Source organism: Schistocerca americana, chromosome 8 (genome assembly GCF_021461395.2).
Source record: "Schistocerca americana isolate TAMUIC-IGC-003095 chromosome 8, iqSchAmer2.1, whole genome shotgun sequence".
Lineage (NCBI taxonomy): Eukaryota > Metazoa > Arthropoda > Insecta > Orthoptera > Acrididae > Schistocerca > Schistocerca americana.
Genome location: NC_060126.1, coordinates 183,750,170 through 183,822,258, shown reverse-complemented (window position 1 = coordinate 183,822,258; position 72,089 = coordinate 183,750,170). Strand labels below are relative to the sequence as shown.

At 42.5% G+C, this 72,089-nt stretch overlaps 1 non-coding gene across 1 annotated transcript; it reads right to left on the bottom strand.

The window, feature by feature from the left end:
- Positions 1–53,447: 53,447 nt before the first annotated feature.
- Trnaa-cgc lies at positions 53,448–53,520 on the bottom strand. Its single transcript has one exon. It is a non-coding gene; the product is annotated as a tRNA-Ala (tRNA).
- Positions 53,521–72,089: the final 18,569 nt, after the last annotated feature.

The window sequence follows — 72,089 nt, the reverse complement described above, 5'->3', positions numbered from 1 at the left end:
ACATTTTCATGCCGCGAAAAAATAGGTTGAAAATGCTCACACATTTGAGTTTTTACGTCATTACAGACTTTTTGACATTTCGATTCGATGATATGTAACTCAGTCGTTAAATCTTCACGTGTTTCTTCAAGCTTGGTGTCCAACTTTTGAAGATTTTGTTCCATTGTGTTTAACTTTTCTAGATTTTGTTCCATTGTGTCTAACTTTTGAAGATTTTGTTCCATTGTGTCTAACTGTTGCTGTGTTTGTCTCTGATTTTGTTTCATTTGTTGCATTAATTGCAATAATAATGTGTTTGTGTCTGGAATCTGTTGCTCTATGCTTTTCGGCAGTGCATTTGCACCGCCAACATTCACATTTTGACAAGCAGAAAATATGTCTTGACTTCTCTGAGAAAACGGTGAGGATCCAGAATCTGAATCTACCGTATTTGCGAGATTGTGTCCTGTCATTTCGGATTCCTGAGGCGAGCTGTTGCCGACAGATCGATCGACAATGCTTCCCTGTTCACTAATTGTTTCACCGTCTACGCCATTATTTGCCGCCCGCTCCATTTCCATATGCACAATTGCCAAATTACTGCTTTGAATGTCTGTTAATTCATTACACAGTGGTGCTCATAAGCTACGGACGTCGTCACTATTCTTTCTCAGTTTACTTTGGAGCCTAGTGTTATGTTTTTCACACGCCATTATTGTCACAATATTACACACGATAACACAAAAAGCACAATTTGAAGAGCAAAAGAAGAAAACACATTAACATAGCACTGAAAATAATATCTAGTTAACTGCAAGCGCAGCTGCGAAATACTTGGTGCAAATCTACATGCATGCCACAACTGTTTTACTGTACAACAATGAAAAAATACAACTACAAAGGAAATTCTCTCTATAATTACGCGCTAGCAATAAACAAGAGCTACACTAATTACAGAAACTACAAGAAAAAAAATCAGAAGATTCCAGTGAGGTATCCTCGGCTAAGGGTCGACATGTGAAACGTCCCCTTAGAAAACTTAATGAATTACTGTGCTGCTAAACCCCTTACGTTATTTGATTTTCAAACAGCTGAGCAGAACTGAACGTACTCAGACATTTCTCTCTTTACTTATTCTGATCAACACTAAACTGACACACAATATTTTTGGCGCAACGCAATCTGACTTTCAAACATTCCTACACTGGCCCTGACTAACATTAATCTATAAGTTTCACAAATCACTTACCTCACAAAAATCTTCGTTACTCGAACTACTGCAATACAGCGAGCGCCAATACTGCTAGCTAAATAAGAGATTCTAACTACTGAAGGCACTAACTACTGATAGGCATAGCTAGGAAATGAAAGATTTTGATAGAGAACAAGCAATGTGTTTACCTTACAGTATTCAAAAGTCACAATATATATGTATAATATACAACATTACAAATTTACTCTTTCTGACGGACACACGTTCAGATCGGCCGCTCTCAAAATTCCGCCATTTCACTCCCCACATCCACCACTGCTGGCGGCTCACCTCCAACTGCGCAACGCTACTCGCTGTTTACAGCCAACTGCCCAACACTACAATGGCGAATATTACTCCAACAATGCAAACCAACCACAGCCTTCACACAGCAAGGTCAGTGATTTTCATATAGAGCGCTACATGGCGTTACCAGTACAAAAACCTTAACAGCCTACTTACACAATGAATTAAGAATGTTTCACGGCTGAAGGCCTTAAACGCCAAGAATGGCAATTATTAAAATAAGTTAACAAACACACATAAAATACAGACATAGTAAATAATTTTTTGAAAACATGCCAATGTGGTCGCAATTACAATTTTTTGGCAAGTAACCACTGTGATGGCTGAAGGCCTTTAACGCCAAGAATGCCAATTATTAAAAAAAATTAACAACATACAATAAAACAGCAAATATAGTAACAAAGGTTAATTCGAAAGAACGAGCAACTGATCTCCAAACAGGTGAGACAAATGATGGTAACTTGGTAATACAATATTGAAATAATAACACAATAAAAAAACACAATGGCCTGTCACAGTAGGTGTTCCAGGGATAAGCGTCTGAGTAGGTCAGTCGAAAAACACTTTCACAAGCGATGAGAAAGGCAGCCACTACAAGATAGTCACTCAGACTAGTGGTAGCCTGATGAGTGAGTAATGATAATCTTGGTGACGTCTAATAAACCAAATGCAAAGATGCAAAAATACGCCAAAGGCGTAACTGGCGGTCTGGACTCTGCCTGCAGAATACAGTGCTTGAAGCGACAAGAACAAGGAAGGAATCACTACCACCAAGGTAGAAGAATCGCCAACCAACCTACCATCAAGTAAGCTGTCAAACTTACATGCCTCACTAGACAGCGGCGGCAAGGCGAGGAAACGTACACTGTCGTTACATACACTAACCCCCAGGGCAAAGCGTTAGCGGCCACCAGGCAGTAAAATACCTCTCGTTGAACTTAACAATTGTAACAAGCTGAAGGTAGTAAATAGTAACTAGAAGCCCAGGAGAGCTAACCAGATTCGGCTTCCCTAAGCACTCCACTCGTTGCTCTTCGCCTCGGCGACACTACGAGCAGCAACATGAACCCAAGTCACTGGAGAATCGCGAGATTTCACAATGGTAGAGCTTTGACTACTCGAATTTAAATTCACTCAAAACTTTCAGGATCCGGTTTCGCCGAGGTCGTGCACCCACGTGACCACAGCCATTCGATCCTGCAGTCCATGCACGGCACCATTGGTCCTGGCGTGGTCTCACTATGGGCGGACCTGGCTCCTCCTGCGTCCCCAGCCGAACTCCTCACTCACATGACACGGAAGAAGAACGTCACCTCAAAGATAGGGCCACAGGTACTACATACCGTTAACGCCGCTGCTGCCACTAGCAGACAGGCAACGCTTGCAAAACCAAGTGGCACCAGTCAACACAAGAAGAAGACAAACAACCGCAACCACGCCAACTAAACGAGACAGTCTGGCCTCCAACGGAGGACGGAAACATACAACAGCAGCAACGCGAGCGGGAGCACTGCTCAGAAGCATTGGACAATATTTCAGACAAGTACGCTAGCTAATAGAAGCTTGTGAAATGTGGGTGGTGTTATTCCAGAATGCTGAAGATTAGATGTGCATGTCGGATAATTAGGGAAGGTGTACGGGAGATGGGGACACATTTACACGGATTGCTTCTCGGGTTTTTCTTGTAATTTTTTGGTTATATTTGCCGTGTTTAAAATTCCTTTGGAAGATCTGCTGTGTGAGAGGTGATTGAGATGAAGCATGTAGTACAAGATGATAGACGACATAAAGGGAAGTGGAAATCACAAATACCTGAAGAGAATGGAGGGCCAACGGCCTCGCCACAGTGGTCACACTAGTTCCCGTCATATCACCCAAGTTAAGGGCTTCCGGGCTTGGTTAGCGCTTGGATGGGTGACCGTACGGGTATGCCGAGCGCTGTTGGAAAGCCGGATGCTCTCAGCTCTATTGAAGACAACTGGGGATCAACTTGAATGAGAAGTAGCGGCTCCTGTCTCGTAAACTGACGAAGGCCTGGAGGGCGGTAGACTGACCACGTGCCCCTCCATATCCGCATACAGTGAAGCCGGTACCGTTAGGCCTTCCCAAGCCTGTTCCATCGGACGAGGCGGAAGAGAAAGGCAGCAGACAGGAGAACATGGGGAGTTATCATGTGAAAACCTTATTTTTGGCAGAACACTAATGCGACATCAGAAGTAGAGTAACCATTGGTTTCCTTGTTCTTCCTTTTAGCAATTTCTTGTTCTTATAAGTCCTTCCTCTCATAGAATTCTTTCTGTTTGATATTCATTAGGTTCAGGTAGCTTTATTTTAGCAAGTTCTACCTTTTATTCCCTTGTGCCTTTATTATTTTTTAATTGCGTTTCCAACTGCTGTTGTCTTAAAGTTTCCTTGACTGGGATATCAGAATGGCAATGCAAAAAGTGCGTAAACGTGTTCCAACAGAAATGGATAAACATGCCCCATTGTTACGTTTGAATTAGTTCCGAAACTACAGGGGTAACATTCAGGTGTTCGGATTATGCTGCTGTACCTTGGAAAGTAAGATATTTTCCCGCAAACAATCAAAAAATAAGTAAATAAATAAATAAATAAATTCGTACTCTAAATTCTAAACTGTTTGCTCCTTTGGAACTTCGATGCCTGAGTGACAAAGTGTACTCACAAAAATAAAAAACCGTAAAGATGTTACTCGCGCTAAGATGTTCACTCAACTACTGCTGCGAAGTTTGTGGGAGGACTCAGTAGACGGTAATTCCAGTCTTCCTTTGTAGGTAGCGCTCAAGCAACAATAGTTCCTGGACAACGTTACCAGATCTTCCAATTAATCAGAATATCTTATTGTTCGTATTCGGTCGGAAATACGGATTTTCTTCCGAAATCTACTGATGTTTAATTTTAATACTTCTTCATAGATCAGTTTTGAAAAAGAAGGGAACTAAGAATGATTGTTTCCAGAATTATCTAAATTTATGATGTCACTCTTGTGACTGCCTTATTCATAGGCTTGCGTTGAAAGAGTGTTTTCTACAGTGAATAGAATGAAAACGAAGACAAGGAATCTATTGACCAGTGGAACAATTTCAGGGCTCCTGCCTTCCAAGAGGTTAACAAAAACTGATGCTTGTTTCGAAAATGTACGTCCCGAATTTATCAGATAATTAACAATGAAATTTACAAAATCGTACAAGAAGAGGAAGATAAATAATTTCAACACTGTGCAGAAAAAGTGTGACGAAGCTATATTTTCAAAATGTTTTAGTTATGAAATATAGACAAAATAGCTGTGTAACAGCGTGGAATAGTCGCAAACAGTAAGGTGTTTAGTACTGGTTATCTACTGGCTCCCGAGGAACGGGCGCTTCAGATATACTGGCTAAGATTAGTACAGTAATTTGACAAATACTATTTTTGTCCCTTTAATACATTCTACGCTGCAATATTTTGACATTTTCTTATCGAAATTTTTTTTTCTTGCATCTGGAAACACTGCTCCCGGGAAAAGTGCTATGCGTAAAAGTACTCCACGCGCATAGGTTCTGCAGTATATTCAGCTTAATTGAATTCGGGAGAAAATAAGTTAATGACTATGGTGGGACACAATAGCTTAATTGTAGTAAGCAGACTGAAAGATAAAGAATCTTGAAAGATAAGGAATCTTGTGCACAATAGAGATTAACCTCGAAACCTACGTGGAACTAGATCACAGCAATACCCTTACCTGGTGTGGGCCACTGCAGACAGAGTCATAGGTGTTATCAAGGCTTCTGGGACCTTTGCAGGATGCTAGGAGCGACTGCATTTTTCGCGCGAGGATTCTGTTCGACAAACTCAGATTCAGATTTTTAATGATAAAGATTTAGAAGTACATAGACTGTTAAAAATGTATTCCATATTTAGAGAGGTGGCAGTATGGATCAAAACAAGACATAAATGTGGGTTAAGGTTGGCTCTAAAATGCATAGCTTAAGAGGTATAATCACTTGTTCATCTTCACTGTTGTCAAACATATCTTTCCTACTCCAAGCTCTCTGCTACTACGAACGACGTACATTACGTAGTACACGAATGACGGACAGTTCTCTGTGAATTGGCGAAACCAGCGAAAGTGAAATAAAAGATTTGGTAACAAAATGATTTCTGGCATAGTCTTGACGTTTACAGTCGCATCATATTTAACACATTCTGGTGCATAAGAAGCTCTGGTGTTTCACAGTAGCAGAATAACGTATTCTCATTTGCTTACTCGGTTGTTTACCTCATTTAAATTAAATTAATTTCAAATCCACCTTCATTAACAGTATTCCACTATCAAATCTGTTATAAACAAAAATGTATTGTAAACATTCTATAGGTCTTTCATGATTACAAAGAGACAGCAGTAAGAGAAATGTGCTTTGCAGCAGTGAAGATGAACGAGTGCTCATAGCTATAAGGTATACATTTTAGATGCCATATTCATTAAAAAAATTCTTTTTGTTGTGGTCGGTACGACAACCTCTTCAAATATGAAATACTTTGTGTTAACAACACATATATCTCTTTTTCTTTACTCTTAAGTTTTGTAGATTTCATTGCTTCAGCCACACCGTTCGCTGCGGATTCAAAGCTAAAGTTGAAAATGTAGGTAAATTGTGAGAAAAGGAATGAATTTAAATTTCACCTGATCTCAGAGTTTATATTCGGGATCAGCATCAAGATATTTACAATTCCGTCTGACTGTGACGCTCCCCTCAAGTCGGTATATTTTGTCGAAAGCGAATGTAAAAGCAACAATATTAAATATTTTCATTAGATGAAGACCAACAGCTGTCAGGTACTTTAGAAAACGCATTCTAGCCATCAGCAGTTTCATTTAAACTATATATTACCCATTTGTTTCGATCTAAGACCATCACCACTGGATGTCGGTCAACACTGATGTGAGAACATTTGGAAAAATGCAACGTACCCGAAACTGACATAGCTCATCAAAAATATGGGAACAAAATTGCTTCTGTATACTTACAAGGTGAAACATATCAATTAGAAACATGTCTTATTTTCCTTTAAATTTGATTCGACGTCAAGGTTTTCACAATGAAACCGCCCAAACAACTATAGTAACTCGTTCTTGAAATACTAACGAACACATTTCGCAGTGTTTCTAGACGATGTACCATAGAAGAACGGAACGAATATAACTCAGGTAAAGTTCGACGTTTACAGAGTAACATCAAAGACAGTACATATCTAATACATAAGCAAATACCTAGGAGCTTTTACGTCATTAAAAAAGCAGAGAACGGAATATCTTTACCAACTGTCTTTGATAGACGGGGAACATAGATAACTATGACAGTGAGAGTTACAGCCGTGGTGTGTCACCCGATGTCTAGGTGGCGTCTAACAGTGTAGTTTCACCACGTCAAGCAACAGGTTTCTTCGATTTACTGGCTTGTGTTAATAGGGCAACTTCTTCTTCTATATACTTTACTACCTCCCAAGAACCTATTGTTCTTAACTGTTCACATACTTCCACGTCGTATTCTGTATTTTACTGCCAGATGGTACAATTTGAGTTATAGGTGATTTTTATACCCTCATTAAAAATTACATTTTGAAAATTATTTGTAATTACAGTACCTTGGAACTGTACAGTTTGTTCATTTGATCACAATTATTTAGAAATGCTGGTTCTAATATTTTTAGATACTTCAATTTTTTTAAATGACATTTTGTTATTTAAAATTTACGTGTGATTACATGACGTTGATAGCTATCTCAGCATATAAACACGGTTTTTCTTCTTATTGTAGAAGTTTATTCGCCCAGATCGCATAAAATTCACAACGATTACTAGTTTCAGTGAAATTAAATCGCAATCTTCATCTTTTTCATATAGAAACAATTTTTGCAAGCAAATCCGTTTCGTCGACTGTTCCCACTAATTGGACACAATTTACAGAGACGACATTCCGTAGAACGATAGGACGAGAGACGGTACTCTAGAATGTTGTCTCTATAAGCTGTGTCCAGTTAAAGTGAACAGTCAAGGAAATCGACTGGCGCTGTAATTTTTTTCTATATGAATCATGAGAAGATGCTGACTTAATTTCACTGAAACTAGTAATCATTCTTCATTTTTTGCCGTCTGGGCGAATAAACTTCTGTAATAAGAAGAAAAACTGTGTTTAAAAAAAGCCTACCTACTCTTTATATATACCCTTTCCAACCCGCTTATGTATCGTTGCATAATGGTTGCTGTCGTACGTTGAGTACTCTTGATATACGATGTTTTACTTTAACTACAGAACTACTGTTTTTATTACTTAAGTATCCTTAAGCGATGAATATGGTTGACGTATTTGTTATTTTTAAAGTATCTGGTCTCGCTGTCATGTGGAATTAGCTTTTATTTTGTTGCTGTGTACAATGTAAATTTCACTGTCGCTGGTATCCATGTTTTCCTTCTATCAAAATGGTCAGTAAAGATATTTCGTCCTTTCTTGGTTAAAAATGTAAAAGTTCTTTGTTATGTTGGCTATGTTTTTCAAATGTAGAATTTTTAATGTTGTTTTGCAAACGTGGAACTTTGCCGTTGTTAAGTTCGTTTCGTTCTTCTAGCGTATAATGTCTTGAAGCATTGTGAGAGGTATTAGTTATTATTTCAGGGACGGTTTACGATAGCTATTTTTGTGGTGTGTCTGTGACAATCTTTATGTTGTATCTGTATTATTTTGTAAGTGCATATAATTTCCAACTACATTTTTGGCGTGTTACGCCATTTTTGCGTACATTGCATTTTTCAAAATTTTCTAGGTTCAATGTTGACAGACATCCAGTGACGATGACCTGTGATCGGAAATTATAGATGATATATAGGTTGAATAAAACAGCTGACAGTTAAAATGCATTTACTAAAAGACGATATTAAATATTATAGTAATATTTAGAATGCTGTAAAACCATGTTGATACGCTTATTTATTTTCGCTGAAATGTTTACTGATGAGCACAGTGCTGCTCCTCATGAAGGAATGAAATTGAAGTAGAGAAACTGAAGCGGAAAGCGCAATGAAGTACGTATGTCGAAAATTCGTTGAAGAAGGAGAACAGCTCAGCGCACTATAGAAAAATATTTTCGTTCATTACGTCGAAGGGAAAAAGGACAGGAGGTAGAGAAAAAGGGAAGGTGTTGTAGGGGACTGTTGGGAAGTAATTGAAAGATTGATGAGTTTCTAATTTAGTTCTTGCAACATGCTTTCATGATATTTTCTAGAGAAACAGCCGCATTTAACACATGCTGAATCTAATTATATTCATACTTATCATTCTCACGGTCGTGAAAATCAAATAATACTCTTTGTTACCAAATACTCTGACGTTTGGTCAAAATGGAATCTTACACTCCTTGTGAATACCTAAGCAACAGCGAGAGATATGACTTTTTTTTTTTTTTTTTTTTTAAATCTTCAGGCATCTTCATTATTCTTGACTTGATATGGTCATCAAAAGGATATATCTCAACAAATATCTTCATTTATATGTTTTAAGAGTAGCCTAAATTTTCTGGATTTATTTATCGTACTATTCTTGCTACTAATACAACGAGATGCAAACTGCAGTTGTTTCTAATATTGAACAAATTTACGCCGTACATCGAGAGAAACGCAAAGAGCTGCTCTTAAGCGGCAGGGGTGGTTGCCTTATGAACAACAAGGAAAAAAGTAGAAAATTAGGGGACTAATATGTTAGTTATTCAAACAATTTGAAATAGCAGTAACTTCAAAAAAAGTGGGCCTCAAAAGTAGAAGTTCAGCTTTCCGAAAGAAAAAGAAACGACAATGAAATCGACGTGTTTCTGTTGGGCAGAACTATGATCTCCATGATCTCCTACCGTCTGGCTTCTACTGAATATGTAGGGTTCGCACTCAAGATCTTGCGTCATTTACACCAGTGGTATCCTGTAACTTGTTAAAAGCAGTGCATAATCTGCTGGAGGCACCAACGAGAAACTGACATCAACAGCCTGTAACGCAATATATTTTTAGTGAAAAAGCCAAAGGCTGCTGCAGATTAGTCAATCATGAAATTCCTCGCTAGTTAATTGGATATTTCCCTATATCGAGGACGTCGGCAAGTTTTTAATTTGCGCTTAATAACGCCACGTGATGTCGCCGTGGACGGACCACAGGCGGGTCGATTGGCCCAGAGCTGGGCTGGCCCCCAGACACCGGCCACGCTCACAAGGAACTCCCGCGCCGCAAGGGAATCCTGCGCTGCCGTCTTGATCAGTTCTCGTGATCCAGGTTCTTCGGAAAGTGATTAGTGCCGTTCTAAAAAAAAATGAAATTAATTAGCACGTAATTGTGTTGCTGTAACGTAGGATGTTCTTAAGCCTTCCGTACTACGAACTCATCTTCTCATGCTTCAAGTTATTGGCTTGCATTCAGCTGCAGCAGTTTATTCCAAGGAAGTGATACTGAAATTAAAGGCATCAACTCTGTAGCCTTTCCGGATGATATGGACATACTAGACGGGAACTGGGAAGGAGTCTGAGAACGGGCACACGAACGCTAGAAGCAACCAGAAAAAATAGCTCAAAAAATCTCCTTCGAAAATACCAAGGCAATGACGTACATAAAAACTCATTAAAACATTAAATTAAAAAGAGTTACCAAAGACGAGAAAGACAGCCTTAAAGTCAACAAGAAAATCAAACTAGAGAAAGAAATCTCTAAAATCGAAAGTAAAGCAAGATCAGAAAGAATGAAACAATAGAAAGGCACAGATGATTAAGAATTCATAGATTTAACGTACACCAAAGTTGGGTGAAGGGAATGAAGGAGAAATTACTTTCGTCCAGGAGTTTACAAAGTTATGTGTGGAGATTGCTGTTAACAACACACTGATGGGTCAAAACATTATGACTGTGACAGGACATGCCAACCACGTAACTAATGAATCCGGTTTGTAGGCACGGAGCCAGCATCTGACAGCAAACCAGAGTGTTTCATTGGGTTCAGACCAGGCATATTTGGTGGCCAAGGCATCAACATGAGTTCACTAACACGTTTCTGTACATCTACATCTACATTTACATGACAGTTCTGTGTTTCACAGTTAAGCGCCTGACAGACGGTTCATTGTGCCGACTATTTTTATGCCGTTGCATTCCAGAAGAGTGAGTGGGAAAAATGAGCACTGAAAATCTCTTTGTGCTAGCTCTGATTTCTCTTACTTTATTATGATCAATATTTTCCTTTCTGTAGATTGGTACAAACCAAAGATATTCGCGTTCACAGCACAAAGCTGGTGTTAGAAATTTCGTAAATAAATCCCTCCTCAACGATATACATATTTGCCTTTACGACCGACACCCCATGACACATGTCACAAGTAGAGCGGCTAAGAAAGAGCTAGCACAGTTTACATTCTTGCCAAATTTATTCAATATGGCGGAAGTAGGTGTGGCAATGTCGCTTCATGATGTCACCTGATGACAACATTGGATGACGTCTAACCCCCAGGAAAAACCCCTCCCTTCATGCTCTGCACCTCCACTACTTACCACTTTACTCCCCTCCACTGCCTCATCCAGAAAAATGGCGGAAAACGCTTAGTCTCTCGTGAGCTGTCGCTATGGAAGAATATAGGATCGTTTCGGTCTTTGTTTCACATTTTTGGGGTGCCATCATGTTGGAGAATCATCCCTAGAATTTTTCCTTCGGATGTGTGTTCACTATACTACAGCCAGTGGTGGGAAACGCGATCTGGCAACAGCACATCCAGTCATATTACTGTAATGCCATAGGTGAAAAATTGGCAAGAGTCTCTGTGTGTTCACATTGATGTGTGGGGGCTGACTGATCTAGTTCACAATTCTGCCTCAAGAGGGTGCTCGGAATTGTGGGTTTTTCCCTCCCCTGGAATCTGGTAGGAACTAATGACAGCACCATGAAAGGATGAGTGTTAATAGGGCACCAGACTATTACTGAAGTAGCCTACTGCTGATCTACAGGTGAACAGCTGCTGGGAGAGACATAAAGATAGCTAGTAATATTGTAACAGTGATTCCCTGTCCCAGAGCTGCTATAAATTCCTGACTCCTGAACCCTCATATACAGGAGTCATGTAGCAACAGCATTTGGAAGTGAAGGACACTTATACATATTTACAAGTCACAAGTCAGATCCTAGCTGACAGAAATGTGAGAAATACATACTACAATACGATTCATGAAAGTAGTGGATGGTATCCATCCAAAAGTCGGTCATCACGTAAATTACTGTATCACAATAGTGTAGCATGCAGGCATAAACGTGTGCGTTCTAGTGATGACTGGCGGAACTGTTGACAGTAGTGTGTCTCTTGATTGTATGGCTTCACCAGGGAGATCCTGCGCTCATGGGACATGTCACAGGCACTGTGTTAACCATTTGTTGCCTGACGGTACTTAAAAGTACCAGTAAGTTTTGACTCTCATTATTTTCTCGTGGTGCAGTTTCGTGATCTGAGAGCCTGTTGGTACGTAACAGTAACTCTGCTCTACTGTTTCATAGATGTTATTGTGCAATACATAGACCTCTCTGGCGGTCCGAGCTAGAAATTGTTTTTCGCGCGCTACTGTGAAAACAGAAGATTGTATGTGCTTGTTTTCATGCTGTTGCCTGAATTTGTGCGCAATTTATTGAAACTTCCGTTGAGTTTTCCATTGTACGCACTTAGCTTCTTTGTTTTTTTATAATAGTTCGAAGCATTACGCTACAAGTGAATGAGATAAAGTGGAAAATATAAGGAGGACTTATTAGTACCGTCAGGTTGTGCAGACACTGGACTCGTATTCGGGAGGACGACGGTTCAATCCCGCGTCCGGCCGTCCTGATTTAGGTTTTCCGTGATTTCCCTAAATCACTCCAGTCAAATGCCGGGATGGTTCCTCTGAAAGGGCACGGCCGACTTCCTTCCCCATCCTTCGCTAATCCGATGAGACCGATGACCACGCTGTCTGGTCTGCTTCCCCAAACCAACCAACCCACCATCAGGTTGTGCGAACACTTTATTGTAGCAACAATGCGTTACCTCTCACTAGTTGTTCTGCCCACTTTTTCTCACACAGAAATCGGTAAATACATTTTCCTGTGGAACAATTAGAACAAACAGGAAAGGTTTGTCAGGGAATTTACCTAAAGAAAAATGTCTAAAGCAAATCACAGAGAGTCATCTTTAGACCTAACAGTATTTCAATGGAAGGAAAATAAAGTAGTGTATTTTGCGTCAAACTTCCATGGCACTGGACAGAGCGTAGTGACAAGAAAACAGAAAGATGGAACTAGTATGACTATACCATGTCCAGTTATTGTATGTGATTACAATAAAAACATGGGTGGTGTGGATCATGCTGACAGATTACGTTCAACTTGTGGTCTTGACAGGCGATCAAAGAAATGGTGGCACCGTCTCTTCTGGGGAGCAATACAAATTGCTTTTGTCAATGCTTACGTCATTTTCAGTGATCTACATGGGGCACTGCCACTGCTGGAATTCAGGCGTACTGTGGCACTAGGGCTAATGAATGAATATGAAGTGCCAAATCTCAGAAAGAGAAACTCTGGTAAAGATGAAATAACTCTCCCAAAGAGAAGGAAGGATAACTTTTCTGTTCCGAAGGATGTACGTATTGGAAACCGAGGAAACCATTTTGTAGTGTTCCTTTGTAAAAGAGGACGATGCGAAATGTGTACGAAACATAAAATTCAGCCGAGACCACATTCACAATGTAGTACATGTAAAGTGTATTTGTGCTGCAATGAGAAAAAGAACTGTTTCATACAATTTCATGAGGTATCACTAAATATGTGATATGTATATACTGTCAAAAATGTATAGCTAAGTTTCTATGTATTGTGAAGTTGCTCTAGAATAAAATTATGCGAAATTAAAAAAAAAAATTCAGAAATATCATATTTCTGTTAACTAATTTTCTAATGCAAAATATTTAATATTTATGTGGAATAAAGTACAAGTTACAAAAATTGGAGCATTTTTCTGCGCATGTTGTGATTCTGTCCGTGGAGTCTGACGGTACTTCTGAGTACCAGGTGAGAAAAGGGTTGTGAAAAATAAAATAAAATTTTACAAAAATCCTACCGTCATTTAAGGCCACAATAGTACAAATTCTGCAAAGAAAATGTTAAAAAGTAAATTTTTTCTTATGTCAGGAAACAAAGGGTTAAACCACATACTGTTCAGACATCCCCACAGGATCAAACGCAAGTTGAATTCATCGAAAACAGTTCCAAGTCACAGACAACATTTCTGAGGTCATCGGTCAGTCAGTTGAGGGATTTTGTACCATTTCTTATGACTCCACGCTAGCACTGAATTTTAACCGACTACCCACATAGGATCCTATGTCCACAACAGACAAGCTCTGAGAACTGTGGCTAATGCAAAAAGCTTTCTCTGCAATCGTCACCTGCAACAGGGAGAGAGGCACTACCTGCCCCTGCTTGTAAAAACTGGACAGTTCATCTGTCCTGAAAGTTACTTTCGTTCTTAAGCGAAATTCCTGCCTAGAATATCTCGCAAACACCTGCAATCCATTAACTATTTCAGGCTTGTAGCATGGCTTCAAAGACATTTCTGGAACACATGGGTGCTGAGTGGAATGCTTTCTGAAAACTGAAACATTCCAGGAATTCTGACCTTGTGTACCACCCAATTACAAACGTATTTGTGCTTCTAGACCTGGATTTTCTCTCTGTAGAAGCGTTCATATTGGTTCCTACCAAACTTGTCACTGACTTCCACAACTGGGAAGCCCCCGACCTTCTGCAACGCTCTGCCTCCCACTCCCATCACCAGCACCCCTCCATCCTCCCTCCTCTCCTCTCCCCATCTGGAAAGCGGTGGGAAAAGCCATTTTTTGTTGAGCGTTTGGTGTGGAAGCAGTTGTGTGAGTGTGTGTGTGCGTGTGTGTGTGTGTGTGTGTGTGTGTGGGTGGGTGGGTGGGTGGGTGTGTGTGTGTGTGGGTGTGTGTGCAATGTGTTCAACTGATGAGATGCTGATGTCACACAGAGATGCAGTGGGATGGCTTGAAGATACTTTGCACAGCTGATACAGACAATACCTGGTGCTTATACTGCTGACCTTGTTTGAAACGGCTAGTCAGTCTGCCTCTTCCACAGTGTAAGAGGCGATTACCACCAATACAGTAGGTAAGTGATACTATTCATAGAACCCTCAATGTATGTGGGGAGGGATCACATTAATGAGAGAAGTAATAACGGTTCTCCCCACAGTCAGACAGGGTTGCAGTGAGCCATTCTCTTCCACATTCCTAGACCAACCGAGGCCTGTGCAAGACCCCACCGTGCAATCTGGCAACACTGGAGGTATAAGGCGAACACAGTAGCTCACTGGTCCCAGCCACAGTCATTGTAAGGACCACTTCACATCAGCAGCAGCAGCTGAGATCGTCCAGCAGCTCCCAAATGAATAGGAAGAAGCAGAGGATCCCCCTGCTTAATAATATTGGTTGCTTTACTACCATCGCACTGTTCGTTGTTCAACAGCACAGTCAAGATCCACAGTAGCAGTACATCCCAGCATGTCAAGACCTGCAGCAGCACAATATCCCTGATCGTCAGGACAGGCAGCAGTGTCAATGACCTCCAACATATGGGATCCTCTAGTGAAACTGATGAGCTAATTGGAGTGGGCGAAGTATTTGCTATTTTCTGTGCCACTTGTTGATGAAGACACTCAACAACAGAACATAGATATCCATGTCGACGACTTGCAGAGGTGCGATAGAGACTTCCAGTTTCCTCAACCACAACTTGCTGAGCAGCATCAGCAGTGCACCAGGAGTCTCAAATAGCATGGTGCAGGTCAGTATTGGACTTGGCATATGCACCCTCCAGGCGTAGAAGCAGCAGACAGTGACTGGAATGCGGTGATTGTGAAAGTGATAACAGCAACTATTACAGGAGATATTGCATGGTTTCGATGCTGTATCAGAGACGACATTCAGTGAAAGTGGTGATAGCCCTCCACCAGAAAAGTAAGGCTGAGCATTGTGTTCATATTCGACATTATAGAAAACCGGGACCAAATGTGATTCCTTTTCTGGTTGCAATATTGGTGTTGGCGTATTTTATTTGGATCAGACATGCTCCAGCCTCCTAAAATAGTTGGTTAGAGATAACGCAGATCTTATTATAGCCTTCAAATAAGACAGTCTGAGGTTAGAGCACGTTTACCGAGCACATGCCGGAATTGATATGTTGCTTAATGAATTCCTATGGATATCTGAAGATTGCTACAGTCACACCCAATACGGGTTTCTTGTTATTCTTAAAACGAGAAGACTGAGTGGTGGTAGATACAGACCAAACTTCTAAGAGTTTCTATGGATATAGCCATGAAAAGAAATGAGTATGTCAGTGAACACCACACCACAGACGAACCTTCAGGTACGTTGAGCACTTCAGATGGACACAAGAAAAGAAATGGACCGCCAAATCCCGAAGCAACACGAAATACAAATTCATTACAAAGCCAACATGAGAGTCAGAACGTCACATTAGTGATGGTATTCACGTCCAACATAAAAGAGTGAACAATCGATTCCTGTATTATATATATTTTGACAATCCCAGTGAGCTAATAAATCAGCAGCAACTGCTCATGGCATCAACTGCCACTGGTAATACAGCTCATTCGAATGAGATTGTTTCAGTTCAGCTTATAGAGAGGTAACATGAAATAAGTATGGAGACAGTAGTTCGAGAACTACACAAGCCAGCACACGAAACGTATCCTAGTACACAAGTTATAATTGAAGGTGTGAATGACCTATGGCAGGTTGATCTTATGGATGTGACAGAATATTCACATGTCAATAATGGTTTCAAATGTATTTTAATGGTTTTAGATACATATTCTCAATTCGCTTGGGCATTACGAATTTAAACAAAAATGGGGAGAGATGTCACAGAGTTGCTTGAGCGTTTTCTGCAGGCAGAGACGAATCAACGTCCAGATAACCTCCAAACTGATCGCTGTCGAGAGTTTTACGATGAGTATTTCCAGACAGTGATGCCCAGTATTGAATACATCACTGCTCAACATTCACCCACCTGAAGAAAAGTATGTGGAATGTCAGAACAGAACAGTGGAAGCTTAATCTTCATGGCTCATAAAAATGGATAGATGGCCTCCCAAAATTAATTACACAGTATAATGAAATAAAACATCGCCCAATAAGAGAAAGATTAGTCAATGTTCATGATAATGAACTCCTAGATACAGTATACAATCGTATTAAAATGGTGAATTCAAATAAACAGAAATTCAATGTATGTGATTTAGTACATATTTAAAAACACAAGACAACATTGGAGGACTCATACCTAGCAAATAGATCGAGTCAGATATTTACAGTTTCCAAAGCACAGGGAATAATCCCAGAACCCACATCTTAAACGATAGCATTCGTACCGAAATTGCAGGATCTTTCACTCAGAGAAAATGCGGAAGAGCTCAGGACCGTACGTATTTCTCACAGAGAGGGTCATAAGATGTTGAGGGAATTAAGCACTATTTAAATGGCTTGTTTTCCCTGCAATACAAAACAGCAGGATTGAGACCAACGACTTGCTACATAAGGGAATGCACAGACCAAAACCTCCACAGTAGTACAACATGCACAATAGGAGGCGCATTAGATTAGGTGATTGAATTCTCAACAGAATACCTGTAGAATTAAACATTTCAGGATTTAACTACTCCAGACCAAGAAGAAAGTTTCAAAATTGATTGGCACATAGTGATAAGGAGATTAGTCTGCTTTGTAACACAACATTGCATACACAGAAAATAAGATCCTCACTGGATGTCATGCCGCAGATCGAATTTTAACTAATAATTTAAGGTAAAACATGGAGGATCGATACTGGCACAGGACACCGCATCGCAGAGTTTGTAGTTGATAAAACCATGCATGGTAAAATTAACTTGTTTTAAGAGTGTTATGAATGCAGAATGTCATGCAATAAAGAAGAAGAAGAAGAAGAAGAAGACTATGACTAAGAAGGATTTGGAGCAAGGGTGTTTAAAAACTGTTTCCTGGCAGCTATGTATGCAGCTAAAACCGCTGTGAAGCAGAAAGGAGTGAGAAGACTCATTAAAGCACCCACTTTTCAGCCAATATCCAATATGTCAGGTGAAACTATTCTCTTCCTCATCCCAGCCCTTGAACGTCTCTCCATAGTGGGTTCACTGGCTTGTGGTGCTTTGGTTATTGCCAGGACAGTCAAGAGTGCGCAGTACTCCAAGGAGCCACTAGAGGAAGCAAGAAAACATAACCACGTGATGGAACCAATAGCCATGAGGCAAGGACTATACTTGAAGCCATACAAGAATTTACTAGGTCCCTTCATAAATAAAAGAAAAATCTCTTAGCCATACTACCAGATAGAGCGCTCAGCAACACAGGTTTGTTTACGTTTCTTAGACGTCAATTTAACGTTGCAAGATTCCGCCGTGTGTTTGTATGGGATACATCACCGTAGACTATGTGGAAATCCTGATAACGTGGGATTGTGAACTGAGGTGTTGCTGGGGGACCTGGGACCCACTGGGTAGCGTATGTTAAAAAAAAAGTACAAATAACTACTGTTTCGACTCTTTTGGTGACTTGCAACTTCCGGAAGCATTAAAGCGATACTTTAGCACCAGACGACATGTGTTCTACTATTTTCAACGCTATCAGTAAATTAATAATTACCTGTGTAGTCATTTATGCATCATGTTCCTTCGATTTTTACGGAGAAGGATATACAAGGAGGTGCATTAAGCATCCATTCACCATGTGAGTTTCAAATGGGATGTCTTATTCTCTGACTTTTTAAGAACGATCGGTAAATGGTTCAAGTGGCTCTAAACACTATGGGGCTTAACATCTGAGGTCATCAGTCCCCTAGACTTAGAACTGCTTAAACCTAACTAACCTAAGGACATCACACACATCCATGTTCGAGGCAGGATTCGAACCTGCGACCGTAGCAGCAGGGCGGTTCCGGGCTGAAGCGCCTAGAACCGCTAGTCTACAGAGGCCGCAACGATAGTCAGTCTGACGTGTGAATTCAATAGATTTAAGGGTTGTAGATTGGAGAATTGCGCTGAGTGGACTGGACATATATGACAGCATTCCAAATGTTACAGAGCCTAACAACAAACTACCAATGAAACTACCAATGTAAAGAAAAGAAGTTGTGGAAATAGAACCGAATGCGTACGAGATTGATGATTTAAACTGAGTTTAAAACTGTCTGGAAAACAGACTGAGCTTTGTGCAGATATCAATACACCTAAATCACTGATTTTAACCAGAAAGGTTGTGTAGGTCTACTAACAGGTTCACAAAACGACAGGTTTTGTAGAACTCTCCTATTAATTTTACAGGTGTGAACAGACTGTGGGCATACTCCCCGCCAGTACAATGCATGTCGAGTGTAACATTGCAACAAATCCTTGATTCATACTATTAATTGACTCTTCTCCACAGTTGGGCAGGTATATATAGCATCAACGCTATATACCTTCCAGTGATAGTTCAGATATTGAATAGTTGGAGCTGTGTTTTGCACCAGACTAATTAATTTGTTGACTTTCATGGTGAGGAAGTCATAGTGTGACAACAAGATGGACGTAAGGTGTGAAACCAGCGCACACATTCCACAGCACAGCACTTCAAAGCATAACCGCAAGGTGACAACATTTGCAAACTACAATTTTTTTAATTAATAGAGCAAAAACACATCAACGACAAATAACAATTCTGATAAAATATGATGAGCAAATTATACGACATGAATAATTACCATCAAAACATTATACTCCAATCACATTTAACAAGAACGATGAAGTCAGGACTGCCGTCCAGCACCAAGATGCTCTAACCATTCCATCCAAGAGTCACATAAATTTGGATCGAGCATTTAGGAAAAAGCATGGTTATGTAACAATGGGATTGAAGCTTACACATAATGCTTTAACATAATTGTTTCATGAGATATGACATTAATGAGGTTTAGATTGACAGTACACGTAAGGTAGGCATAGCCTCATCCCTTAAAACATACTTTTCTGAATTGGGCTTGCATTTGAAAGGTTTAGAAAATGTAGGATGCTTCATAGACAAGCAAGTGGGTGGATCAGCCAAAAAGTACAAGAGATTTTCTGTATGCACTAAAAATACATATGGGGGTACATTGAGGAAATTTGGCCAATTATTGTGAATGCCAAACAGGAACTTATTATCATGTGCACTGCATATGTATAACAATTCATGCATTCATGGAACCCAAGAGGAGAACGAGATCACTATCAATAAAATAATTCGGAAAGTTTCCCTCATCACTGCAACAAACAAGAAGTGTTTGAATCTCTTAGATATTATAATGCTGGTGTATATCTGCCATTAACTTTCCATCCATGGGAGATTCGGAAGAGTGGGAAGGAATCGCTTATGGATTTCACAAAGCTCAGTCTTACGTCTACTACAGTTTTCATTATGTAAATGACCTTCTGTCTAATAGAGAACAAACAGAATTAGTTCTTTTAGTGAATGAAATTTGTATTGTAAATAACTGAAAAAATATATAACAAATTGAGTTCTGCACATCTAGAGGTATTATAGCAAGAGTCTATATCTAAGGTGGAAAATTCAAAAATTTTAGGTGCTGATATTAATGAGAACTTAAACCGGAAGAAACACGTTTCGGAGCTACTAATACACGTTTTCCCTTCCAACTGTTGCACATCTTAGGAAGGAACAAATCCATAAACTGACGTATTTTGGATGTTTTCTTTCAGTAGCACCATAAGGAATAATGCTCTGTAGTAACTCATTATTAAGAAAGAAAGTCTTCACTACGAATAAGCGTGCTGTAACAAAATTATGTGGTGATTACCCACGAACACATTGTACACAGCTATTTAAGCAGTTCGGAATTTTGAATACTGCTTCAAGGTATATGTATTTTCTCTTGAAGTTTGTTGTAAATTATTCACGGCAGTTCAAAAGGACAATGATGGGCATAATGAGAACACCAGAAGAAAAACTGACGTTTATTACTCCAGAAAAAAAGGGATACACCGTGCGACCACATAGGTTTTTAATCACATTTCCTATGGTAAAAAAAATCTAACAGAAAGTAAAGTTCAATGTGAAAAAAACTGAAAACATCTTTCTCTGACAACCTCTCTCATTCCACAGAAGAATTATACTCGTATAATGTGTAAGAGGTGGTGGGTAGGAAGTATTAATTGACGTCTACACTTAAAAAAAATAGCTTTTAAATCGTCATAATGTAGCCATATTTCCCATTTACATGTAGTGTGAAAGTAAAATGACTCTTTCTACTTCATTACAATTTATCATACGAATCATCCATGGAACTTGATGCTAACTAGCTAACACTCTGACCGTGTTAGCAGACATGCGTCTCAGACGATGCGACAGTCGAGCAGCAAGACGCCTGTATAGAGTAAAAGTCCAGGGAGAAGGTCAATAAACCATGTCACATTTAAATGACATGATAGCCGCCTTGGTGAAACAGGGTCCTTTAGATCAGACTTATGGGAAACTGGTCGACCTCACAGGGCGGTAACTGTTCAGTTCTTGGATGTGTGTTACGGGTAATACAGGTTACCCCCATCACCACCAAACGCTCTATAGCCAAGGAACTAAATAACTCCAATGCCAACGTCTGCAACATTTTACTCGAGACGGCATGTACCCATTTAAGTCAGCTTGTGACTCACACCAACGTGTGCAATTCTACGTGCATTATACACACCAAGTTGTAAATATCTTCCAAATGTCTGCATTGTTCACTGATACGGCTGCATTCAGAATGGAAGGAATAATTAACAGCCATAATTACCATGTCTGAAGGATGCGATATCCTAGGGTTACTCGTGTGTTCCACTATCAACAGAGATTTACCGTAAATGTGTGGGTCGGTATCGTTCGTCACCGTCTGATTGGGCCATATCTTGTGCTTACCATACTGGGTGAAGTACAACCGGGTATGTTGGACAATGTCCCGCTAGCAGTGAATGGTTCAAATGGCTCTGAGCACTATGGGATTTAACATCTGAGGTCATCAGTCCCCTAGACATAGAATTACTTAAACCTAACTAACCTAAGGACACCACACACATCCATGCCCGAGGCAGGATTCGAACCTGCGACCGTAGCAGCAGCGCGGTTCCGGACTGAAGCGCCTAGAACAGCTTGGCCACAACGGCCGCTAACAGTCGGCCAACGATTATGTTTGCAGCATGACGATGCCCACCACACTTCGCCATTGATGGTAGAGAACATTTAGGTAATGTCTTCCCTAATCCTTGGACTGGCAGCGGGGGGTCAGTATCGTGGCCGCCACGTTCTCGCTGACCACACATTTGTGTATTTCTTTCTGTGGAGAGAGTTGAACCACTTGCTGTACGAGACACTGATAGTTTCTTAGGAAGAACTGGTCTTCCTTTTGGTTGAAGCTGCCGCCTTTGTTGGTAAAACACCTAGTTACTTTGAGAGCGTTACACACATGCCTCAAATGCCAGTCTGCATTAATGTAAACCGACGACATTGTCAGTAACAGCTCTTGCAGTTTTACTTTTTATAGCAGAAAGTGCGTAAAAATGGCGACATGCATTCAATATAGCTCTGGCGTAGACAACAGGCTACGCTTCAGATCAGTCTACAATAGTCTTTATACCGCACCCATATTCTTTGGCTTCGCCCATTTCACAACAAGTTTATGACCTTTCAAACAAATCTATACCTTGGGTTTTACTACAGATTAATCTTTCACCACAAAACCAGATTCCACTGAGAGATGGATGGCGGTAAGGTCACCATAAGACTTTACTCCAACAACGTCCATATCATAAACAGATGAAAACAAAAATGTTTTCAGCTGTGCAGCAGCCCCATAAACATTTTGCAAGTAACTGAAATTCTCTCAAACACGAAGAACAAACCAGAATTATCTGTATTTGTCGGTGTAGGTGATCATAACTCAGTGAGTTTCACCTCTGAATACGCTGTTTTCAAAATCATGTTGTTCGCAGCATGTGGTAATGCAGAAGTTGATGCTGAAGTTTGCACCGCCATGGGAGCCGCAACAGTGTCTGCAAACCTTTTCGGAGCGAAACAAGAAGATCACGTTGACGGTAGCGTAATGGCGTGGCTCCACGTGCCACGTTACAGTAACCACGAGTAGGGTTTTCTGTAGACAAAAATAATGTGTCAGTGAATTCGAAATTTTGGGCTGGTATTGCTGCACTACAAGCATGACTTTCACTGGGTTGCTCTTCACATAAACTAGGAGAAGTGTTACGTAACAAAGTTTAGCACATGTTACTATATCTCTGTTGCCGAAAAGAACAACCAGCTAGGCTTAACAGTAATAACATTTTTCTATATTATCTAATTGGTGGTTGATTCACATTGTTTCGTGTTGTTAACAATACTGATTTTCATTCTGCATGTATCTCATTAGGCTACTGTATGATCCAATAAAGCTGCAATTTTCTCATTTCGTTATCAGTCGATACGAAGGAAAGATCAGAAAAGATCGGAGAAATATGACAAAAATTAATCATTTCAATAATGATGCATGTATGTACTCGAATTATTTCACTGAAAACGTGCGGTCAGCAAACGAAGATATACAAAAGTCAATGAAACTTCGACTGGGTGGGTTGTAAATTACTACGCTACTTTAAGAAGTCTGTTCCATCTCGCAGTGAGAGCACTGTTTCGTTGGCCCATCAAATCGTGTACTTTCTAATGAGAACACGCTTCCATTGTTCCGTCACATGACGGAGCTCCGAGGGAGTGCGCGCTTTAATTAGTGAGGGCACACCTTTATTGGTTCAAATGGTTCAAATGGCTCTGAGCACTATGTGACTTAACATCTGTGGTCATCAGTCCCCTAGAACTTAGAACTACTTAAACCTAACTAACCTAAGGACATCACACACATCCATGGCCGAGGCTGGATTGGAACCTGCGACCGTAGAGGTCAAGCGATTCCAGGCTGGAACGCCTAGAACCGCACGGCCACACCGGCCGGCCACCTTTATTGGTCTGTCATATGACAGGCCTCATTGCTGGGGCAATCAGTACGTGTACGGTTTGACTGCTTCATGATACAATGAGCTGCGTAGTATGGACATGATTTTTATTAATCCGTCGTGTGATGGGGTGCGTAATGAGGGCACACTTCCATTAGTTGGTCATGTGATGGGCCTAGAAGTGAGCGCACCCTTTCACTGGTCCTTCATATGATGGGCCTCATAGGGACGACACACTTTCTTTGATCGGTCTTGTGATGGGCCTCATAACGTAGGCAAACTTTCATTGGCAACTCTTACAAAGGGCGTTGTTATGATGGTAAGTTTCCACTGGTCCATCATATGACGGGAACCTTACTGAAGGAATGCATTCATTGGTCCTTTATATGACAGGTCTTATAGTGAAGGTATGCTTTCGTTGGGTGATCATATGATGGGCCTTTCAATGAAGGCTGCTCTCGTTGGTACGTCGGAGGATGGATGTAAATGGTTAAGTGTGCTCTATAGGAAGGTATGTACCTACATAGATAAAAGTGAAATAATGCTTATCATGTCACAAGCTTCTGTGTTTTATAATGCGTCATGTTTGTGTCTTTTACTGTATGACATAAGAACCATTTTGCTACAACCAAATGAAGCAAATTGCTTAAAATGTTCGTAAATATAGATGTCTTAATTAATATCGATAGTCAGCCTACCATTCTATAAAGCATTACGTTAATTTTACACATTTCTACATCTACATCTACATCCATGCTCCGCAAGCCACCTGACGGTGTGTGGCGGAGGGTACCCTGAGTACCTCTATCGGTTCTCCCTTCTATTCCAGTCTCGTATTGTTCGTGGACAGAAGGATTGTCGGTACGCTTCTGTGTGGGCTCTAATCTCTCTGATTTTATCCTCATGGTCTCTTCGCAAGATATACGTAGGAGGGAGCAATATACTGCTTGACTCTTCGGTGAAGGTATGTTCTCGAAACTTTAATAAAAGCCCGTACCGAGCTACTGAGCGTCTCTCCTGCAGAGTCTTCCTCTGGAGTTTATCTGTCATCTTCGTAACGCTTTCGCGATTACTAAATGATCCTGTAACGAAGCGCACTGCTCTCCGTTGGATCTTCTCTATCTCTTCTATCAACCCTATCTGGTACGGATCCCACACTGCTGAGCAGTATTCAAGCAGTGGGCGCACAAGCATACTGTAACCTACTTCCTTTGTTTTCGGATTGCATTTCCTTAGGATTCTTCCAATGAATATCAGTCTGGCATCTGCTTTACAGACGATCAACGTTATATGATCATTCCATTTCAAATCACTCCTAATGCGTACTCCCAGATAATTTATGGAATTAACTGCTTCCAGTTGCTGACCTGTTATTTTGTAGCTAAATGATAAGGGATCTACCTTTCCATGTACTCGCAGCACATTACACTTGTCTACATTATGATTGAATTGCCATTCCCTGCACCATGCGTCAATTCGCTGCAGATCCTCCTGCATTTCAGTACAATTTTCCATTGTTACAATCTCTCGATACACCACAGCATCATCTGCAAAAAGCCTCAGTGAACTTCCGATGTCATCCACAAGGTCATTTATGTATATTATGAATAGCAAAGGTCCTATGACACTCCCCTGCGGCACGCCTGAAATCACTCTTACTTCATCTACATCTACATCTACATTCATACTCCGCAAGCCACCCAACGGCGTGTGGCGGAGGGCACCTTACGTGCCACTGTCATTACCTCCCTTTCCTGTTCCAGTCGCGTATGGTTCGCGGGAAGAACGACTGTCTGAAAGCCTCCGTGCGCGCTCTAATCCCTCTAATTTTACATTCGTGATATCCTCGGGAGGTATAAGTAGGGGGAAGCAATATATTCGATACCTCATCCAGAAACGCACCCTCTCGAAACCTGGCGAGCAAGCTACACCGCGATGCAGAGCGCCTCTCTTGCAGAGTCTGCCACTTGAGTTTATTAAACATCTCCGTAACGGAAGTCTTCGGAAGACTTCTCTCCATTGAGAATGACATGCTGCGTTCTGTTATCTAGGAACTCTTCAATCCAATCACACAATTGGTCTGATAGTCCATATACTCTTACTTTGTTCATTAAACGACTGTGAGGAACTGTATCGAACGCCTTGCGGAAGTCAAGAAACACGGCATCTACCTGCGAACCCGTGTCTATGGCGCTCTGAGTCTCGTGGACGAATAGCGCGAGCTGGGTTTCACACGACCGTCCTTTTCGAAATCCATGCTGATTCCTACAGAGTAGATTTCTAGTCTCCAGGAAAGTCATTATACTCGAACATAATACGTGTTCCAAAATTCTACAACTGATCGACGTTAGAGATATAGGTCTTTAGTTCTGCACATCTGTTCGACGTCCCTTCTTGAAAACGGGGATGGCCTGTGCCCTTTTCCATTCCTTTGGAACGCTACGCTCTTCTAGAGACCTACGGTACACCGCTGCAAAAAGGGGGGCAAGTTCCTTCGCGTACTCTGTGTAAAATCGAACTGGTATCCCATCAGGTCCAGCGCCCTTCCCTCTTTTGAGCGATTTTAATTATTTCTCTATCACTCTGTCGTCTATTTCGATATCTACCATTTTGTCATCTGTGCGACAATCTAGAGAAGGAACTACAGTGCAGTCTTCCTCTGTGAAACAGCTTTGGAAAAAGACATTTCGTATTTCGGCCTTTAGTCTGTCATCCTCTGTTTCAGTACCATTTTGGTCACAGAGTGTCTGGACATTTTGTTTTGGTCCACCTACCGCTTTGGCATAAGACCAAAATTTCTTAGGATTTTCTGCCAAGTCAGTACATAGAACTTTACTTTCGAATTCATTGAACGCCTCTCGCATAGCCCTCCTCACACTGCATTTCGCTTCGCGTAATTTTTGTTTGTCTGCAAGGCTTTGGCTATGTTTATGTTTGTCGTGAAGTTCCCTTTGCTTCCGCAGCAGTTTTCTAACTCGGTTGTTGTACCACGGTGTCTCTTTTCCATCTCTTACGATCTTGCTTGGCACATACTAATCTAACGCATATTGTACGATGGTTTTGAACTTTGTCCACTGATCCTCAACACTATCTGTACTTGAGACAAAACTTTTGTGTTGAGCCGTCAGGTACTCTGTAATCTGCTTTTTGTCACTTTTGCTAAACTGAAAAATCTTCCTACCTTTTTTAATATTTCTATTTACGGCTGAAATCATCGATGCAGTAACCGCTTTATGATCGCTGATTCCCTGTTCTGCGTAAACTGTTTCAAATAGTTCGGGTCTGTTTGTCACCAGGAAGTCTAATATGTTATCGCCACGAGCCGGTTCTCTGTTTAGCTGCTCAAGGTAGTTTTCAGATAAAGCACTCAAAAAAATTTCACTGGATTCTTTGTCCCTGCCACCCGTTATGAACGTTTGAGTCTCCCAGTCTATATACGGCAAATTAAAATCTCCACCCAGAACTATCACATGGTGGGGAAATCTACTCGAAATATTTTCCAAATTATCCTTCAGGTGCTCAGCCACAACAGCTGCTGAGCCAGGGGGCCTATAGAGACATCCAATTACCATGTCTGAGCCTCATTTTTATATTAACATTTGAATAAGAATACCAGTAACTGAGACCCACACATCACTACGTATGTGATTTAGCTTTATTATTTTGTAGAAATGTTAATTCTACAGTTTGGCACATTTTCATATACGTTGGCAAGTTTTTGATTATTTCTCAGTTTTACGACGCGCAGCCGCAGATGACTATGATGGTTAACATCCTTGCTGCAATTCATCTATGTTATTACACTCATCTATTATTTCATATTTTAGTTTAAGTTACTCAAATAGCGGGTAAGAATCAGCATTTATTCTTCTCACTGCTCTAACATTAGATCCCAAAACTTTCTTTACAATGATAAACACATGATCTTCATTGTGCTCTTTTCATAAAATTCTAACTCTGTAACACTGTTTTCTCCTCTGAAAACAGATTGCCCTCTTCCTGCAAAGAGGTACTATCATAGTTGGAGGAAAAATGAATTTACAGTCAGTTTTGTCCTGGATACCAGTATTTATTATATTCAGCCGTAATAACAATAGACAAACCACACTATATGTAGTTAGATACAATTCAGTTGACACTAAAAATTGATTTCCCAAATAAGAGGCAGAAGGCACTAGACATATGAGACTGAGGGAGACCAGTCACTGAGCTCAGCCACATGCTTATATTGGGGCTTTTTCTACTGGCGAGGCACACTGCCCTTGAATTTACTCTCTCACTTCCTTTCGTGACTGATATCTGAGCACTGAGTAGCAATGCGTTCCTTTTGAAGTTGAAAACCATCTTGCCACATTTGCCTGCTTAACTTTGTTTTAATGAATATATCTTTCCTTTTATTTCCTGGCTCATTTTTCTGCTATCAATTGAATTCAGTGCAACGATTTTATCACGTACTTCTTGATGAATCTAAAACAACGATAAATAATACAGCTATAACAGTGGAAAATGAAAACTAGATAGCACCTTCAAAATGTTTCTGGTGGCACCGGGCACATGCATAGGAAAATAAATGAACTGACCTTTCCGGTGACACAAGACAGGAAATTTCTTTCTCTATACAAGGTAAATCACCTGAAAGTAGCACCCTAATACTGGGGAAACGGAAAGTGCTATTGATGTGCGGTTCCCACGGAATGGACTGGTAGCCAGGGGCTCGTATAGTCAGCCAGTCAACAGAATGTAGTAATACTTAGAAACTGTATTTTTTGTGCAAACATGCACTGTATAAATGGAACAAGGCCTACTAACACTAACAAACTGAATGTAGGGTTAATCAGAATGTCAGTGATGTTTCTTGCAGACTCTAGTGCGAATCGCCTGCAATGTATTATATTTTGAAAAGTTTCCAAACCAGCACCTGTGGTAGCACACACTAAAGAATAATGTCAGTGCATACATTGGTTGTGTGGACTTGGACTGATAATGAGACAACTGACCACCACATGTTGTTCGAAATTACCACTGGCAGCGGAAACGTACGCTTTCAGTCTGGTATGGAGCGAATGCTAGCATTTCAGCGGAATTGTCCGAGCAGGCTGTAGCAATGCGTCGTTGCTTATCATTGGGGGTGGTTGCCTGTCTCTTTATAAACAACGTCCTTTAGCTTTCCCCACAGAAATCCGGGGAACGGGGCGGCCGAGGTACAGGTCCTCTGTGTCCAATACAGCGATTTGAAAACAATTCCAGGAGACATGCTGTAATTCGTGCACTACGGGCAGAACAGCCATCACGTCGGTACCACAGATTCCTCATATTTTGCAGAGCAACGTCTTATACCGTAGGTGGGGGATGTTCTGTTAGGAGGATGCGATACTCGCGCGCGTTCAGTGTTCCGTTTATGAAAAAAATCTATGATCTTATGGTTCAGTATCTGGCACCACGCGTTTAAACTCCATGGACGCTAACTTCCCACCTGACGAAGCCAACGGGGATTGTCAACAGACCAATAGTGGATATTTCGGCGGTTTACCAGTCCATAATTGGGAAATGTGGCAGCATCTGTAAATAAGATAGACGACCCAACTGTAATATCCTGTCTTAATACTCAGAGTGTAACACGATTCTCATAATCGTTTCCATGTAGATTGAGATGTCATAATGATGGAACCTATGTCGATAGAGAAAGTGTAGGACACTTGCCTGATTCATGAGCGAGGGCTAACGTCTGGATCACTGTTACAACAGCAAGAACATTAATTTCTCCCTCTTAGATGGGACTTGTTTCTTCTGTTACGTTGTCTGTTTTACACTATCGCTTTCTCGTATCTGGTTGATAACTAACTGCCGAGATGGTTGTCGTCTATTGGGATATCTTGCGGCATACACCATGGCCATGTCGGATTTTTCTGCATTGGTAGATTCCGTCGTCTACTCGCGACCTACCGCTTGAACTGTCATTCGCTAGCTGTCTAGCTACTCTCAGTGACTCAAGTAACGGATAAGCACACTGTAAGTAAACGTAACAACATCCAACCTATAACTACGCAGGTTGAATGGCACAAACACGTGCCAGTTTGGAAACTTTTCAAGATGCGATATCTCGTAGACGATTCGCACTAGAATCCTACAACAAACACCACTTATATTCTAATTCAGCTTACTTTAGGTTTGTTAATGTCAACAGGCATTGTTCCTTTGAAAAAAGTTTATTTTTGCACAAAAAGCACACTTTATAAGTGTTATTATAGTCTGTTTATTGACTAACAATACGAGCTTCTGACGACCAAGGCATTCTGTGTAAACCGCACGTTCTATTTCCGCAATATTTGCGTTGTAAGTTTTAGGTGATTCACCCTATATATGAGTATACACCATCACTCTGCAAACTCACTCAGTTTCTGGCGGTAGACTATTATACACGAGGAAGGACTTTGGTAAACAGCCTGTTTTATTACAAATTACAGAAATTTTGATTTTCTGCCCATCTCAATATTTGAACCGTTTCGAGGGGTAAGAACGTAGTACGGAGCTTCAATTAAATAGTGGCTTGCCCAGGAGCATAGACTGTTTCACTGACCACTGTACTATAACGTTGCGATTCTTGAAACTGTTTTTATATAGTTTTTCTCATATTATTATTCTGATCTTCAGTCAGAATATTACTCCAGAGTAGTATATCATGTGCAAGTTTCTTCATGTCTGTCTCACTATTTCACCTACCTTCCTTTCAATCTGTCATCTTTATCCAAGTTTTGATCTCCGAATTTTACCACTCACACTTCCACCCATTATCAGATTGTTATTTCTTGATGCCTCAGGATATGTCCTATCATGCCCTTCTTTTAGTTAAGTTGTGTCATAATTTTTCTTTCGCTTCTGTTCGATTTTGTACCTCTTCACTTGTTACGCAATCCGCCAATCAACCTTCTTCCTCAGTAGCGCCACATTTCAAAGATATCTTTCTCTATTAGTATATACTATTTCTCGTTCATTTTTCGCTTTCTTATTATCGTCCTCATTTCACTCCAGGCACATGCTTTAAGGTATCCTAAGACATAACATTCTAGTGTTTTGAACAACGATTTTATATCTTCTGAAAAAGTCAGCAACTAGTTGTACAAAAGAAATTTTAGTTCCTTGCCGGTTTCAGGCACGTAGTCCCTTCCTTCAGAAGACTGTACGTGAAAATACCCCACAAATAAATGCAAGGTAGGTAAGAAAATTAAAAAATTAAAAAAAATGGTATAAAGACTTAAAGACAAAGAGATGATGTTCCCCTTCACATATTTTTCTCATAATTTTGTGTACTATGTTTGCAGAGCCTTAGAATCAGTCTTTTACGTATAATTGGAGTTTCTCTCCTAGGTGGACATAATTGGTTGTAGGAACCAATCAATTTGCGTAGGTGGAACATTGTCATTAGATAGGTGACAGTCACTGCTACAGTTATGTAACTGGAATCATATTCATTAGGCTGCAATTAGTAGGTAGCACTCAGGACGTTAGTTTCAATAGTTTTCAGAAATTTGTTATAATCAAACGGCTAATAACTTGCTATTTATAGCCAGTAAGTTTGAGACGCCCTGCTAAACCCGCAGGACAGGACAGGTAGTTTAAATTGTGGAAAGGGGCCAAAATAAGCAGTTATCAGTTACACTCGCACATACAACTTTATTTGTTTGACCAAACATTACAAGAGTCAAGAAAATAAAAATAAAAAAAACACAGCATTAATTTTTAGAACTTAATAACTGGCTGAATAGGCCCTACAATCTCGTGCCTTAAGGGCAAGACCACTTTAATTAAAAACTGGCTGAAAGCCAATAACTTAAAACTCGAACCAAATCATAAATTTAAAAGGCATAAGGCCTTATCTTAAATCAGATTTTTAATTGGGCTGAAGGCCCAAACCGTCTGACACCTTATGTGCAAAACAACTTTAATTCAAAATCGGCTGAAGGCCCATCACTTAAGACTCAACAAAATTAATTTTTTTAAAAGCCAGGGGCTTTACTTAAAACTGTTCTTTAAATTAGGCTGAAGACACAAACAACCTTACGCTTAATTTAAAAATCGGTTAGAAGCCATACAGATAAAAACAACAAGAACAAATTAGAAAAGGCAGTACACCCAACGGCACTTAGAAGTTTCCGAGGGTCGACCTGGAATTCAAACACCAACGCTCGCTTAGGTGACACAGGCAGAAGGCGTAACCATTCTCGATCCGACGACAACCCAACCGACAGACAGTCAGCAGACCCACTGACAAGATAACTTCCACTCCACCTGACCAGCACACAACAGGGAGTTCAATGGAACAACGCAGAAAGTATTAGCGCCCACAACCAATTATACAATAGCTGTCAAACTATACACCATGCTGGACAGTGACATCATGAGGAGGAAAATACGCTGCCTGAATTTATGTTAAAGTCCAGGGCAGGTAACCGCAAGACTGCGCTGGTGCACTTCAGTTCAAAATAACCAAGTACAGTTAAACTCCACCGAAGGGTGGCTAAAATTTGGCAACTAGGAAACACGCGTTGTTGCTGGCGGGAATGTCCCAACAGCCGACAACGAAATCCAAACGACACAATGTGGTCGTGACTTGCTGGTAGGTTAAGTCAAAACTCAGCTTTCGCGTCCAGGATCGGTGAGCCACGGATCTCATAGCAATGGGGACAGCATCACACGCTCCGACCACGTGTAGACGCCGCCGGCATGCCCGGCTAAATCACGCGCCATGGAGATTTCCTCGCTGCTCCACACCAACCGACCAACTAGTCACACACAGCACAGTCGGAAACTACATTCCTGAAAATGGAAAAAAGAACACATTGACACCGGTGTGTCAGACCCACCATACTTGCTCCGGACACTGCGAGAGGGCTGTACAAGCAATGTTCACACGCACGGCACAGCGGACACACCAGGAACCGCGGTGTTGGCCGTCGAATGGCGCTAGCTGCGCAGCATTTGTGCACCGCCGCCGTCAGTGTCAGCCAGTTTGCCGTGGCATACGGAGCTCCATCGCAGTCTTTAACACTGGTAGCATGCCGCGACAGCGTGGACGTGAACCGTATGTGCAGTTGACGAACTTTGAGCGAGGGCGTATAGTGGGCATGCGGGAGGCCGGGTGGACGTACCGCCGAATTGCTCAACACGTGGGGCGTGAGGTCTCCACAGTACATCGATGTTGTCGCCAGTGGTCGGCGGAAGGTGCACGTGCCCGTCGACCTGGGACCGGACAGCAGCGACGCACGGATGCACGCCAAGACCGTAGGATCCTACGCAGTGCCGTAGGGGACCGCACCGCCACTTCCCAGCAAATTAGGGACACTGTTGCTCCTGGGGTATCGGCGAGGACCATTCGCAACCGTCTCCATGAAGCTGGGCTACGGTCCCGCACACCGTTAGGCCGTCTACCGCTCACGCCCCAACATCGTGCAGCCCGCCTCCAGTGGTGTCGCGACAGGCGTGAATGGAGGGACGAATGGAGACGTGTCGTCTTCAGCGATGAGAGTCGCTTCTGCCTTGGTGCCAATGATGGTCGTATGCGTGTTTGGCGCCGTGCAGGTGAGCGCCACAATCAGGACTGCATACTACCGAGGCACACAGGGCCAACACCCGGCATCATGGTGTGGGGAGCGATCTCCTACACTGACCGTACACCACTGGTGATCGTCGAGGGGACACTGAATAGTGCACGGTACATGCAAACCGTCATCGAACCCATCGTTCTACCATTCCTAGACCGGCAAGGGAACTTGCTGTTCCAACAGGACAATGCACGTCCGCATGTATCCCGTGCCACCCAACGTTCTCCAGAAGGTGTAAGTCAACTACCCTGGCCAGCAAGATCTCCGGATCTGTCCCCCATTGAGCATGTTTGGGACTGGATGAAGCGTCGTCTCACGCGGTCTGCACGTCCAGCACGAACACTGGTCCAACTGACGCGCCAGGTGGAAATGGCATGGCAAGCCGTTCCACAGGACTACATCCAGCATCTCTACGATCGTCTCCATGGGAGAATAGCAGCCTGCATTGCTGCGAAAGATGGATATACACTGTACTAGTGCCGACATTGTGCATGCTCTGTTGCCTGTGTCTATGTGCCTGTGGTTCTGTCAGTGTGATCATGTGATGTATCTGACCCCAGGAATGTGTCAATAAAGTTTCCCCTTCCTGGGACAATGAATTCACGGTGTTCTTATTTCAGTTTCCAGGAGTGTATAAGCGCCAAGCCAAAGACAGAACAAGGTGCGAATATCGATACACACCGCTGCTGCCGCTCGTGGGAGAGAGGACAACAGCTTAATCGCGATAGCCGTGGGAGACTAAATACAGAATAGCAACCAAGGTTTAATCCAACGCATAACATGACCCAGCCATGGATCAAAGCCCTCATCGGGATTTTGCACTATATAACTTGGCCATATGCACCTGCCTTCAGTTGCTCTTACTTAACCATTTACAGTTAGAGTTACCTTTACAGTCTCGGATAGTCAGAATTTTAATGTTCGGTACATTTGTCACATATAGTTAGTTTTTATCTTTTTAATATAGATTTTTAAGTGAGTAGATCATCTACAGTTACATATTGTTAGCCATCTACATTTATAAGTGGTAATTCATTTTTGGTTGCAAGTGCAAAACAACTTGCATTAGCAGATATTTAACTATTTTTTGTTACTTAGCCACATACTCTCGTAAGCAATGAGCTATAGACATTCGACTTGTACTGTTACAGGTATTTTATGTTAGAATTACAATAGTGTTTAGAGCTAACAAGAAATTTTAGCTATTTAGCGTCTGTCAACCTAATCTACTGTATTTACTACCAACAATTAGTATTAATGTCGCTATTTACAATTACTTACGACTTAGTATTCATTCCTGAACCACTTATTTCACTATAATAGAATTATACAACTATGCCCACGTTTCTTTTCTTCTACAGTTACTTTTGGTATTTCGTTTTGGCTGCTGATCAGGAATTGTTCCTTTACTTAATCTAGTTATTGTATGTGGCGCCATGGTGCGTCTCGCAAGTTGTTTGTGCGGTAGTATTTCCTGCGACACGCTACTAACCTCTCATCAACAGTCTGGTGATGCGTCTAATACCTAGGTACCATGGAATTGGTATGAATCTCGTTAGTTAAAATCGTTTCATTAATTCTGTTTGCGTCTTTGCTATTGTTCCGATACTATTTTCACTATAATAGATATCCGCCTCAATAGCCGAGAGTCAGCGCGACGGACTGTCATGCCAAGGGGCCTGGGCTCGATTCCCGGCCTGGCCGGAGATTTTCTCTGCTCAAGGACTGGTTGTTGTGTTGTCTCTATCGACGTTATCTCATCCCCCAAAGTCAAATGGCTCCAAGCACTATGAGACTTAACTACTGAGGTCATCACTCCCCTTGAACTTAGAACTACTTAAACCTAACCAACCTAAGGACATCACACACATCCATGCCCGAGGCAGGATTCGAACCTGCGACCGTAGCACCTGCGCAGTTCCGGACTGAAGCGCCTAGAATCACTCGGCCACAATGGCCGGCTTCTCATCCTCACTGAAACGCAAGTCGTCAAAGCGGCATCAACTCTAAAGACTTGCACCAGGCGACAGATCTACCCGACGGGAGGCATTTGCTATACGACATTTCCATTTTTACTATAATATATGTATTTAATTGTGCCCACGTTTTCTTTTCCTCTATTCTACCTTCACATTAGCTATGCAACTAAGTGCAGAAACAATCACTAATGATTGTTTCTTCACTTACTTCAGTTACAGATTTCAGTCAGTACTGATTGTTTCTCCAATTACCTGAGTTACACCTTTCAACCCCACGAACAGCTTTCCTACTAGCACACTACTGTCCTCACAATACTTGTTTCGCCGATCGGTTCCTAAGCTTCCCCGTCCATACAACCACATGTCGTTTGAATTAACTGTTTTCTTTATTATTAATATACATGATTTTATATACAAATTATTACTCTGGTCATGCGCTCTTACATTTGTATCTATGTTTTATTTCAAATATAATTTCGTAAGTTAATGTTTTATTACTTTTCTTACTTTTATCTAGACTATGAGACCACCTTGTAGATGTGTACATCACTAGCCGATTAGCTGCAGTTCTCGCATGATGTCAGCCCTTATTGTTTGGTGTTCTTATATTTGTGCATGTATTATGACCCATATCAATATCTACACATTCAAAGTCTCTTTCCATATCAAGGGTTTTTATTATTTTATTTCATTTTGTTCTTGTATTTTTTACTATAGTACTGTGCTGCAACATCTGCTTCTTTTTACACTCGCTAATAACGCCATAATTCTATGTACATGCTACCTCTTTGGCTTTAAATTATTATACTTTTCCTTGTCACCTAGTGTGAAATTGTTTGTGGTGAGTAGCAGGGTAATGGGCTTCTCGACGCAATTTTGATATCAAATTGATATGTAAATTAATTAAATTGATCAATTAATCACCGACACCCCACCCAGCCGCCGGCCGCTGGTGGCCAAGCGGTTCTAGGGGGTTCAGTCTGGAACCGCGCGACCGCTGCGGTCGCAGGTTCGATCCTGCCTCGGGCATGGATGTGTGTGATGTCCTTAGGTTAGTTAGGTTTAAGTAGTTCTAAGTTCTACGGGACTGATGACCTGAGATGTTAAGTCCTATAGTGCTCAGAGCCATTTGAACCATTTTTGAACCCACCCACCCTCGCCCACAACCACACTCACCCTCAGTCCCAAGTGTTGTTATGTGTTTTTCTGTGCACGTGTGTCCCAACCCCTTCCTATCCCTTCCACTAACCCACCCCGCAAACCACCCCTCCTCAACCTACTATATTGGAAGGAATTTCAAATTTTTGTGGGAAATTCGGATTTTCGTGTGAATTACGAATTTTCTGGTGAATTTCTTTGTCCCATGGCTGTGCTGACATCCCACCCCACCCCCTACCCGGGAATTTACGGGAAATAAAAATTGGCAGTACCCTTTCTGGGACTGAAACCATGGTCCTCCAGGGTAGGAAGCCCAAGTGTACCCACCTAACACAATTAAACCACCAGACGTGCCTGCAATTGACAGGAAATTATAAATGGTGGTGCACTTTCTGGGACTCAAACTCTGATTCTCCTGCATGCAAAGATCAAGTGCAACCCGTAACACATGGAAACAGTCCAGATGAGAGAGCGGAAGGTTAGGAAACATACGCAAATATCGATTTTAATTAATTAATCACGAAGATCGGTCCTAATTACACTACTATATGCATAGCGCTGCACAAGGACAGCATAAAATCGCAATACAGCTCAAAAACTTACAATACCATAAAACTGGTGTTATCCTGATGGGAATAAAATTTCGCAATACCCCTCGAAACTATCGACAGACACACTTAAAACTTTACCCTACACCTGCAAGCTGGCGGAAAAAAGGCATGGGTGTACGGTATTATCTTTATTCTTTTTGGTAGGAAGTAAGTTGAATTGACGAGGTGTGGTTGTTGGACAGAGAGGAGTTTAAAAAGTATAGTACCTGTAAGCACACAGTATCTATCGTTGTTTGACGTCAGAGTTCGCTACAGATGTACACTAAAAATCACCCTACAGCCCAGTTAAACGAAGCCAATACACAATATCAGACGTGATGGAAAAAATGCGTCACAGTTCTAATTACACTTTGAAATTGTTATGAGGAAACCAGCACTCATAATGGACAGGTCGTAATGTAGCACATGTACTGGCGAAAATCATCGTCCTAAGAGACTGCAAAGTTGGTGGTAGTTGAACATGCATTCTCCCCGATGAACAATTACAAACTGCCGAAAATAGAGGCCCTCTCCCCTCACCCCCTCCTACATGGTGGATGGATGTAGTGAGTGAGCTACTCCACCAGCAGCCTCATGGTCCTTCACCGACACAAATGCAGGTATAGTTAACTAAAGAATAGGTGATAAAAGAAAGGCAGTTTTGAATGCATCTGGTTCGTCTAAAGTTTAGTGACACAGCTGCCCCTAATGCTTAGGGGGCACTCCTGCAGCGAAGACCTGACACAGACTAGGCAGGTCCACGACACCTCCAATAGGCTTCTCGTTATTGAATGGAAAATGCTTTAACGTCAAAAACTATTCCTTGCAGTATTTTAAAAGTATTTTTTGGAATGACTGTAGTCCTTTGGAACAACAGCGAAATTCTGGAGAATGGTCCATCTGGGACCGAGAGAGAGCCATGGTCTTATAGGGAAGTCGCCTGCCATTCTGCACTAGACTCTTTAACATCAACCTGACTCCTATAACACAGCAACTATTGAAAAACGCAAAAAAATAAGTTCGCGACGACAGTAAATTTCCTCTTTCCATGAAAACAGACAAAGTCCATCTTCATTTAGCATTATGAACAAAATCGGTATAGTATTTTACGTTCAACTGCACTTCCATGTCATTAATTGTGATGTCCAGTGAAGTGTACTGCACCGACCACAAATGATCAGCAGTGACATACCCACCCTGCCTAAAATCAGGAAGAAAAAGACTTCGACTATTTTGATGCGAAAACTATCGATCACTACATAATGTCCTCGTTATTGCGAAATTAAATAGATCATGAGAGTCACTTTGCATGGCGAGTAAATTTAGTTTTTGTTTTTCTTCTGTAGTCGGATTACACTCACCAGGTAGGTCACATGGGAATCTGTGGAGGGAACACGATGTCCTTTTCAAGGAACACTGTTGAGTAATGACATCTGAAGCTGACTACAGAGGGATTCACCAGTCGACAACATACATTTTGCGTAAGGATGGTGCTATTAAAAACAAGCTTCGTTTGCCGCTGGTCTTACGCACTACACACGGTTGGTGGAGACATGACATCATGGTCAATTTTCAACTGAGTGGTCAACACGCGCTCCTGTCGCATTAACTCAGCTTGTCCTGTTTCCCTAAATAATGCAGAAGGTCTTAGATATAGCACTCTCAGACCGCCTTACAGGTCAGACTTAAATTGGGGCGATCACATAGACTAAGTTGCATGGATGGCAGGGGCGTAAGTTACACGATGATCGTAACTAAGATGACAGTAGGTGTTTGTGAGACACTTCAATCCCCATGTATACATCTGCTTGACAGATGTCGTGTTTACAGAGTTAGTGGTGGCATGACGTGTAACTTCACATGTCAGACGTCCCTTCTATGCATTTGTCTACTTCCTTGTAAGAAGTATTCTCTCTGACTAACGATCATTTTATATAGGACTGATGCGAGCATAGTATAGTGTTTTCTACAAATGGTTAAAATGGCTCTGAGCACTATGGGACTTAACTTCTGAGGTCACCAGTCCCCTAGAACTTAGAACTACATAAACCTAACTAACCTAAGGACATCACACACATACATGCCAGAGGCAGGATTCGAACCTGCGACCGTAGCGGTCGCGCGGTTCCAAACTGTATCGCCTAGAACCGCTCGGCCATCCCGACCGGCAGTGTTTTCTTCACTTTACAGTTTGTTACCGTAGTTTATCGTAGAGAAACCTGCAGGAAAGATGTATTTCATGCGCTGGACATATATTTCTTACATTGGAATGATAACAGAGCTGCATTTCACATTACTGATAGGTCAGAACCTGAAGCGATCTAACATTATCGCCTGCTTTAAGTGCGGAACCGTGTAGCCTTAGGAGTGGAAGTGTTTATGTTCACTCTTACCAGTACCATCCTGGTGCCGATCCCAGACACTAGAACAATACTTCAAAATAGATATCGTAGTTGATTTATCTAAATGCTTCGAACTCCATCCGTCTGGAGCTCCATCATGCATAAAAACCTCCAGTTTCTTGTTCTTCTTAACTGTCTGCTATTACATCACAGCACTTTCAAATCTGCTACTATACACCTGTAAGAGGTGCTGACCTCCTCGACAAGGGTGCATCTGGAGAAATCTTGTACAGTTGGATGGGGCAGGACTCGGCAAGTTCCTTTCATTCTCGAGACACATGATGTAGCGGAGTACTTCTGGTCAACTGCATATTACGTCAGTAACGGTACTGCAGAGTGGGTTGGTCAAAGACAGCGCGAGGGGGTCTTTCAATCTCTAATTTTATACTAAGACTGCGAGAATGCTCTGTGACTCCGATCTGCATATAGATGGATCGTAAATTATGAACTATGCTCGAGGTGCTAGAAATACGTAGAGCACTCTCTGGTATACTTTGATGATACACATGTTCGAGAATTAACAATGAATGGACGTACTGCACAGTGATCTATCCACATTCATAATGATACCCGCAAAATAGAGAAGGGATGGTTTAGCGATTATATGGAAATTGGGAAAGATGCTGTCGCATCATTGGTCAGTGTTGAAATTACTGCAAAATTGTTTACACCGTCAACTGTGGTGCTTATTATTACAGTACATCGACGGCGTCTTTTCCACCCCATCTATCCACTGGTGTGCTGCTGGTTGACTGACATCGCTTGAGATGGAGAAAGAGTTTTGGTGGAGGGTAACGCCTTCTGGTGAGGGCTAGCACCCAAACAGTGATCGTGTACATGACTGCTATATGAAGAATCACTCGAAACGGAACTCAGAGCCATCAGCTATTCTGTCACTGTAACAGATGAGTTTAAATGCAGTGGTCGTTAATCACTCTCGTACAGCAGTTTGGAAACTCTCCACAATGCCGCCAAACTCTTCCAGTTTCCGTATGTTGTGTGTGTGGTGTCTTATGGTAGCAGCAATAGCAACATGATTTGTACTGTGCGATGTCTAGTTTTCTGTGAGATGCAATGGATCAGAAAATGTAAATGTCAGTTTAGAACCCTGACACAGACCTTGAAGTCGTCGCGGGAAAAACAACATGTATGGCAGTTTACAAAGAGTGTTACAGCAGAAAAAGCAATGTTTCAAACAACGACACAGGATCACAAGGAGCGTCTCTTGCGACTTATTGTATAGTCTGTAGGATACGGGCATCGTCCTACAGTTCAGGCGATGCAACTTTGCACTGGTCTGTGTAGAGGATGAATACCTTTATATTTAACAGGCTCGTTACATGTGCTCCACGTGCTCGATGCCGGCATGCAGTTAGTTCGTAATTTTTCTCTGCTGGATGGTACAGAATAACTATGATAGAATGTTTGGGTGATAGATGTGAATGGATCCTGATGTACTTTGATGTTGAGCTCTCCTAATTTTCCCAGCAAGTAACACCACTGTAACTGTTCGTACTGTCGCCGTGTTGCAGGAGCAGGCTTCATTTGGCCCTGACATTACACATCGTATATGTGTGGCGGAGCTACAACAAAATGTTCCCACTTCCACCGAGTGGGATTAACTCAGCTCTGTTTCTAAACAGGTTGCAGATTGTGGTGGATGTTTCTCACTTCGACTTCTGGGTAAAATTCGAAAAATTGATCTCGCTATCAACTGTGGTATGCATTGCTCCATATAAATGGCGTCTTTCCAATCCCGAGCATCCACTGGGTACGCTGTTGATCACCGCATAATGACTGACTGGCGCCACTCCGTTGAGATAGAGGGAACCTTGACAGAACACTAGATACCTGCTACTTGTCACTGTGGAACATGAGATTAAATGTAGAGGTCACCATCACCATCACCATCACCTGGAAGCATTCCTTATTGCTATAGACTCGTCGAATTTACATATGCTGCGATACCCTACACATATTTTTATTTTAATTTTAATTTTTTTGCACCAATAAGATAACAGTACCTCCATTTATTTTTACTACCACATGCCTGTTGTGAACAGAACCCTCTGGCGAAGGTCAACACCAGAACAGTAATCACGTACATGAATGCAAAACGAAGGAACAATGCTTTTCGAAACGGAGCACCGAGACATCCGCTAGTCTTCCGATGGGAAGATGAGACTAACTGTACAGGTAAGCGCTCTACAATACCGCAGACTCTTCCAATTTCCATATGTCGCGATGTCTTCCACATTTTTGTCAATGAGAAACATCGTGTCTGTGTTTTATTTCTACCAGCCTGTGGTGTGGTACCTCTACAGTTTATGCCATGCAATGTTCAGTTTTTTGTGAGTGCCAGAGGATCGAAGCGTGATAATGTCAGTTTAGCAGCAGCTGACACAGGTATCTAAGTCATGGTTGAGAAAACAAAGTGGATGGCGGTGTACACTGATTGGATGTGTTAGAACCAAAAAAGAACAATGTATTAAACTCCTTATGGAGAAGCAATACAGGAACCCTCTTGTGTAATTGATAGTTTGTTGGATATGGTCATTCTACAGTACAGGTGATGAAACTTTACACCAATGTGTGGAAGCAACTTTGATCACAAACCATCTCCTCCAATGAACCAATACTTGCATATTTAATAGGATCACCATGAATCCACCCTGAGAGATACAGAAATCTTTTGGACTACCTGTATGTAGTTTGGAGATGTGTCGCAAGAATCTTCATCCTTCGTCCATGCCATGTATGATGTGCAGCCTTCCTAATTTTCCCAACAAGAAACACTACCATAAAAGGTTGTACTATCTCTCTTAATACCTCGTGTTGCAGGGGAAAGCTTCATTTGGCGCTGGTGTTACACACTGTGAACAGTTGTTGGAGATATGGCATCATGGTCTCATTTCTACTAAGTGGTCAACACGCTCTCCTGTTGCATTAAATCAGCTTGTCCCGTTTCCCTACACTATGCAGAGGGTCTTAGACATAGCGCTCTCCGACTTCCGTACAGCTCAGACTTAAATTGGGGCGATCACATAGACTAAGTTGCATGGATGGCAGGGGCATAGACTTATGGCAGTTACAAGATGCAGTAGGACTGTCAAAATAAACTGCGTTGGAGTTTCTGCCGTATGGGAACCTTAGCAGATAGGTTCGAGAGAGGTGGCTCACTTCAAGATATGAGAGTGCCACGAAACTGATTCACCAGTGACTGTAATCATTAAAAGATATCTCTACAGCATCCAACGCAAGTAAGTGTTTGAATGGATATACCTGATTCCAAATCGCAGACAGCATTTCTAACAGAACCATTCCACTATCAGCAGGGTGACGGTAACATAGTCGCGACGATCGTGTCGCGAAATGAATGTTTTGAGCTGTAGATTCCCTCTGTGGTCACTTCATATGTCATTTCTCAATATTGTTCCTCGAAAAGAACATCATGTTCCCTCCACGGATTCCCATTTGACCTACCTGGTGAGTGCAATCCGACTACAGAAAAAAAAACAATAACAAAAATTACACTCCATGCAAAGTGACTCTCATGATCAATTTAATTTCGAAATAAAGAGGACATTATGAGGTGATCGATAGTTTTCGTATCAAAATAGTCGAAGTTTTTTTCCTGATTTAATGCAGGGTGGGTATGTCTCTGCTGACCATTTGTGATCGATGGTGGTACACCTCGCTGGACGTCACAAAATAAGCTTAGCTTATAAAACAAAATGATAATGAACTGTCTAGTTTCATGAAACAAGGACATTTATTATCGTGGCGCATGTTTTTACCCCTTTTTTTAATAGCTGCATTGTTATAGGAGTCGAGTTGATGTTAAAGAGTCCAGCACAGAACGGCAGCCGACTTCCCTACGAGACTGTGGCTCTCCCTCGATACCAGCTGGACCGCACTCCGGAATTTCGTTGTTGTTCCAAAGGGCACCAATCACTCTAAGAAATACTTTTAACAAATTGCAAGTAAGAGTTGTTGACGTTAAACTGAAATATGGTTCAAATGGCTCTGAGCACTATGGGACTCAACTGCTGTGGTCATCAGTCCCCTAGAACTTAGAACTACTTAAACCTAACTAACCTAAGGACATCACACACATCCATGCCCGAGGCAGGATTCGAACCTGCGACCGTAGCAGTCGCACGGTTCCTGACTGCGCGCCTAGAACCGCGAGACCACCGCGGCCGGCAAACTGAAATATATTCCATCGCAGAACGAGAGGCCTGTTGGAGGTGTTGGGGACCTGCCTAGTCTGAGCGAGGTCGCCGCCGAGGGTGTGCCCCCTAATCATTAGGGGCGGCTGTGTCACTATACTTTAGACGAACAAGATGCATTTGAGACAGCCGTTCTTTTATCTCCTATTGTTTATTTAACTATATCTGCTTTTGTGTCGGTGAAGGACCATCGACTGAAAGTGGACAGGAGCCAGCCAATGCGGCGATGCTGCTGGCTGAGTGGTTCGCTCCCTCTGTCAATGTAACCTGTAAGTGGATGGAAGGAGTGAGGGGAGAGGGCCTCGATTTTCGGCAGTTTGTAATTGTACATCGGGGAGAATGCACGTTCAACTACCACCCCCTTTACAGTCTCTCAGGACGATGGTTTTCCCCAGTACATGTGCTACATTACGACCTGTTCATTATGAGTGCTGGTTTTCTCATAACAATTTCAAAGTGTAATTAGAACTGTGACGCGTGTTTTGCATCAGCTGTGATAGCATGTATTGGTTTCGATTACCTGGGCTGTAGGGTGACTTTTAGTAAGCACCTGTAGCGAAATTTGACGTGAAACAACGATAGATGCTGTATGCTTGCACGTAATATACTTTTTAAACTCCTCTCTGTCCAACACCCGCATCTCGTCAGTTCAACGTATTTCCTATCAAAAAGAATAAAGATAGTACCTTACACCCGTTCCTTTTTTTCCGCCAGCTTGTAGGTGTGGGGTTAAGTTTGAGTGTGTCCGTCGCTAGTTTCGAGTGGTACTACGGAATTTCATTCCCAGCAGGATAACGCCAGTTGTATGACATAGTCAGTTTTTGAGCTGTATTGCGATTTTATGCTCTCCTTGTGCCACGCTTAGTATATAGTAGTGTGATTAGGACGTATATTTGTGATAAATTACATAATTAAGACTGATATTTGCGTCTGTTTCCTGACCAAAATAAGTAAAGTACACTAACTTAACATTCCTCTCCCACATCTGGACAGTTTCCATGTGTTAGGGGTGCACTTGGGCCTTGCATCCAGTAGAATCAGTGTCTGAGTCCCGGAAAGGGCAACACCGCTTATAATTTCCCACCAACTGCAAGCACCTCTTGTGGTCTAATTGTGTTAGGGAAGTACACTTTGACTTTCTACGCTGGAGCACCATGGTTTGAGTCCCAGACAGGGTAGTGCGAATTTTAATTTCCCATACATTCCCGGGTGGTGGGTGGGGTGAGATGTCAGCACAGATCTGGGACAAAGAAATCCCCCCCCCCCAAATTCGAAATTTCCGCGTAAATTCGACATTCCGGCCAATAGGGTAGGTTGGTGGAGGGGACGTGCGTGAGGGGGAGGGAGAGGAAGTGGCTGGGGCACACGTGCAGCTGAGAAAAGCACATGACATCATCCAGGCTCGATGGTGGGCGTGGTCGGAGGCGTGTGTGGTCGGGGGCCGGTGTGATTAATTGGACAATTTAATTAATTTGCACATTAATTTGAAATCAAAATTGCACCCAGTACCCCACTAACCACTACTGTGGTGTACTTTTCATTACAGTCATCTGAAGGAATGCACTAGATGTCTGAAACCAGTAAAGAAATAAACTTATTTTGTGGAACTGGTTGCTGATTGTAATCAAAAAATATTCTTACAAATTCCAAAGGTGTATAAACTACTATAAGTAAACCTTTTATTGCTGTTGCCAAACTACATTATATACCAATACACGGATTGAATAACACTTGAGATAGACTATAGCCCTTTGTTCTCTCTTACTGCCTCCCATTAACTGTACGTTGCTGAAACCGTGAAGGAGACTCGACGTTTATGCGCAATTCATTGTCAAACAGCATTTCTCACTCACATACCTTCACCTGTCGGTAAACTGTAATTGTTATACATACGGCTTTATGTTATTTATTTAGCCTCCTAAAATAACCAGTTCCTGTACCTAGATACATTCAACCACTGGGAGCACTGAGAACTAATTTAATTCTAGCAGTCCTATTGTAGATGAAATCATCTATTTCCACCATTACCCGCCTCTACTTAAGACGTTCATTCGTCTTGTATGCAGAAGTTAAATAAAAATTATGTATTATTCAGACGCACATGACTGCTGATTTCTCGGGAGGAAAACATTGCAGCTTTCGTGCAGGAAGGAATTTTCTGAAGAGGAATGCAAATGAGGTGCCATTTGGGCGACAGGAGATCTCGACTCAAGAGATATACGCCCATCTGCAGAATAATATTAGCCTTCCATGAATAAAGTACCAACTGTGAATATGTACACTTGTAAAATCTATAGCTACTTTTGAGAAGTTTTTTTTGAAAATCGCGTACAGTTTTCGATTTATTTGATCATCTAGATCCTTTCCATCATGATCTTTCGCTTTCCCTCTTGACTCAGTGTCTCCTGTTGCTCTCTCTGTAGCCCTTCAGTCCACACCCACAATGCTCCCTCCCCCTCTCCCTCTTCTCTCTTCCTCCTTCTCTCTCTGCCCTCTCTTTCTCCCTCCCCCCCCTCCCTCACGGTTTTTTTCTTTTACTCTCTCTCTCTCACTCTCACGGTCTTTTTCTTTTACACCCACACACACACACACACACACACACACACACACACACACACAAGTTAGTAACGAAATACAACAGTGGTACTCATATATGCAAAATTTACAGAACTGTTGTTATTTATGAGAAGTATGTCGTCCAAGGAATGCAGACCTCCTTTCTACAATAATTACACTGACGACTATGTTGTGAATTACAGTTAGATATTTCATGTGAAAAAATTATATGAATTTAACCTTCGGGAAAGACAGCTCTTCGTCCCTATATTCAAGACATGCGGAATATGTATTTTACAATTAGAATAACACATTTAAAAAATTGGAATGCTGGTCTAAAGAAACAAATACCTATTGGGAACAATTAGGAAATGATTTTGCAAAAATAACATCTGTATTTTGACTCAGGGAAATATGGACAAACCTTTAAGCAGTTCTACTAGTTCACAATAAAACTAAATGTTTAAGAATATGATATGTGTGAATTAATCCAAATCGGTTACCTATAAATTTATAGCCTGCTACGAAATTCATATTAATTCAGTGTAACAAAAAAATTATCATTCACGGAATACCGAAGAACTGAGTTATGAAAAACCATGTATTAAATAATTAGACATGATATTTACTCAGGCAAGCTATTTTATGCAAGGAAGTCGGAAACAGTCTGAAAAGCTTATAAGGATGTTGCAGAGTAGTATATACCGAGAAATAATTGTTAAGAAAAATATTCAGTACTTTGCTCCGCTTCCGAGTTAATTAGCCTTGAAGTTAGCCAATAAGGTCGTTGCTCGCGCAAATTAAACCGGTTCGCAAGAGACGGTGTCGTGAAACGCGTCCTTCGTTTCGTTTCTTAACACCCAACAAAAGAACGCTACAAAAACTGGAAATGGGACAGTAGTAAGGATCGCAGCCGATTCAAAGGCTGATTATGCTCGTGCGCTGTTATCTACGCTATGAAGGAAATGACATTAGTTGAGTCGGAAACGGTGCTAAGTATCGATTTTTTTCTTAACAAGTATTTATCGGCACAACCTATCCTGCAACACCTTTGTAAGCTTTTCATTCTGTTTATGACCACCATGTGTAGAAGGACTACTTGCTAAGACCAATGAATTTGAAGACAACTTTGTGGTGATGGATTCATTATATCAAGTTGTTTATGATGATCAATGTATTTGATTGTAATATTGCCAGACAATAACAATTAAAGTGATACGGTGCACTGGATGTAAGGACATAAATACTGAACACTGCATATTACTTTTTATTTTGCAAAATGTATGTAATGTGGATCACAGCTGTATTCATTATACTCACCCTCACGGAATTAATTCTGAAATTGCGAACACCTTTCCATGGAAAGCGTCGACTAAAAAGAAAATAATATTATCCCCGTTTCATTAACTTAATCTCAGCGACGCATTCTACTGTCCTCGTTACTACTCTGACGCCAATGAAAATGCGGTTATCTGACTATTGTGGGAATGAAGAAGTTCGTTACACTAACAGGTGGTGTGTGGTCGACGACCTGACCTCGAGAGAGTGCTGTACATGTCACACCTTGTAATTTCTTTGTGGCTTTCGTCATGGTGGCAGCATAATTCAGCATGGCCAGGGGTGTACTGGTTAATACTCTGATAGTCACTGCCTACGTCGAAGACGTAAACTTTTAGACCCTTTACCAGGCCAGTCGTATTACTTTTCTTGCTCTTGCACAAAATCTTCGTTCCCTCGCTACTAGAAACACAGAATAGATAAAACTGTTGATTGTAAAATCTTAGTTTGACGGTGTCTTACTAATTCATAACTTATCATAAAAACACAGACACACGCACACAGCCCCACCATACACCATCCAGCCACATCCCAATACCACATTCTATTTCCAATAGCTACCATTACTCCTCAATCACTACCACATCATTTGAGCAAGACGACGTAGTGCGCTACAGAATACTATATGTGAAATGAAATGTTTGATTGTGAACTGTCAGTTGGAAATTTGTATTACGTGTATCTACAACATACAACACAACTCATTAACACATGGATGGGCTACAACAAATGGACATAAAATGAATGTAAGTGTAAAAAGTGCAACAGCAGATTTGCAAATAATTAGACAATTTAAATGAGCCACCAAGAGTCACTCCGGATCTTGTATGAGAATATGTGTAACTAAATACTTTTTTTAGTACACTGATCATGCCTCGCATGAATATATCGCACATGTTAAGTATATGGTACAAATAAAACATTTAGTTGCAGAAGACGGAATTATTTCTTACCTACATCACAAAGCTTAATTGAAGCAGAGACGGAGGATGAATGGTTGCAAATATTAACAACGATATTGGAATTACACTGGTGTGCAAGAATTAAGGACGGAAGTAACTTTCACGTGATGTCACCTACAAGTAACATAAGTAGATGAAACTTGGACCGTGTACACATAAAGAACTTTTACAGAATACTACACGAGATAACTGAAAGAAACACGCAATGAGTCGGACGAAACAAAACTTTTCTTCAAGGAAAATAATTGCAATGACATCACCGAGATTTACGATAGCACCATGCACATTGCGAAAGGGTGCAACATGGTTGATAACAGGGCGTGTGACCACCACGGAGAGCAGTGCATGCTCTGCGACTGCCCATGCTGGTCACATGATTGATATTATTTCTTGTACGATGTACCTTTCTGAAAAGATGAATGTATATAGTAGTCACTCTTTAATGTGTGACCCATGGTTGTCAACACTTGTATGTACGACCTGCAGAAGATTGCAGAGTGGGGAAAAAAGTTTCATCACAGGCCTTAAAAATTAAAAAAGGACTGAAGTACAGATGCTGCTTGTCCTATGCATTGTTTGAAACTAAATATTCAGAAGGCAGTAGACTTGTGGAGTAGGAATTGTGCAGAAATGGGTATTTAGGTAGCAAAATAGCAATACATGAACATCATCTGCTTCGTAGGTAATCTAGTAGTGGTGTCTAATTAAGAAGATTATATCTGCATTATGCTAAGAAAATTGTTAGAAGAATATGATCAGCAGGGATTTTAAAAAGGCAGAATAGCTTTACAATGAAAGAAATGTAGAAAGCATAACAGGAGATCTCCAGCATGTAAAGAATTTAATTTTTACCTAGCATCGGAAATGAAACAGTTGATTGGGAAACAAAACAATGAGTATGCCCATGGAAAACAGCAATCCCGTAGCTAAAACCTCTGTTATGATATTCACAGAAGATCTCGCAGAATATCACACTGAGGCCGGGTAAGAAGTAAAACGAAGAGGAAAATGACCCAGACTCAAGGAAGCATCACTGATAGAATAAAGGGAAAACAGCTTGTCTTATATGGTTTTATAATGCGAATTACAGCTGCCAGACGACGAAAGAAGACCTTTTTGTACGATTATAAGGGGGAAATATAAGAGGAAGGCCGAAACTTGCCTAGTTAGGTGGGGTAAAGGTCATGAAAAGAAAGAGAAACAGAAAAAGACGAAATGTAGGAAGATAGAAACCTTTGACGATAGATATGTGGTTAGTGGCGACAGCTGTGAGATCTAACGCAAAGAAGATACTATACAAAAATGTTTTCGTTTCCTCCAACACTTGCACGGAAATAATATGAAGCACCACCCACCCGTCCCGCCTACCTTAGATCTTGGTTACAGTCACGATTTAAGGCTGTTATGTTTATTTTCACTGTAAACGCCCCAGTCTTGTATATCGGTGGTTAAATCTTCTGTGCCGCAAAGCCGCATCATATTTCTGTTTCAAAGTTCTTCAGTGTTCGTCTTTTCGATCTCCGTGCTGAGATATTCTTCACAATTTCACTGGTGTCCTTGGATGGGTGCATCCAGCCATCCAGAGACACCAGTGAAATTCTGAGTAATATCCCAGCAGAATGATGGAAACGTCGACCCCTGAAGAACTCTAAAGAGGAATTTGATCCCGTCTAACGACTCAGACGATTTCACTATCGGGGAGAACGGCCAGATTAGGCCGCAGACTAGTATGACGCTGTGCGTGTCGCAGAACACGTGACTCACCTCTTCAGGCGCCGACAGAGTCAGGCAAGCTGAGCGCGCGCCTCCGCAAGTTGCAGGAGGGTGAAGGGCAACTTCTGAGCCGCGCTGACTTCGCCACCTGCCACCTTATCGGCGTTCACGCGTAATTATTCCGAGTGGCCTCCCGCGTGGCGGCCTGGAACAAGATAACCGGCGTCAGAGTCACCTTCCGGCAGCTCTCACCCACCCCCACCTTCTCCCTCCCGCAGACACTGCTCGTGCTCAAATTGCTCGAAACGCCTCACTTTGTTCCTTATCCTCGCCAGCCGCACCCCAACCCTCCCATCTCACGCCGCAAACGGCTGAAGAGATACAGTTGCAGGACGATGTTGCGACAAACGTTAAGGCATTGTCTCGACATTCACAGTATCCTCGTTACATTCACAATCTCTCCCTTGTTAGTTATTACACAGTGGTGGGGACATCTTTTCCACAGCTATTTTATCTTCATCACAAGTAAGTACGTGTCTGATACCTGTTAGCAAGGAACTGTGAGTTGAACGTACAAGTATCAGACAACGCAATAATGGTGACACCACGCACTAACAGAGGTGGAACATGTTTTAATTCATTTTTTATTTTACTTTTTATTTTACAATGTTCATAGATGGTAGTGAAAGAGCTCTGTGTTACGTTGAAAGGCGCCCCTTAGCTTTTGAGTTTGGGTAATGTAATAAGGCCAAAAACATTTCTTGTTATAATTCGCATTTTCTTCACATTGGATTTCAATGAGAGATTTATGACCACAATTTTCATGGTGTCATGAAACAAAGCAGACATACACAATTAGGTTCAATATATCCGTACAAGAAAAGCTATACTGATATCCTCCTGTCCTGCAACCAACAATAACACTGTTTTATAACGTTTTGCTTCACCTTTCTGTCTTCTAAATATCAGTAACACAGAAGTGAGAAATTTAGAGTGAATTTCAATGTCAGATGGTTTTAATAGTTTCCACAACGAAACTATCTCTGGAAATATAGCAATAAATGCAAAGAGATGCTAGTCGAATATAAAATACATCACTAACAAGACACAACCAATATCTTCACTGTGTGATATAAATGGCATTGTTACCAATGACAGTTATACTGAAGCGAAGTTATGAAACACGGTTGTCCTAAATTCCTTCAGCAAAGAAGCCAAAGCAAATATTCCCGAATTCTAATTAAAAATATCTGCCAACTGGACTAACTAATTACATACCCTCATTTTAATCACTTAATAACAGCAACTCTTGCTGTTCAGACTGAATAGCAATTTGGTTCCTCTCAGAGTGTGCTGATTGAATAAGTCAAAACAGCAGTCATATACAACCGTTTGCTTGACAGAAGAATCATGCTTAAGGGCTGGAAAGCTGTTCAGGTCACACCAATATTCAAGAGCTGAAACAGAAATAATCCACATACAGGCTGACAATTATTGAACTATATGAAAACAACGTAAATTAGTCACAAACTACGGGGTGCACACACTTTATTCAACATGTAAACGTCACTGGACATATTCGGATAAGGATTATGACATGTTCGATATGCTTGCCATTCGTCCCGATGATGTGGTGCAGACGAATAGCGAAATTCTGCTTGACCCGATAAAGTGTCGGAACATCGATGCTGTCGATGACCTCCTGAATGACTGTTTTCAGCACAGAAATGATTTTGGGCTTATTACTATAAACATTGTCCTTAATATAGTCCCACAAAAAGGAGCCGCATGTGATCAGATCCGGAGAATATGGCGGCCAATCAAGGCTCATGCCGCTGCCCTCTGGGTTCCCCAGAGCCAGAATGCGGTCCCCAAAGTGCTCCTCCAGGACGTAAAACAATCTCCTGCTTCGATCGGGGGTCCAGCTCCGTCTTGCATTAATTACATCTTGTCGAAACCAGGGTCACTTTGGGTAATGGGGATGAAATCGTCTTCCAAAACCTTCACGTACCATTCGGTAGTCACCGTGCCATCAAGAATATCGCACCAATTATTCCGTGACTGGAGACTGCACACCACGCAGGCAGCTGTTGAGGGTAAAGAGACTTCTCGATAGCAAAATGCGGATTTTCAGTCCCCTGAATGCGCCAGTTTTACTTATTGATTAACTCACCCAAATCAATGTGGGTTTCGTCGCTAAACCAACCCACATTCATATCAAAGTCTTGTTCGTCAATTCTGTGGACAATAGTGTTGGCAAAACACACCCGCTGTTCCATGGCCCTAGGTCTTAACGGCTCATAGGTTTGAATTTTGTATGGGAACAAATGCAGGTCTTCAACAACAACTTGCCACAGTGTCTCCCGGTTGACTCCACCTGTTGTGCAGCTCGTATGATCGATTTCCTGGGGCTGGTTTGAAACACAGCTCGTGTCTTCTCGATGTTTTCAGGAGTTTTCTCTATTTTGGGAGACTGACATTGCCAACATTGGCATCACGAACATTACCCGTTCTCTCAAACTTGCGAATCAGATAATTGATTTTTAGCACGCTTTGGCCGGTTGCCTTCATCTTGATCTCGGTGCCGAACTTCCTTCGAACCGCAGTTCGGCTGTTATTGCTCGCCCAGGAGGCCGTCACAAGCGCTATGCGCTCAGGCCTGACATTTTCACGTGCGTATCACCGGCAACAAGAATGCGCATGGGCATGCAAATACCAATTCCCGTCATGCCCCGCGGCCAACCGTGCAGCTTGAATGTCTGAACGCAAACCGTTATAACGATTTTATTTCCTGTAGGTCAATAATTGTCATTCTGTAATTACACACCCATATGACTGACGTCGATCTGTAGTAGTATTCTGGAACATACAGGATGTTTCAAAAATGACCGGTATATTTGAAACGGCAATAAAAACTAAACGAGCAGCGATAGAAATACACCGTTTGTTGCAATATGCTTGGGACAACAGTACATTTTTAGGCGGACAAACTTTCGAAATTACAGTAGTTGCAATTTTCAACAACAGATGGCGCTGCATGTGGTGGTGGTGGTGGTGGTGGTTAGTGTTTAACGTCCCGTTGACAACGAGGTCATTAGAGACGGAGCGCAAGCTCGGGTTAGGGAAGGGTTGGGAAGGAAATCGGCCGAGCCCTTTCAAAGGAACCATCCCGGCATTTGCCTGAAACAATTTAGGGAAATCACGGAAAACCTAAATCAGGATGGCTGGAGACGGGATTGAACCGTCGTCCTCCCGAATGCGAGTCCAGTGTGCTAACCACTGCACCACCTCGCTCGGTCGCGCTGCATGTGATGTGAAAGATATAGAAGACAACGCAGTCTGTGGGTGCGCCATTCTGTACGTCGTCTTTCTGCTGTAAGCGTGTGCTGTTCACAACGTGCAAGTGTGCTGTAGACAACATGGTTTATTCCTTAGAACAGAGGATTTTTCTGGTGTTGGAATTCTACCGCCTAGAACACAGTGTTGTTGCAACAAGACGAAGTTTTCAACGGAGGTTTAATGTAACCAAAGGACCGAAAAGCGATACAATAAAGGATCTGTTTGAAAAATTTCAACGGACTGGGAACGTGACGGATGAACGTGCTGGAAAGGTAGGGCGACTGCGTACGGCAACCACAGAGGGCAACGCGCAGCTAGTGCAGCAGGTGATCCAAAGCGGCCTCGGGTTTCCGTTCGCCGTGTTGCAGCTGCGGTCCAAATGACGCCAACGTCCACGTATCGTCTCATGCGCCAGAGTTTACACCTCTATCCATACAAAATTCAAACGCGGCAACCCCTCAGCGCCGCTACCATTGCTGCACGAGAGACATTCGCTAACGATATAGTGCACAGGATTGATGATGGCGATATGCATGTGGGCAGCATTTGGTTTACTGACGAAGCTTATTTTTACCTGGACGGCTTCGTCAATAAACAGAACTGGCGCGTATGGGGAACCGAAAAGCCCCATGTTGCAGTCCCATCGTCCCTGCATCCTCAAAAAGTACTGGTCTGGGCCGCCATTTCTTCCAAAGGAATCATTGGCCCATTTTTCAGATCCGAAACGATTACTGCATCACGCTATCTGGACATTCTTCGTGAATTTGGGGCGGTACAAATTGCCTTAGACGACACTGCGAACACCTCGTGGTTTATGCAAGATGGTGCCCGGCCACATCGCACGGCCGACGTCTTTAATTTCCTGAATGAATATTTCGATGATCGTGTGATTGCTTTGGGCTATCCGAAACATACAGGAGGCGGCGTGGATTGGCCTCCCTATTCGCCAGACATGAACCCCTGTGACTTCTTTCTGTGGGGACACTTGAAAGACCGGGTGTAGCGCCAGAATCCAGAAACAATTGAACAGCTGAAGCAGTACATCTCATCTGCATGTGAAGCCATTCCGCCAGACACGTTGTCAAAGGTTTCGGGTAATTTCATTCAGAGACTACGCCATATTATTGCTACGCATGGTGGATATGTGTCAAATATCGTACTATAGAGTTTCCCAGACCGCAGCGCCATCTGTTGTTGAAAATTGTAACTACTGTAATTTCGAAAGTTTGTCCGCCTGAAAATGTACTGTTGTCCCAAGCACATTGCAACAAACGGTGTATTTCTATCGCTGCTCGTTTAGTTTTTATTGCCGTTTCAAATATACCGGTCGTTTTTGAAACACCCTGTATATTGTGTCCGAACATTAAGGTCCACTTCGAAGAAAACGGTTCACTGAAATATAACAAGCGGCGACTCAGAAAATACCGTTCTTGTGAAACACAACTAGTCTTCTTTCACACTTAGTACTGACTGTTGTCGATGGGGAAACTCAAACGGTTTCCATACTTCGGGATTTCCAGAAGGCCTTGGAGATTTCCTGAAGGCTGTTCGTCACAAATGGCTCCTAATCATATTGCGTTCTGTTGGTGCACCCTGTAACTTTCCGTTACTTATTACGAACTGCTACCTTTCTGACAGAAAATCACGAATTATAGCCGCACAAAGGCGACTAGACTTCGTAATTTTCTGTCACAAAAGTCATTGTTCGTAATAAGTAACGGAAAGCCGTCATCGATTAAAGTGATATCTGACACTCCCCAAAGAATTGTTAGAGACCATTTGCTGTTCCTTATGTATATCAACGATTTAGGACACAATTGAGCAGCTTTCTTTGTTTGCAGATGATGCCGTTGTTTAACATCTGGTAAAGTCATCAGAAGATGAAAAACGGTTGCAAAATAATTTAGGTAAGAAATCTGTATGGTGTGAGACGTGGCAATTCACACTTAAAAATAAGAAGTGTGTGGTCATCCACATGAGTACTAAAAGGAATTCGTTAAATGACAGTAATGGCATAAATCACACAATTTAAATGCTGTCAACTACATACCTAGGGATTACAACTATGAACAGTTTAAGCTGAGATGACGAAATGGAAAAATTTGTGGGGAACGCGAACTGAAGACTACGTTTTATTGCAAGAGTACTTAGAAGATTCAAAAGGTATGCTTAAGAGGCTGCCAGCACTGCCACTGATCTTTAACTACTGGAGTACTGCTGCGTGGTATGGGATCCTTACCGGATATGGTAGTTTAGAGGAGGACAGATCGTTTTGTTTTATCAGGAAGGCAGGGTCACTGATACTATGCGGGAGTTGGAGTTGCAATCTTTAAAAGTAAGTCGATTTCTGTTGCGGCGAGAACGTGAAATTATTTTGTTGACTCCCACGAACACTGAGAGAAATGATCTTTGTATAAAATAAAAGAAATCTGGGTTCACACTGTAGATTTAAGTGTTTGATTTAACCTTTGGTATTCGATAGTGCTACGGTGGAATATTATTCGATGACACACTACCGGACAATTAAGTGCTAACTGCGGAGGAGTCATGTAGATCGCCAGCCGGAGTGGCCGTGCGGTTCTAGGCGCTACAGTCTGGAACCGAGCGACCGCTACGGTCGCAGGTTCGAATCGTGCCTCGGGCATACATGTGTGTGAAGTCTCTAGGTTAGTTAGGTTTAATTAGTTCTAAGTTCTAGGCAACTGATGACCTCAGAACAAGTCGCATAGTGCTTTGAGCCATTTGAACCATCATGTAGATCCAGATCAAGATAAAAATTATTTTTTTTGTTATTTTTAAGGCTTTGACTACATTAGGATGTTTGAAATGCATGAAAGTAACCTCAGTTATCCAGAGTTCAGAGATGAAGTGGCTTTCACTGGAGAGACTAGCTTCAAGAGCTGCATCAAACGAAATTCCAGACAGTTGCCTGCAACGACAGCAACCTATTACTATTATTCACTAAGACTTAAAGTAAAAACAGGTGTAACACAAAGCGATGGATCGTAATTTTACGTGTTTAACCATGTTTCAGGAAAGAAGTGCAAGGATTCAGAGCTTGGAGCTAAAAAGTCTAAAGTTTCAGGAATTAATCGTAGGGAAGAAATCTAATAGAATTGATTTGCTTTTCTCACTAATGTTTCTCACGGGCAACACTGAATACCTGCAGCTGGTTGGGGTTGGGTTGTTTGGGGGAGGGACCCGACAGCGAGGTCATCGGTCTCATCGGATTAGTGAAGGACAGGGAAGAAAGTTGGCCGTGCCCTTTTAAAGGAACCATCCCGGCATTTGCTCAGAGTGATTTAGGGAAATCACGGTAAACCTAAATCAGGGTGGCTGGACACAAGATTGAACTGTCATCTTCCGGAATGCAAGGCCAGTGTGCTAACAACTGCACCACCTCGCTCGGTTCCTGCAGCTGGAGGACTTATCTGGCGTAGCAGTAATAATACACTAACCTTACTAGTGATTTTATATATCAATGAAGACCATATCAAAATCCCTACAGCAGATCCTGAAAGTAGTCTTTACATGCACACAGAAAAACATGTCGGGAGACTTTCAATCGTAACAAGTGTAGATTCCGGTCAAGCTTCGCTGCTCTCTGCGTTTGATACGGCTGTGTACTTTTTTTACCGCCAGATACCGCCTGAAACACTCTTCTACTAGGGAATAAGGAAACAATAGGAAGGACTGGACCCCTTTTGGTATCACTCGTTTTATTTAATAATCACATCAACAAATTCCTTTACAACAACAATATCTTATTCCTGATTACTTTAGGTAATAAGAATAGTAAGTCACAAGAATTTAGTGACTCTGCTACCAATGTCTTTTTATGAAACGAAGTCTATCACATACATAAGGAAATTTTAAGACCACTGACAATTATGGCCTGACGGCTTAAATTAAGACGCAATATTTTTGACTAGTCTTACTAAGAGTAGCACAGCAACAACCTTCCACAATCGCATGTTTCTCTTGAGACAAATCATAATAAATATAATAAATACCCAAGTAAATATAATTAGCTCCAGAATTAATTATCGAGGAGTGACACCAAGTCGCTCGAAGGCAGAACGAAAACTTAACTTGGAATCGCCAAGGCGGAAGGCGACAGTTCGTACAAGATCCACTTCTCGAGCTTCGACTTGGAGTCACCTCCCGCTACCCAGGATTTTACAGCCCCGGTACATTTAGGTGGAAATGTAGAGCTTACTCCAAAACACCAGTCAGCTAGCTGTAACATTTAACAAGCCCACAGAACAGGTCTGCAGGGATAATAGAAACAACCACCAAAAGATATTTAATAACACGTTAAATTATTCGCTAGCGAAACGGCACACTGCCTTTGCCCCACTACGAATGAACTACACAGGCACGGTACAACCAACAGCGCAGATCTATCAATAACCTTAAGGAGAGTTGCCTGCTGTTAAGATATAAAAAAAAACTTACAATTACTAGCAAGGGCAGTGGGCACTCCAATCTTAGTCACAATTAAATTACGCGAACTCTTGTGCCCCACTGTTCAGTGAAAACCGTAACGAGCACAATTCTGAAAATTTCATTATAAGCTTTACTGGGGCCCACTGTGCCTAACACTCAAATGCAGTATATTTGATAAACAGACTGAGGCCTTGCAGCTGATTACGTATTACATGAAACAACCATTTCCCACGAGCTGTCTTAAACACCATGATCTCTTCATAGGCATACCTTTACTTCCATGGTAACACCCATGCGCTTACAGTTACCAGAAGTGAGATCGCAGCCCTCAACACCTTCACACACATGCCCTAAGTACAATCTCACATAACTTATCGCTGGACGTCCGATATGTCTTGCGTCGGGTACAGCAGGCGGCAATAAGGCAGCGGACGACCGTAGACAGCCGTGCCCGGAACTAGCAGCACGCGACCCAAGGCAGCAACAAGCCTTCTCACAGACAACAGGAAAGGCTCTCCACCAAGCTGCCCCATACACGTAGTCGGTTCCCGCTCCACTACGAGCGCACTCCGGCCAAGGGTAACATCGAACGCCAACTGTCCACGTCCTTGGCGAGAGCCTCCAGTTAACTTCCCCTGCAAAGATAGGCAACCAAGACTCAGTATGCGCCACAAGCAAAGATAAGAGTGCGAAGGCGAGGTACTTGCAAATACGCAGGCCCGCCAGCAATACGCCACGGCTCACCGCCATCTTTGCAGCTCGGCAGTTTGTAGCTGCCATCACGCCATGAAACGTCGCGTCAAGCGCCAGGTAAATGAGAAAGATACAGCAAAAGATATATTACACATTCATCACTGTTATAATCATACATTATATAAGTAAACCATCATCTTAAATCAATTTATTAGTGAAATTCGTATCTGAGCTCCTACAGTAATTGCTGAGGTTAGCCTTCGTGCACAGAGAGAAATCGCAGCGGGCAACTTAGGCATTATGTGCAGATTATGCAGTACTTTCGGAAGAAACATAACAGAAGCAACTGGTCAAATAAGTGTTATGGAAAGTATAGTAAATGGAACTGGGCTCAGAATTTAAGCTGAAACTTCGAGTCTGATCTAAAATTAAAAAAGGGTATCGAACTTCAGAGAAACACAAACAACAAAAATACACACTTCAAAAAAGTTTTACATCGCCCCGGTTCCCAGAACTCCTGAAGATGAACGTTGACTGTGGATATTGCATCACAGATACAGTGCCTTTCACTGTTCAGAGATGTCACTAAACCCGCCCAAATATGTAAACAACCACGCAAGAGCAGCGCCTATAAGACGGAGGGTGTCCGACAGCCGATCAGTTCCAGTCATTCCACCAGGAAGGAGGTACACGGCTCGTGTTGTCTGTAGTTGAACCATGCCTAGACGGTCAATGCCGCTCTTCGATCGCCTCCGCATTAATTTGTGCCAAGAAGGGCACTCGATAAGAGAAGTGTCCAGGCGTCTCGGAATCAACCAAAGCGATTTTGTTCGGACATTGAGGAGATACAAAGATACAGGAACTGTCCTCGCTCAGACCGTCCAAGGGCTACTACAGCAATGGATGACCGCTACCTACGGATTATGGCTCGGAGGAACCCTAGCAGCAGCGCCGACCAGTCCAATAATGCTTATCGTGCAGCTATAGGACGTCGTTTACGACTCAAACTGTGCGCAGCAGGCTGCGTGGTGCGCAACTTCACTCGCGACGTCCGTGGCGAGGTCCAGCTTTGCAACCACGACACCATGCAACGCGGTATAGATGGGCCCAACAACATGCCGAATGGACCGGTCAGGACTGGCATCACGTTCTCTTCACCGATGAGTGTCGCATATGCCTTCAACTAGACAATCATCGGAGACGTGTTTGGAGGCAACCCGGTCAGGCTGAACGCCTTAGACGCAATGTCCAGCAAGTGCAGCAAGGTGGAGGTTCCTGATGTTTTGGGATAGCATTATGTGGGGCCGCCGTACGCCGCTGGTGATTATGGAAGGCGCCGAAATGACTGTACGAAACCATCTTCCGACCGATGGTACAACCATATCTTCAGCATATTGGCGAAGCATTCGTTTTGATGGACGACAATTTGCGCCCCCATCGTGCACAGCTTGTGAATGACTTCCTTCAGGGCAACGACATTGCTCGACTGGAGTGGCCAGCATGCCTCCAGACATGAACCCTATTGAACAAGTCTGGGACAGATTGAAAAGGGCTGTTTATGGACGACGTGATCCACCAAACACTCTCAAGGATCTACGCCGAATCGCCGTTGAGGAATGAGACAATCTGGACCACCTGTGCCTTGATGATCATGTGGATAGAGTGCCACGACGAATACAGGCAAGCATCAATGCAAGATGACGTGCTACTGTGTATTAGGGATGCCAGAGTGTACAGCAATTTGCACCACCACCTCTAAAGGTCTCGTTGTATGGTGATACAACATGCAATGTGTGGTTTTCATGAGCAATAAAAAGGGCGGAAATGATGTTTGTATTGATCTCTATTCTAATTTTATGTACAGGGTCCAAAACTCTCAGGACCAAGGTGATGCAATTTTTTTTTATTTGTGTAGAACTAGTTACATATTAAAAGCTTGGAAAGAAACGCGTGGCAGTAGGGACTAGAAAGATTTACAACAGATATAATAATAGGTGAAATGGAAAGAGGAATCCGGTAAAGTAAAACTATTGACAGCAAGAAATGAGTCTTTAGATATAAAAAAAGCTACAACATCCAAACAGAGAGATATACTTCATGTCTTAAACTTCTAAATGTTTGCCCGGATGAGCATCTTAGTTTTGCTTTTGCCAGTACTGAAAAGTTATAAGATTTATTTTTAGAACATTTGTTATTTTTTGAGAAAGCCTATACAAACCGTTTCATTAATTTCCGTTTATTGTGTAGGCAGGACTATCTTCATCTGAACCAAACAATCTCCCACTGAGTATGATTATGTATAACGAAAGTTAAATTGATAATCGCATATTGAAAGTTACTCGAGGTCGCTGCAGGTTTGTGTGAATGAATAGCTGTGGAGATAAGTCCCTAATATCCGCATTTCGTCTGCAGTTAAAGTCGTGCTGACTGAAATGAAATCCGTTCAGGAGGATAACGACTGATTATAACTGCAAGTTTTGTTTATAATTAAAAACTTCAATCTGGAAATGAGCTCTATGTGTGCATAGAGCAAGTGAAGTACCTGGTCACGTTGCAGTTAATAATAGCATAATCACTAACTGGAAAGAGGAAGTAAGAGTAAGGTTTAGTGGTCAGCAGAGATGGACATTATTCGAATAAATTTATGTCTGGATGGTTATTCAATTAAGTATCCCATTCAAATAAATCTATTAGCTAATAAAATTTCAAGGTGAACGAATTGTCCCTCTGCAGATACAAATAATTATGTGTTATGTAACTTGAATAACGAATAACATAGCATGCAATCACATTTCCTTTGCTTACTACTCGTAAAGGATACTGTAGCTATGGTCCCATTAAGATCATTAGATAGTTGACTCTTCAAACGTTGAAGCTGGCTTTCTCCCATCAGAGCGCTCAACGTTACGCTTGAACCGTTCACCATTGGCAAATTGCCGCAACAATTGGTCAGTTATCTTCCAGTTCCTTGTCCGGCATACTTTCTTGACGTGTTTGGATCCCGGGCACTTATATTTCGTGTATTATCACAATGACCACAGTAAAAACAACAACAACAACACATACAAACATACACACACACAGCGATACTAGTGAAGTACGCCAATATCGTACACAGCACTAACAAAACACTACTGAATAATTCTGTATAGGACGCGATACAGCGTCACATTTACACTTATCGTAATCACAGAGAGCAGTTTACATCTGATAATCTTCACACGTCGTTGCGTGAAGCCGCATTTTTAAGGCTGCATTTCATAGTTGCTTTTGAATCAAAAATGGCTCTAAGCACTATTCGACTTTACTTCTATCAGTCGCCTAGAACTCAGAACTAATTAAACCTAACTAACCTAAGGACATCACACACATCCATGCCCGAGGCAGGATTCGAACCTGCGGCCGTTCGGCTCCAGACTGTTAGAAGGTACCATGTCACCCTCACAACATCCCCACAACGACCTCATTAAGTTTTATTTACATTACCTCCGCAAACATGCCTTCGCCCTAGCCAGATTACACTCCCATATTTTATTTTCTCAGGCTTGTCTGACATTTGGCATTACCACCAAAGGCCTCACACTTAAAGTTCCCATCTCTGGCTGTAACCCTTCTTTCCATCAGTCCCTATACCAGTTCCAAACTGAACAATCCGTTGCCCTCACCCACCTAATCCTTCACCTACACATCAACTCAGCCAATGAACACACCCGTCAACTCCTATCCTTAATAAATGTCCTGAACCTTTCCTCTCCCACATCCACACCGGCTGTTCAGAGCATCCCCCTACCGGCCAACCGCAAATTAGAACAGCATGCCACCCTCCACCTCAAAAAACTATCCAATCTCCTGGTTTCCCACCTCCGGAAAGGCAACTCACTCACCCTTCACAACCTTTCCAGCAAACCTCAACCTCCTCTCATTGCACACAGACCCAGTCTCTCCCATCTACTCAATCTCCCACTTCCAGCTCCACTCCTCCCAAAACCTCAAAATTCCAATCAACACAATCTGGAACCACTCCACCCTAACTCAGTAGTTAACCTTTCCTCCAAACCTCTCTCCCAATCCGAAACCTCTGTCCTATCCAAAGGCCTCACCTTCTGCCCCACTCCCAGATTCAACCAAACAGCCCTTGTCAAAGATTTACTGTCCTAGACCCGTACTCTCTGTTGGAAATATCACTTTGCCACGAAGAAACATGATCCTAATCCTACTCCTAATGATCCAGCTCCCCAAGACACTATCCAAATTGAACCCTGCCTGGAACAGTTCCATCCTCCGTCATAGCGGGACCCACCTCCTCTTCCTCAAAATCACCCTCTCCAAACTTTCCAGGAATTTCTGACTTCCAGCCTTGTCTCTCAATCCTTCTTAAAAAACCTTAATTCTACTCCCAACATCACCACTGCTGAAGCCCAGGCTATCCGTGATCTGAAGGCTGACCGATCCATCGTCATTCTTCCAGTGGACAAGGGTTCCGTGACCGTGGTACTTGATCATCGGGAGTGTGTGGCTGAGGGACTGCGTCAGCTTTCAGACAACACTACATACAAAGGTTGCCAAGGTAATCCCATTCCTGATGTCCAGATGGAGCTTCAAGGAATCCTCAGAACCTTAGGCCCCCTGCAAAACCTTTCACCTGACTCCATCAACCTCCTGACCCCACCAACACCCCGCACCCCTACATTCTACCTTCTTCATAAAATTCACAAACCCAATCATCCCGGCCGTCCCATTGTAGCTGGTTACCAAGCCCCCACAGAATGTATCTCTGCCTACGTAGATCAACACCTTCAACCCATTACATGCAGTCTCCCATTCTTCATCAAAGACACCAACCACTTTCTCGAACGCCTGGAATCCTTACCCAGTCTGTTACCCCCGGAAACCATCCTTGTAACCATTGACGCCACTTCCTCACACACAAATATTCCGCACGTCCAGGGCCTCACTGCGATGGAGCACTTCCTTTCACGCCGATCACCTGCCACCCTACCAAAAACCTCTTTCCTCATTACCTTAGCCAGCTTCATCCTGACTCACAACTTCTTCACTTTCGAAGGCCAGACATACCAACAATTAAAGGGAACAGCCATGGGTACCAGGATGGCCCCCTTGTACGCCAACCTATTCATGGGTCGCTTAGAGGAAGCCTTCTTGGTTACCCAGGCCTGCCAACCCAAAGCTCGGTACAGATTTATTGATGACATCTTCATGATCTGGACTCACAGTAAAGAAGAACTCCAGAATTTCCTCTCCAATCTCAACTCCTTTGCTTCCATCAGATGCACCTGGTCCTACTCCAAATCCCATGCCACTTTCCTTGACATTGACCTCCACCTGTCCAATGACCAGCTTCACACATCTGTCCACATCAAACCCACCAACAAGCAACAGTACCTCCATTATGACAGCTGCCACCCATTCCACATCAAACGGTCCCTTCCCTACAGCCTAGGTCTTCGTGGCAAAGGAATCTGCTCCAGCCCGGAATCCCTGAACCATTACACCAACAACCTGAAAACAGCTTTCACATCCTGCAACTACCCTCCTGACCTGGTACAGAAGCAAATAACCAGAGCAACTTCTTCATCCCTTCAAACCCAGAACCTCCCACAGAAGAACGCCAAAAGTGCCCCACTTGTGACAGGATACTTTCTGGGACTGGATCATGCTCTGAATGTGGCTCTCCAGCAGGGATACGACTTCCTCAAATCCTTCCCTGAAATGAGATCCATCCTTCATGAAATCCTCCCCACTCCACCAAGAGTGTCTTTCCGCCGTCCACCTAACCTTCGTAACCTCTTAGTTCATCCCTATGAAATCCCCAAACCACCTTCCCTACCCTCTGGCTCCTACCCTTGTAACCACCCCCGGTGTAAAACCTGTCCCATGCACCCTCCCACCACCACCTACTCCAGTCCTGTAACCCAGAAGGTGTACAAGATCAAAGGCAGAGCCACGTGTGAAAGCACCCACGTGATTTACCAACTGACCTGCCTACACTGTGAAGCTTTCTATGTGGGAATGACCAGCAACAAACTGTCCATTCGCATGAATGGACACAGGCAGACAGTGTTTGTTGGTAATGAGTATCACCCTGTGGCTAAACATGCCTTGCTGCACGGCCAGCACATCTTGGCACAGTGTTACACCGTCCAGGTTATGTGGATACTTCCCACTAACACCAACCTGTCAGAACTCCGGAGATGGGAACTTGCCCTTCAGTATATCCTCTCTTCTCGTTATCCGCCAGGCCTCAATCTCCGCTAATTTCAATTTGCCGCCGCTCATACCTCACCTGTCTTTCAACATCTTTGCCTCTGTACTTCCGCCTCGACTGACATCTGTGCCCAAACTCTTTGCCATTACAAACGTCTGCTTGTGTCTGTGTATGTGCGGATGGATAAGTGTGTGTGTGCGAGTGTATACCTGTCCTTTTTTCCCCCTAAGGTAAGTCTTTCCGCTCCCAGGATTGGAATGACTCCTTACCCTATCCCTTAAAACCCACATCCTTTCGTCTTTCCCTCTCCTTCCCTCTTTCCTGATGAAGCAACCGTTTGTTGCGGAAGCTTGAATTTTGTGTGTATGTTTGAGTTTGTTTGTGTGTCTATCGACCTGCCAGCACTTTCGTTTGGTAAGTCACATCATCTTTGTTTATATACATATACGTACACCCACCCACCCACCCACACACACACACACACACACACACACACACATATATATATATATATATATATATATATATATATATATATATATATATGATGTGTGAATGTGTTTGGTTGCAACAGGTCTGAGAATTAACATATCATTGAGAACTGTGCCCTGTTTGCTGGTTTGATTGCGTAATGACCATATTTTTGGTCTATCCTTTTATGTACATTCTTCCGACTTAAGGTTTGGGAAGGCAAGAAGCGTCTGTATTTATGATAATTGAGGGCCGACATTGGTTCCCTATGTTCCGCACCCAACCGTGGTCCTGTACCCTGTACCTTGGGCGCGTATTTGGGTTGAGAGAGTTGCCTATTCTGAGGCGCGCCAGTCGCTATCTCTGTCGGAGCCTGTATTGTTCGATCTCCCGGAACTTGGTCTAGCCCTCCCGTTCCCACTCCTACTTAACGATAAACCAGACTTGAGTAGGACCATATCAATGTTTGTATTGGGTGGATTATATGAGGTACCTGTAAACTTCTCGGATTAATACCACTAAATGAGAAAAAATAATTTGTTGATAACTTATATAATCAATATTAGTCTTACAAAATTGTGAGAATCGTAATGGTCTTTCGACAATAATTTACTTTAGTGACAGAAACAGAACCGAAACCTTTGGTTTTTACCCCTCAGAAAATTTCATTTTACCCCTCAGAGGTTAATTATTCCAAGGCTGGTATCCAATGATCTGTATGATGTATAACCTCGGACAGAAATGTATACCGGTGGCTCACAAGGAACCACTTCAGTGCGAGGTCACTAGTTGAATCCTTTCTAACGCTCATTTGAAAGTGTTATGTTAACAATTATGATAGGAATAATATTAGCTGCTAATGTTTCACCATGTGTATCAAGAAGGCGATAGAAAACGAGCTACAGAGATTAACCTTCTATTGGATATATGTATAACAATTTACAAAATGGGCCTCGTTGACATTCACGAAATATTCTAAAGAAACACAGTCAACACCAAATGAAAAATGGCGTGGCACAGTGACCAACGAGATCGGAGGTATACTCCTTGAGAGTTATAAACCGTTCAAGATGTGCAGCTAGGTATCCACTCTTAGAGAATGAATATAGAATCATACTGGTCTAATGGGGTGACGAGAACTGATGGAGTTTGAAAGCATGAAACTGAATGCGAAATGGTCTGCCGTGAAGCTTATCGTGAAACTGGCTATCCTTTAAGGCGGAGCTGCAGATAGTGCGATAATCCATTTCCATAGTAATAGTATAAATGCGAAATTAAATCTGACTGTTACGCTTTCATGACGAAATAGCCGAATCTAGTTTGACAAAATAGCCTACGTTCTTCCCCAGGGTTCAAGCTATCTCCATACCAAAAGCGTGTAGTACATCATTATTATTGATTTAAAGACTGTAAAGCGAAATAAGGAGCAATAATTACTCTTTGAAAAAGCTATTTACATATAGCGCTTCTCAGTGTCCATGTAACTAATTTCTACAAATACTGTTTCAGGAAATCTTTAATTCTATTCACAAAAGGCTGAATCAATTGTATACAACGAGCGAAGTTCTTGTTTTTCTTTTTCTTTTTCAAACCAAAGAAATTGAAATATAAAAAAGGATAAAGAAGTCTCTGTTTCCTTTCAGGGAATGAACAACAACGTGCACTTTGCGCTCAATCTCGTGGCGGCGATTCCCACACAGCCAACCGCGGTAGAGCGGAGCTCCAGGGACGTAGGGCTACATGTATGCGATGCATCTGCTAGCTTTAGAACGTCTCAGAGTCATCTGAGGCTCCTCCTCCAAGGCTGGCGGGTTCGTTGAGCGCAGCGGACTCCCTACCCGCGTTGTCTCTTCTTCCTGCCGCTCCATTGTTACAGGGACTGTCTCTACCTGTCGTTGCTGTCCTACGTCTCCCTCGGACAACAGCATTTGGGGAGTTTTCAGTTGGGCTATGGAGACGGTTAGCTGCTTTCTGTGAAACGCTGTCTTCTATGTGAGGCTGGCTCTCGCTAATACCATGTTCGGCCCAGCGTGAGGAAGTTGCAGGGGTGGTCGTATTGCAACTCTACCGCGACAGCTTCTGGATTGCAAACGGTTCGTAATCCCAACAACACCACTCGTAAGGGAACCGTGAATTTAGTTTCAAATTTTTTAAAAATAATTTACTTTATTTACTGGCGATTCATCAAGAACATTGACACATTTAATCACACTAGGTAAGCGTGGAAGTAGTTGCCAGGAAGTAACTGATGGAAAATTACTTTTAACAAATGTCAATTTATTCCTAAAAGCTTTTTCAAAACAGATTTAAAATTATAAGCAGAAAGCACACTCGAAATATTAAGTCACAATTTAACAATCGTGAATTTTATTCCTGAAAGCCTTTTGAAAACAGATTTAAAATTATAAGCAGAAAAGCACCCTAGAAATATCAAGTTACAGTTTTATTTAGAGGCAAAGAACAATATTAACAGTAGGAGCCTTCGGGGTGAGAAGCTTGCGCGTCCCTTTCAACACGGCCGAAGTAATGACCGCTCACAACAACCTCTGAAAGAGTACACTGGTGCAAATCTGCAACACACCAGATTACTTTAAACAAAAAAATTTTAACAACTCACACAAACATGTAAACTATGCACCCTGTAAGAGGAATGGAAATGGTACAACCCTCAAATTATTTGACACCGAAAGTGCAATTTTTTAAGGGACTCTTACGGTGGAAGGGTGGCAAGCTTATAACGTAAAATAACTATGTAAATGAAACCCATAAAATGCAGACTTACATAAAATGTACAACATGCTCTACATTACACATATACCACCTCGCAAGACGATAAGCAAGATAGAAACATATTTCAAGAATTCGGCCTTTAAGCAATAAATTCGTCAACACCGACAACCATGACAGAGGCAGCTATTAACGTATGGCAGATTGACAGGGGGGGGGGGGGGGTTACTAAACAACCCGAACCGCAGATTGCTTTAAACCTCCCCAATTCCACAAGGGAAAAACGGACCACCCAATTCACAATAACCACCTTCCCGTGGGTGGGCAAACGGAGAAGAATGGTGGGACGACCCCAAAAAAAAAAAAAAAAAAAAAAAAAAAAGCGGCTGGTGACCTCACCAAGAAAACAAGTAGAATTTATCAAGTAACTGGAACAACATAACTCCAATCACTTAACTTCTAATAAACTGCGATTTCTGGCGAAGACCTGGCGCAGCACCCCCAACGCTCTCCCGAACCGTCCGCTGCCAGCCGCTTCAACGGACGCAGGAAGGCGCGCCGATCTCCCTTCGCACGGCGTCTCAGCTCGCCCCGGCCAGCCCGATGTCGTGGTTCCACTCCTGTTGCTCTCTTGTGAACCGCGAAGCCACTACCCCTTTCTATACGGCGCTGCCCGCTGGACTCATGTGGGGACCTCATATGCGTCGACGCTCAAAGCGGACAAGTCATCTCGTGTCTCAGTGCGCGACCAACCAACCGACCAATAGAACCGCCAATGACCGTTGCCCGAGCAACTCGAGCAGACTGCCGGCCTAACGCGCAGACTCAGATGCAGGAACTCAGCCCCGACCGGGCGACCACTAGCTGTGTTCTGTTACTGGCGGAGTGGCAAGTCTCTCATTTTCTGGCTTAGTTTGATTCAAACGACAGACATACTCGCACTCCGACGACACACACTGACTGCTCCATACTGAGCCGGCTGAACTACTGACGTCTCGCCTCGACTGACCGACTCACCCCTACCGAGTTCATAGCGCCCCTTAAATGCACGTGAACAGGCAACCTTTCCGCTTTCCCACCAGAGGGAGACGCCAAAGCGGCGATTGCCACAGCGGCGCCACCGCCAGCAACGGAGGGCGACTGCTTTACACTGTGCGCTGCGGCGCGCTTTTCAAAACAGCAATTTTTACTACGGCTCAGTAAGACTGAAGTCCAGCTCTCGTCATGGCCCATCAAGGCAGCATTCAAAGTCCTGTGCCAACACTCGACCGTGCCATTACTGTCAGGGTGGTAAGCTGTCGTGTGGTAGTGCCTGAATCCATAGAAGTTTCCTAGCTCTAAAAGCTAGGTCGGTTTGAACTCGAGGCCCTGGTCTGTGGTCACATGTAGGGTCAACCGAAACGAGCAATCAAAGTCTGTGTCTGCTGATACTTTAGCCAATGCCACAGCTTCCGCCCATCGAGTGAACCTGTCTACAGCAGTAGACAAATAATGGTATCCTTCTGTGGGCGGTAGGATCCTACGATGTCTAGGTGAATGCGTGCGAACCTCTGTGTAGATGATGGAAACTCTCATATTGGTTTGTGCATATGTCATCCGACCTTACATTTAACCAAATACGACAATCTTTCTTAATGCTAGGCCACACAAAACGGTTCGTTAGCAGTTTTACAGTACTGGTCGCACTCGGGTGACCAACCCGTGGATGCTGTCGAAGGTCGACGACCAAAGTTTCTCAGGAACAAAAGGTCCAGCTTTGTCTCGCGACATGTCGCCCCAGACGCTAATCTCCTTCCCAGCCGGCCTCACTTGCTGATGTTTCAGTCCAGCAGTGACGTCCTGCCGGCTCTATCGTAGTTGGGGGTCAGTGGCCTGTGCATCCGCCAAATGTTCATAACCGGTCGTCTGTGAGATGTTATTGGTCCTTGACTAGAAATCTGCCTCGAAGTTTTTCGCTTCCTTAATATGACTTAAATGTGTCGTGAACCGGCCAATGAACTCTTGTTGTCGAGTTTGTCGTAAACAGCAGTCGTCATTACGTTTGCTTAATGCGAATGTAATAGGTTTGTGGTCCGCATATACTGGATGATCAAAAAGTCAATATAAATTTGAAAACTGAATAAATCACGGAATAATGTAGATAGAGAGGTACAAATTGACAAACATGCTTGGAATGACATAGGGTTTTATTAGAAAAAAAAAAAAAATACAACAGTTCAAAAAATGTCCGACAGATGGCGCTTCATCTGATCAGAATAGCAGTAATTAGCATAACAAAGTAAGACAAAGCAAAGATGATTTTCTTTACAGGTAATGCTCAATATGTCCACCATCTTTCGTCAACAATTGCTGTAGTCGAGGAATAATGTTGTGAATAGCTCTGTAAACCTTGTCCGGAGTTATGGTGAGGCATTGGCGTCGGATGTTGTCTTTCAGCATCCCCAGAGATGTCGGTCGATCACGATACGCTTGCGACTTCAGGTAACCCCAAAGCAAGTAATCGCACGGACTGAGGTCTGGGGACCTGGGAGGCCAAGCATGACGAAAGTGGCGGCTGAGCACACGATCATCACCAAACGACGCGCGCAAGAGATCTTTCACGCGTCTAGCAATATGGGGTGGAGCGCCATCCTGCATAAACGTCGTACGTTCCAGCAGGAGTTTATCAGCCAGGCTGGGGACGATGCGATTCTGTAACGTATCGGCGTACCTCTCACCCGTCACGGTAGCGGTTACAAAACGAGAATCACGCATTTCCTCGAAAAAAAAAAAAGAAAAAGGCCCGAGAACGGTAGATGTGGTAAATCCAACCCATACCGTGACTTTCTCGTCGTGCAATGGAGTTCCCACGACAGTTCCAGGATTTTCGGTAGCCCAAATTCTGCGCTTGTGGGTGTTGACACACCCTCGGAGCGTGAAATGAGCTTCGTCGGTCCACAACACGTTACTCAACCAATCGTCATCTTCCGCTTGCTTTTGATATTCACACACCGCAAATGCCATCCGCTTCACTAAATCGCCAGGTAACAGTTCATGATGCCGATGGATTTTGTATGGATAGCATCGGAGGGTACGTCTCAGTGCCAACCAAACAGTAGTGTATGGAATGCCAGTGCTACGTGCGACTGCACGAGCGCTGACTTCCCCGTGCATGGACAAACCCGCTACAGTCTCCATTTCTTCCTGAACTGTCTCAGCAGCATTACGCCTTGTGCTCGGTCAGCCTCTACGGCGTTTATCGTCTAAACAACCCGTGGCTTCGAACTTCGAAATCATTCTCGCCACAGCTGCGTTTGTCAACGGACCTTTACCGGTTCGAATCCCCTTCCTATGGCGATAGGATCGTAACGCTGAACTAGCACATTCCCTATTCTGATAATACAGCTTCACTAAAAGCGCCTTTTCAGGCAACGTCAACATGCTGCGACTTCTGGCGCATCTGATTCTCTCATTACAGCTCCATTTATACACGATTGTCATGCGCAGTCACTGACGTTTTGCTGTCCGGCGCCATCTGTCGGACATTTTGTGAACTTTGTTTTTCCAAGTATGTGTGTCAATTTTTACCTCTCTATCTACATTATTCTGTGGTTTATTAAGTTTTCAAATTTATACTGACTTTTTGATCACCCGGTATGTGGCGTCAATTTAGTGAAGAAAATGCCTTACAGCTTCGTACATTGCCGAAGTTCTCTATTGCACGCACTCCATTTGATCTGCACTGCTGAGAGTTTGCTTGAAAAGAAATCCAGAGGCTGCCAGTGCTTTTCTCGAAATTGATGGGGAGCTGCTCCTGTTGTCTGTTGACTTGCATCGACCACTATAGCCAAAGGTGCATGTAGTACCGGGTATGCCAAGAGAACCACTTTCTTCAGATCTGCTTTCACTTAGTGAAATGCCTTTTGCATGTCCACTTAATGCACCGCTTGCCTGAACCTCGACTGCCGTGGCAGGTGTC